Source organism: Salvia splendens, chromosome 9 (assembly GCF_004379255.2).
Source record: "Salvia splendens isolate huo1 chromosome 9, SspV2, whole genome shotgun sequence".
Taxonomy (NCBI): Eukaryota; Viridiplantae; Streptophyta; class Magnoliopsida; order Lamiales; family Lamiaceae; genus Salvia; species Salvia splendens.
In genome coordinates this window covers 19,968,760-20,040,848 of record NC_056040.1, presented here as the reverse complement: position 1 = coordinate 20,040,848, position 72,089 = coordinate 19,968,760, and the positions used below count along the sequence as shown (strand labels likewise).

The following is a 72,089-nucleotide window of genomic DNA, read 5'->3' as shown; positions in this document are numbered from 1 at the left end:
AAATACATGTTTTCAGTCTTTTTAGATAATACTCCCTCCGTCCCGCACTACTCGCACGTATTTCCTTTTTGGGCGTCCCAACTTACTTGCACTATTTCCATTTTTAGTAAAAATTTTCACCTACAGCCGTCATTTTTGACTTTCCTATACACTCATTCCTTAATCTCCGTGCCGAAAAGGAAATGAGCGAGTAGCTCGGGACGGAGGGAGTATATATTTTTTATTGCAACTTCCAATTATCAAACGAGGAAACACATTCTCCAAAAAGTGTTCCAAGTAGTGAAGATTTTGTGCAACCTTGTAGCATCCCGGAAAATTGTGACTTTTTTTTTATTATTTTTATTTGATAGCTTATTTTATTTTACTTAATGTGGATGTTGAATGATAATTTCTTTTGTGGAAATTGAGTCTCTATGTGTTTAAGTTAATTATGTGAAATTAGTTGTTGTGAGTTATGTGAGTTAATGTGATTAAGCTTCCAATGTGTGAATTAACTTAAATGGGATAATGCATAATCATTCTAGCCATTTTATTTGAAATTTTCGGCCCTCCTATTTATTGGAAATAATACTTTCTTTTTTGGATTTAATTAATTGCTTTGGGATATTTATCCAAATTAAATCCAAACCAAATTATCCCTATGCTATTCTACATGATTTTTGACCCCTTGGCCATCCCTTGAGATTTTCGACTTCTCCTAGTAATTAGGAGAATGAATTATTTTGTGGATTTAATTGGTATCTTGTTTGTCTCCTTCCTTGAATTAAAATCCAATTAAATCTTACCATATCTTGTCAAATCTCTCCATATCCTATTTTAATTGTGATTTGACTCTTTCCTTCTTTGAGACCTCATAATTTTCGCCTATATGACCTTCAATTACTTGTGTGATTAATTTATTTGTTACCTATTTTGTGGGAGTCTTTTCCTACAAGAAATTACCAAATTTAAATCCTATTCCTATTTGATTTGAGGATTTAAGTATTTTCCTTGATTTTTCTCATTATACACGCCCCTTTTTATTTCCCCACTTGGAGATGCTTGAATTATTTTGTTACCTTATTTATGAGATACTCAATATCTTTTTACCTATTTTGTGAGTATCTTTCTCTCCAAGTAAATACCAAATAAATATCTATGCTAATTAAATAGCAATTTTCAAAAATTACTCCCCCACATACTACACTCCTATTTTCCTTTTAATGGTGGGATTTATTCATTGACCTCTATTTTATTCTTCCACAATTTTAATTGTTTTATTGTGTGATTTATCCTAGACTATAAATTAAAAGAACCCTAACCCTAGCCCTCATATTTTTGCCTCCCTCTTCTCTCCATACCACACATCTCTCTCTTACTTCCCTTCTCCACCAATCCTTCACCAATTCCTTGTTCTTGCATCATTGTGGAGTTGGAAATTCAAGATTCATCGAAGAATTGCATCATTCGTCATTCCTACCGATTGTTTTTCAAGAGAAATGTATACTTTGATTCATCTTTCTCCTTCTTACCATTGAATCCATGTTTCTTGATCCCCTCATGCATATAGTGAGTGTAGAAATCGTAGATCTAAAAATTGATCGGTTGGGAAGGATGTTTGCATGAGAAATTATGTGTATGTGCATGTATCTATGTGCGTGTGTGAGTTTGTGGATGATTCATTGGTGAATGCTGTGTGTAAATAGGAGAACATGGTTGTGATGTCGTTTTTGAAGCGAGAATATGTGTTGAAAGCATGAATATGTATGTGTGGATGAATGATAGACAAACCCTAGTTTGTAAATGTTGAGCATGAAAACTGTGGTGTTCGGACAGTAGGTTCCGACGAGTGTTTGGCCGACCAAACGATCTTATTTTGGTACGAATTTTTAACTGAGTGAAATTTAAGTGTCTTCTGTGTTGTGTCAAAATTTCAGCCTCTTTTGGCGAAAGACGAACTTTTAACGAATTTTCCAATTGAACTGCGCAGTTCTGCCAGAATCTGTATTCTCGTCCAGTGAGTTTCGTTTTTGATTTGACCGACCTAAAGATGTGATTTTGGTATGAAATTTTTAACTGGATGAACCTTGATGTGTCTACTGTGTGGTTACCAAATTTCAGCTTCAAATGATATCGTAAGGATTTTTAATGATTTTTGCAAAACGACTGCGTTGTTCTGCCAGATTTCTGTCTTGTTGAAATAATCTTGGTTGTCAAGTTTTGAGTGAATACATGATACATGTGTGAATAAGAAACGCATCCTATGATGTGGCTATGTGTTACACGTTGATGTATGCCAAAGGGTTCATATCGTTTATAATGGTGAACGTTGGGATGGGCAATATGAGAAAACGATGAAAGGAACGATAGGGCATGCATGAGTAATGTGTTGATAGAAAACTGATTGTGTTGTATTATGTGGTTATGATGTTGATAAGGGATGTTGTGCGTACGTGGGTACGAAGATCAAGGATTTCAATAAAGTTGCGAACCGTGTTTGTAAGCAATCGAGGTTGGCTTTCTTTACTAAAACTCTTTTACGTTTCAAAATTATGATATTGGAGATATAAGGGTGGTTTAAAGTGTTATGTCATGCCATGATTGTTTTGATGTTGCGATTGTTGTCTGATGCCTAGTTCGTTTGAGCTTGCTCCGTTAGACTATAGGGCTATGTGTGAAACGAATTCGGGTCTGAGTAGGGCCGCAAACCCTATCAGGCTGTGTACACAGGTGGGATCGGGAGCCGTCCTTGCTAGTCGGCCGGTCTCGTGGGCGAATAGTGTGGCCACACTTCGTCGCACTATGGTAAGAGGATGTGATTGATTGATTGTGGAGAAAGTGGGGAGATTCTTTTGACTGGCCAGTCTACGAAAATGTTTTGTGATACTCGATGATATTCTTTTCTAAAATGTTAAAACTCGGGTTCACTATGGTATGGATGACATAACTTTTATCAAATATTTTGGCGTGTGTCCACTGAGTATGTCAAGTACTCAGCCCTGCATATGTTTTCTTTATGTGCAGGTTGAGCGGTGATGTTGCGGCGGATGTTGAGTCGAGCCTTAAGAAATTCCGGATGCGTCGTGTCTTCATACATAGGCGTCTCCCTATGACTCTCTAGACACCTTTATTCCGCTGCCTTGTTTCGAATCGTTCTTGATAAAATCTTTCGTTTTGCTCTACCATACTTTATGACATTAATTACCTTGAGATATTAAACCCGCTGCTTAATTGTTTAATCGATTACAACTTTTCTTTTGAAGTTTTGTTTAAGATGTTGTCTTTCATTATTTTCCCCTTCTTCTTCCCCGCTCCTGAGTCCCTTCCCTAGTCACGATTTTCCCGTCTTTACTATCCTTAGTAAGGGCAGTCATGACAAACCTAAAGGATTTGGACTATGAGATTGCATTACTTTACAAAAAAAAGGAGATTCTTAAAGCAACCAAATCAGGTTATTACATCATAGTGAAAAAGTTATTAGAAATATTCTCCTTCTCGGTATATTTCATGAATGAAAAGGGCCAAAATGTTATTCTACTAGGGTTATACATCGCAATGAGCAAATTTTTAATTTGTTGTATAAATCCGGCAACTTCAGATACGGCACAAATGTGTGTGAAGATTCATTAGGAACCATTTCCACATGGTTGCATGCCTAGGGCCACTACACAAAATGAGCATACTTTTTGGCGCAGCGTTGCAAATGGAACACAAGTTTCAATGGTATGAGGTATGTAATGATGCATATTTTTATACATTAACATGTACAGTATAAACAAAACAAACTGAATATTTATATTATTTTGTTTTTTTATGTGGTTTAGGAAGCATGGCATTTTGTTATTGATCCTAATCTTAGGGCACGAAAAAATAAGAAAAGAGAAACACCGAGTACGATTTTTACAAGAAGTATCAATATATGAAGTTAGAGGTCGAAAAGTTTATGAATGACACTTCAAACTTCTGCTTTATATTAGTGGCATTGAGATAGTTTCTATAGTTTTTATGGCAACAATTACTTATTCAGTCGGCGACCAAGAATCGGGATACCCGATGTTAGCCAAATCAGCAACTTTCGGCGTATTTGTCCTTTCAGACGTTATGTCATTTTTCACATTGATGGCGTCCCTGCTAGTATTTCTCTCTATCATGACCTTATGGTATTCCGAACGTGACTTCATGTATGCACTACCTAAACGGTTGTGATTGGACCTTTTATCACTTTTTCTATCAATTTTATCTTTAGTGATACTCCCTCCGTCCCTGAAAATTTGTCCCAACTTTCCTTTTTCGTCCGTCCCCCAAAATTTGTCCCATTTCACTTTTACCATTTTTGGTAGTGGACCCCATATTCTACTAACTCATTCCTACTCACATTTTATTATAAAACTAATATATAAAAGTCAAGCCCACATTTCACTAACTTTTTCAACCCACTTTCCATTACATTTCTTAAAACCCGTGCCCGGTCAAACTGGGACGAATTTTGGTGGACGGAGGTAGTAATATTTAGCATTGTAGTCCACTTAGAAATTGAGGATAGTTAGTCATTTGGCCAAATCAACAACTTTCGGTGTATATGTCATTTCAGACGTTATGTCATTTTTCACTTCGTTGCGTGCCTGCTAGTATTTCTCTCTATCATGACCTCATCGTATCCCGAACGTGACTTCATGTATGCACTACCTAAACGGTTGTGATTGGACCTTTTATCACTTTTTCTATCAATTTTATCTTCAGTGATAATATTTAGCATTGTAGTCCACTTAGAAATTGGGGATAGTTAGTCATTTGGCCAAATCAACAACTTTCGGTGTATTTGTCATATCAGACGTTATGTCGTTTTTCACGTCGTTGCGTGCCTGCTAGTATTTCTCTCTATCATGACCTCATGGTATCCCGAACGTGACTTCATGTATGCACTGCCTAAACGGTTGTGATTGGACCTTTTATCACTTTTTCTATCAATTTTATCTTCAGTGATAATATTTAGCATCGTAGTCTACTTAGAAATTGGGGATAGTAGGTCATTTGTTCTCTTTACTATATGTATACTTTCTATCATATCGATGTCTTCATTTTTTCTCCTCCATTTCTGGCTTCTCTGTGACATCTTGTGACGCTCCGAATTTCCGTTCCCTTTTATCAAAATAAGTCAAGTTAAATTAGTATAATTAGTTCTTTTTAGAATCCGTGTATCTTGAGTTTGTGGACTATCGTGAAATCTCGACTTGTGAATGAGATGAGTATGTTGTTTTGGAGGACAAATTTCAAAATATTAATGGTAGTATTAAAATGTACTTTGTGAAGGAAATAAAGAAATCCTTGTTGGAGAAATAAAGTGTAAAGATAATTGTTTCAAGGATAAAAGTAAGGGGATACTTTTATTAGAGAAATGTGGAAATACTTTGAGGAAATAGAAATGCAAGAAATATGGTGAATACATATTTTGGAACTACAAACAATTAGAATACACACCTAGACTTACATGTGTGAAAATGACAATACATTCCCATGCTAATCTACATACCACACTTACAAAAATATATGCATACAACCATCTCCTCACAAGATACAAGAACCAAGGAATTGGAGAATGCTATGTTGGGAAGTAGACATGGAGGATGATGTGAGCAAGTTCTATCCTATTCTCACTCTCTCTCTCTCTCTCTCAATTTCTTCATCCCACAAAACTCCAAGGTGAGCAACCCCATGTACCTGCAAGAAAGGTTTCAAGACACAAAAAGGGTATTAGAAGTAAATTACACAAGGAACTAGAGCTTTGGAACTTCACTAAAATAGTAAGATTGCAAAGTCCTTATAATCACACAAGCTGCCAAGGTCCAAGGCTAGGACAAAGAGCAAATACTGTCAAATCTCTCCCCACTTTGGAATGGAAACAATGAGAATATCTAGGTGTCGTCGCCTAAGCTCAAAGGGAGCAAGGTAGATCCTCTCAATCCAAGGCTGAGAATGCAGCCAATAACACACCCAAAATATTTCACAAGAATAAGTGTAAGAGCCTCCACACAAGGGCAAGAAAGTGAGAGAACCATAAGACCAAAATAGGAAAGCACAAGTTCCAAGAGCTGCCACAACATGCCAAGGAACTATGACTATAAATTCAGCCATCACCCCCTTCTCTCCTCACACTCATTCGGCCACCCAAAGATCACAAGCGGAGTGCGACGGAGGGAGGAGCAAGGCGGCACAAGGCAGTGGCAACAAGAGAACAACCCAAGGGTTCATCCGAACTAATGTAAATCCCCACAACACCACCACTTCATCATGTAGAACAACCACCACCAGTAGCACAAGAACTTAGACTTTCAATAAAATTCACACATCAATCACAAAGAGCAAGTATCTGTTAGATAATCACCAAATAGCACAGGACCTCATAACCTCAGATAGAAAATCCGAAGAGAAGAATTTAAAAAGGGATTTCTAAGAATCCATGCTTATTTAAATAATTATCCATGTAATTATTTTTGAGAAAAAAGAATTTCTCCGGATTTAGTAAAGTGAATAATTAAATCCCGCGGAGTAGTGAAACTCGAGGTAGGATTAGAAATCCTATAAATCGAGACTAAGATATAGGTGTTATCCAATAGGATGCATGCATTCTTTCCTCTAGAGAAATATTTCAAGTACTAATTAGTGTGCTACGCTATTATTTCTAAAAGGGAATATTTGCTCGGAGCGAGGAAAAACCAGTGCAAGTACTCTAAGTGAGAATTGAGCTAGCCAGCTGGGCTTTCTTTTAATATCCAACACATTAGTGTGAATATAAATCAAATACTTGTGAAATTATGAAATATCATCTTTTCTCAAAATGGAGCTGTGATTATTTTCAAGTTGTTTTTTTTATAAATAAATTCCTATACGAAGGAGGAAATTACAAATAAACTCCTATAGAAATGAAGAAATTACAACTTATGTCAAGAGGGCTTGAACTCGGCACCTCATACAATAATGTCTAAGCTCCTTGCGGCTAGGACAAAGGCTCTGGACGATTATTTTGCCATAAAATGTTTGTTTTTGAGGCCTATCCGTTGGGCTATATGCCTGTGGGTTTTGGCGATGCCAAAACTATGTAACGAATTCGGTTCCCAATTGGACCTCAAATCCTATTCGGAATAATGTGCGCGAGGGCTGTGAGCCATCTAAGAGGGTTGGCCGGCTATGGTGTCCGTGGGAGGTGGCCACCTTCTCAGTACACGACTCTCAGATATGGTATGAACTTGAAGAACTTAGACTGATCAGTCGGGCTTTTAAGATCACAAAAGAATTTAGTAAGCTCGGGTCTTTTAAGAAAATCCCCGTGTGTCACTGTTGAAGGATGACAACTATATAGTGTATGTTTTGCTTTTCGGCACGTGTCCACTGAGTACTCATGTACTCAGCCCTGCATGAATTTCTAAATGTGCAAGTTGAACGTCAAGAAGAGGGGTTGATGATCAGAGTCGATGTTTAATAAATAATAAAATGGATCTTCCAACGATTCGTGTCTTCATACAAGAAGTCGTTTAGTGAGGGCTTATTCCGGTGTACTTTTTGTTAAGTGAGAATTGTAGAATCTCACCATCGAACTCTGATTTATTTGATGAATTGTTACATTCTAGTTTCATGTAATCAAGTACTAGGCTTCTGTTCTATGATTTTTATTCGATTTGGCCTTTGGGAAAGTTTCTCCAGTTCTACCCCTTTCTTCCCCCGTTTCTTTAATCCTTCTTATTAGTAGTGGTTTACCGCTTTTGCTATCCTTAGCAAAGTGCGGTTGTGACACATCTTCTGTTCCGCCTTTGGCCGAGACAATTTAAAACATTATAGTAGTCGCTTATTTTTTTGATATCGTCATTCTTAGACATAAACATATGTATATAGATACATACTGATGTTGAATGTTTGAAGATAAGAATGGATTTTGACGTTACATTCAGATTTGTCTAAAAGCAGTAATTGTTGCAAGAACGGATTTTCAAGAGAATTGACATGTAAATGCTTTTCAACTTATATTCAAGGGTTATAAATGAAAATATAGCGAAAATTGGAACTATATGCAAAATTCCAACATAATGCAAATTTTTTAAGTTACATATCTGTAATATTTGTCTAAATGGTCGTTCTCAAATAGATCATACCCTAAACCATACCTTTGTAAAGCATGTATTGACCTCAACATTCGCTAGAAGAAAAAATTATACATACATTGATGAATATTACTAGAAACAAACAAATAAGTTTTTTTCATAAAATTAAACTGTAAGATTATCGAGGCTAATTGTTACCAACTATATGATCATGAGAGATGCTTCATTGTAAGAATCCATGGATCAATTGCGGCATTACTGATTGGTACAAGTTAATATGTGTATTAGTTGCATACTATGGTGATGTTTAATAAAAATAAGATTTAAAATTGATAATACGAAACTAAAATAGTTGTAACTATTTTATTACAAGGGAAAAGAATACCTAGGTTGAGAAACGAGAGATTTGAGGAGGAGTGGAAGAGAACAACATTTTAAAATTATGACGAAAAAGAATACCTATGTTTAGGGAAAAAAAATCCTTGAATTTAGGTAACTTTCCATATTTTTTAGGAATCGGATTACTTTTTTGTTTATAATTAAACAAAATGCAAAAATTTAATAATTGAGAACCAGATTACTTTCTCATGGCATAATTCATGTCAAACAAACAAGGCCATCAAATATTGATGATGAAAAATATTGCAACAAAACAAACAAATAAATTTAAAATGGTGTCTGCTAGGTATAACAAAATTACTTAATTATCCAGTGAAAGCAAAAGAGAAAAATTGTCCTTGATTTGGATAGTGAATGCACACCAATATAAGTATTTGAGCAAATTTATAATATTAACGTGATATAACTTTACTAGCATACCTACGCATTCTAATTTGATAAAATACAAATGATGTAGAGAACATTTCTTTTAAAAGACAAATGGTTCTAAATCTTAAATTCACAACAGATGTACTCCTTCCGTCCTAACTAAGTTGAGTCGTACTATTTCTTTTGTGAATGTCCCAACTAAGTTGGGTCATTTCATTTTTTAAGAAAAATAAAAAATACAATCACTCTTACTTTATTCAATCACCTACTTTACTCTCTTTTTATCTTCTTACTTTATTCTTCTCTCGTACTTTTCAACACAATATCTTAATCTTCGTGCTCAAAAAGTTGATACTCAACTTAGTTGGGACGGAAGGAGTACAAATTTCTACCAATAATTGAATTTGCAATTCATATTCCATTCACGTATCACACAATGGACATAAATACAATAAAAGTAGTGCACTATATTCTAAAAAATATTGATTAAGAACTTGAGATCAAAATCACCTTATAAACTTAAACCATGGTGACAAAAAATTTCACAATATTCTACTAGAATGAAATAACACTTCCTTAGACTTTCAAACTTGACTAAGAAAGATATAGAATAAAGGTAAATTGCTTCAAAAGTCATGAACTTTCCCAAAAGTGTGGTTTTTCCCATCAATTTTAAAAGTTACATGAAAAGTCATGAACTTTACCGGGTGTTGCAAATTTCCCATCCAACCCGACCCGGTAAATTTCCGGAGTAAACTAATCCTACATGGCTTACCGGAGGCGTGACATGGCATATTTTCCGTTGGCGGCGTCACAGATCGGGAATTGCAAACGGGAGTGGGAATCGCGAGCCCTAAATCGTGTGGTCGTTTAATTCAATCGAGCCCTAAATCTCGAAATTTGGTTTAATTTAATTAAATCTGTATAAAATGACGTCGTTTTTAACAGTGCAAAACAACATTGTTTTATGTACCGCCGGAAAAATATGCCATGTCACACCTCCGGCAAGCCATGTAGGATTAGTTTGTGCCGGAAATTTAACGGGTCGGGTCGGACGGGAAATTTGCAACACCCGATAAAGTTCATGACTTTTCATGCAACTTTTAAAGTTGATGGGAAAACCACACTTTTGGCAAAGTTCATAACTTTTGAAGCAATTTACCAATTCGACATTGCCTCTGCAGAAATAAGATAAATCAATTTATGCTTTACTCACAGAATTTGTTTCAAAAAACACTTGTAACATATTGAAAAATAGGACAAATAATTAATCATTCTTTGAAGACATACAATACAATCTAATGGAGATACAACACACAAACAAAAGAAATTATTAGATGATAAGTTCAGATAGAAGAGCACATGAGAGACCACCACACACACATACACAATTAATACAACTAGAATTATTCACGGAGAGAAGACTAAACAACCACAACACAATCACACAAAGTGAAAATAGAGAATTCTCCATGGACAGGAGAACAAGAAGAAAATTGGAGTATTCAAGAGAGAAAATAAGTGGGACAAAAGAGTAAAATGGCGGAGCGGATCCCCTACTCCACAATTCCTACTCCACACTCACAGCAAAATAAAATAATCCACCATCACTTATTAAAATTGTCCTTAATTATAATATTATTTTATTTTGTTGTGAGTAGGTGGAGTAAGAATTGTGGAGTAGGGGATCCACTCTGGTAAAATGGTGAGTGTATGCTGGCAAAGTTGCCAATTAAACTTAAAAGAGGTTTATAAATATTTAAATAGAGAGACAATAATTAGCGATTTAAGGGAGTGAAGAGAGAAAAATGGTGTCTGTTTGTGGAGTAGTTGATTGAATGGGGCAAAGTTGCGACGAGTTTTAAAGATGTAACAACGATGAGTCAATGACTGCTAGATTAAAACCGAGATTTCCTTAGTACTAACTCAATATATAAAAGAGTGAACTGCACAAAATACCCCTAACATTTCGCTGTGTAACAGCAGACACCCCTTACATCTAAAAATCACTATACAGGTATCTAACAAAATATATAATCACAAACAGTGCATATTTTGCCATTTTTCGGACGAAAATGCCCAAATGGGCTGAAGGGCATTATAGTCCATTTGGCTGCATAGCTTCTGACTCTATCTGCACATCTAGACTGATGTGTAAGAGACGTCTCTTCAAACATCAATTATCTAATTTTCCATCCTGCGTTTGTATTTCACATTCCCTCTTAATATGATTGTTTTCATCTTTATCGTTCCACTTCATTTTACATTTCATCTTTCTCGTTGTCGTTCCACTTCATTTTACCTTTCATCTTTCTCGCGTTCCACCTTGTTACATTTCTTCTTTCCCTCGATCCACTTCCTTACATTTCGGTTTGCTATCTGTAAGTTGTAACGTGTGTATTTTGCAATCACATTTCATCTTTCCATCGTTCCACTTCGGTTTGATCGGCAAGGGTTTGTGGCTATAGGGTTACAGTGGGATCCACATTTTAGGGGATTTCATATGTGCGGTAACTAGAATTTTGGGTATTTCATCTGGAATGGAATCCCCTAAATTTACTGTATACAAGGGTTTAGGCGATTGAATCTCGATTTGGGCTAGGGTTTCCGTCTGTAGGGCTACAGTCGGGCAGTTGAAAATTTTGCAATTCTTGGATGAAGTTTACAGTTGGGCAAATGGAATTATGATTTTAATTTTTGTGCCATGGGCCATGTTTCGACGATATTGCATTTCTGATTTGAAATTTTGTATTGTTGAATTGAATTCAGGGCGTGTTGAAATGTCTTCTTCTTCTACTGAATCCTTCGGTTCCAGCTTCAATTGGGATTGGCCTCGTCCTGAAATAGTGAGTTGTAATCACGATCTTCAGGCAGAGCTTGTGACTTCAAGGACGGCTGCTAACCCCTGTAGACGTTACTATCGCTGCCCAATATGGAAGGTTAAACTCATGTTTTTTTGGCCGTTTTCCCATTAATTTTGTTGGCAAAATTTATGAGAAAGTATTATGCAGGAAGATGATTGCAAGTTTTTTCGATGGTTTGATGCGAGTCTATCCCCAAGTCAAGACAGTTACTTTCAGAGAGTCAAACTTGAGCGTGACCGATTGGAATCTGAACTTCGAGCGAAATAGGTACTTGAAGGTGTTCTTCAAGAGAAATTGCGCATGAAAACTGTGGAGTTGAAGGCTTGAAGTTACAACTGGGCAGGAAAACTGAAGAGTGTGAAGCACTGACGCTAACAATTGCTAAAACGGCAACAACTTTCCGAAAGTTAAAAATCACAATCTTGTTTTTAATCATTGTAATTTTGCTACTTTTGTTATAACAAAGCTATGTTATGTCGTGTTCACTCCTCTGTTATATTCGGATGTTGATAGATTACATTACGTTTTGTTTTCATTCATTCATCATTTGTTAAGGCAGGAATGAAGACGTTTTCAAATATGCCATAAATCACGAATGAAGTTACTAAACTATGACTGAAATCACAACCGTTGTATTGTTCACAAACTATGAGTGAAATCACGAATGGAGTTACTAAACTATGACTGAAATCACAACCGTTGTATTGTACACAAACTATGAGTGAAATCACGAATAAAGTTACTCATCAGCAACTGGATCAGATGCCACTCATGAGATATAGCCACCACAAATACTAGTCATTTTTTACAAACCAGTTTGTAATAACACTTCGTTAACATACAAATCATATCATGTTTTCCACAAAATATAAACAAAATATTAACCAAACACGGATATTGTAACATACAAAGGGTTCACCCATCAGAAACCAGCACCAATTTTTTAAGAGTACGTAAGGCCAATCAATCTTGATCACCGCGGCGGCCACATCTCTGAGGTTGAGTCCTGGTTCGTTTGCTAGGTCCCTGATCCGAAACATTAGGCTGCAACAATTAATGATATAATAAGTATATACGAGAGAGAAAGCACTGCGTACGAGTAGAAAATATAGTGATAGATGCTTATTGAATACTACCGCAGGCAAAGTACTCTCTTCACGCTGACGTGACTCGTTCTGTTGCGAAGTCTCCTGAACCTGAGAACGAGCATCTGTCCGAGGATCATTGCTGCATGTCCTCCTATTATGACCTTCTTGACCGCACCGGCGACATTTCATCACGAATGTTCAGCGCAATGACTCACTTCCATCAGCATGAAGACGAATCTGTGGCTCCTCACGCCTCAATTTCTTTGGCCTACCACGCTGTCGCTTTGACCTCGGGGGCGCCAGTTCCAACACACCATCAGAAGTATGCTTGGGCCAATTGTCCACCCCATTGATTGGGTAAAGGACATTCTCGTACAGCATCATCATTGTTGTCTTCAAATAATATCGGGAGACGTGTCGCGTCACATCATCACCCATCTTGTTGATTGTGGCGATAGCATGTGTGCACGGGATTCCGGTTAGCTGCCACAATCTGCATGAGCATGTAAAATCGCACATGTTGACAACGTATTGGCCAGCCGGCCCTGATACTTGGTACTAAGACTGTCCGTTCCATGTAGCCCTCCACGATGAAGCCCGCGCGTACCACTTATCCACAAGCTCCTTGATAACCGGAGGGACTGCGTGATCGTAGCTTTTGATCCACTGGCCACTGATCTGTATCCTTTCCATTTGACTTGTTCGAATGTCCTCCAACATGCTGATAATTGACTTTTCTTGCGCCAATGCAATCTTCGAATTGAATGTCTCACAAATGTTGTTGAGGAACACATCACAACAAGTATGTGGAGAGAAAAATGCCTTTACCCACTTTTCTTTGGGAGCAACTCCAGAAAGCCACTGATGTGCTTGGGGGTACTCGGTCTGCAGAGCATCCATCTTATCCATAAAATGTTCGATGGTGGTAGTCGCGGCAATCTCCCATAACCGTTCTTTGAAATTTTTGCCAAAAAATCTCTTCTTGAAATTGTTATATATGTGCTGAACACAGAAGCGATGCTCGCTCTGTGGGAATTCCTCAACTATCAACTTTGCAAGGCCCTGTTGTAACATAACAAAACAAAAAGTTTCACAAAACCACAATTCCAGTACGTAATGTATGGATCAAAACACAAATGAAAAGTAATTACATAATAAGTACATTAAGTAATATTGAAATCACGCCGGCCATATACCTTTTGTTGGTCAGACATAAACACGTATCTTGGGCCATTTGCATGCAAGTTAAGGTCATCAGACAAGTACTCCAAGAACCACTTCCACTTGGCATAACTCTCGGCCTCAGTCACTGCCCACGCAATCGGCCACCAGCCATTGTTGGGATCAATTCCGATTGCTGACATGCTGTCCTTTATACATTCCTTGCAAGAAACAAGCGTCCAAGAAGATAATGAGCCGACAGAACTGCATCCATCCCTTCTTCAATGGGCCTAGACAGCAGTAGAACCGGAGGAATCTCGGACCCACTGCACCAGAATCCCTCGTATTCTCGTAATGTATATGTATAGAGGAATCAGGGTGCGACCTCTCCAATTCGGCTTTGTAGCTGAACAAGATCATGTATTGGGTTGCTGCAGAGCCGAATATGCCGTCCAGTGCGTGCTCTATGGCCCGATATGCCTTCATCCGGCCTATCTTCAGCCTAAAATCTTCATCGACACACTATCGGATAGCGGCCAGTGGTATGTGAGTGTTGGCTTTGATCTTCTCTATGTAACGCTCACCTAACCACTTTGTCGTCAGCCACTTCGAATCCAACACCTGAGAACATGTGTGCCCGTGATCGCGCTGCATATTCATCACCACATAATCATGTCCATTGTGTACTTCGAACTTCCTTAAGTACACATACCACTCACAACCTTGCTCTTTACAAATCACACGAAGTTTGTCCCGATCATTTCTCCTCACGTGCACCTGCCTCCTGGTCATTATAGCATACTGCCTCAACACGTCATAGAAGAAATCTCTATGCTTAAAAACATCACCAGGCTTCCACAACGGTAGCACATTAGGGATGAGCTTAAACGGGGTAAACTTTAACCCACTCATCATCAAACCCTCCAAATCTTCAAGGTCATCATTATCGTGTAGCTCGTCCTCAAAATCTTTCTCAAATAGTGGGTTATCTGTCATGTCCGGCTTTTCCACATAAGGCGAATACCTCATCCATCGTTTATCCCCTGACCCCCCTGACCCTGGCTCGGCTTCGCCCTCTCCCGGCTGGTCTACATTCTCTGGGTCCTGATTCGCAGGTTGTTGCTGGAAAATGGATTCGTAATATGAAGTAAACAGCTGTTCATCTCAGCACATGTGCGCCAACGAGATAAAATGGTCCATCGCCACATCTTCATCATCAGTCGCCGGTCCCTAATTATGGAGCTGGCAGCCGTCCGGAACGTACTCAACCGATGGAATGTATACCTCCTCTTGAGGCTCCACCTCCGGCCCATCACCAACTTCGGGTCCACCTTGTACTTCGGGTCCACCCTGTACTTCCGGTACAGCCTGCACTCCAGGGCCAGCTTGTACTTCAAGTCCAGTCTCCTCGATAATGGGAACATCCGACTGCAGTTGACATTGATTGACTTCTGAAAAATCCATGGCCGGGTTATACACATTGCCTTCAACATGTTGACAGTCTTGGCTATGAATTGATTGCCCCTTCTGATTTCAACATAAAATCACAACTGAACGCCATACATACAAACATAAATCACAAATGTTGTACAAGGGTGTGCACTAACCTCTGCCACGCTAGCAGGTTCTACAAGTGCCTCTTCTTCATGCTGTAAATCTTGGTCAGAGTGATTTAATTGTCCAATCTGACAAAAAGGATTAATCACATATGCATACCAAACATAAAACTGAAATCCCAAACAAAATCCAAAATGATGTACTAACCTCTGCATGGTCGACTAAGGATTCGCATGCATGGACCTCTCCTTGTCCAACAACTCCAAGTGCATCATTCTGTTCAACCTCAACCTCAACCTCTTCATCAACCACAGCAGGTGCGGATTGTGCTCCATCTGTACTACAAGATGCAAATGCGTCCAACAGATTCTTACGTGCTGCCTCCTCTTCCCTCTTCCATTCCCGACGTTTGTCTTCTAAACTTTTGGTCAAATACTCTTCAAACTCTACATCCCTAGGGTACCACTCAAGCATCAATAATGGTGGTGCTGATGGGTTCCGCTGTTTCTTCGTTTTCGGTTTACGCTTCGGCACAACTGTTTCTCCTTCGTCTATTTCTTCAATGACCACCTTGCTTTTTTTACAAGAACTGACAAACTCTAGTAACTCCTGTGCTTCTTCCTATCGCTTCTTCAGTAGGGCAGCCACTGCCGTTAACTCCACCACATAAATGTGAACTAGCTTTGTGCTAGTAGCCGCGACTTCCAGAAAAGGCTCCAGGTGCTCATCGTCAGTAATGGGCAGCAATGGCCCTCCTATGTCCACGCCGGTACAGTCATGACTGTACTTTGGATGAACGTAATAGAACTCACAAACGGTTTTCCTATGATACCTCAACCGCACCACCATACTGGACAGATCTAAGAGCTCAAATTGGAGAATATTGCAAAAGTCGAAGAATGTCACTTGCCCCCAACATACTTCTTCTGCCCATTGATTTCGAAGAGTGACCCTCCGTGATGAAAAGCAACAGAAAACATCCCGAATTTGTCCTCTGTTAGGGTTTATTTAGAGTTAGAAATATTCCAAATTTAAACCAACAAACCAATTTCACACAAATCAATTTCACACAATCACACTCGCCATCACACTCAAAAGACACAAGCATTTTAAAATTTCAACTTACTATATTCATCCTCCGGGACAAAGAAATCCAACAGAGGATCGCGGATGTCCCATGTTTCTAGGTCTACATCGACTATCTCCGGTCCGCGACCGTGTCTAGGTGATGCCGGAGGTGATGGTGATGATGCCTCAGCCGGTGGCGCTGGCGTCTTCTTTTTGTTCCGTGAAGACCTACGGGAGGTGGACGCACCGGAGGAGGAAGCTCCAGCGGTGCCTCGCTTCCGTTTTGGCGGCATTGATGAAAAATGGAGGGTGAGATAAGAGATGGGAGGGAAAATGACGAAGTGAATGAAATTGAAATGGAGGGAAATGGAAGAGAGCGAAAAAGCTGTAGGAGTTTAATTAACAAAAATTAAAATATCATTGCAGACCCATTCCTCTAAGGCACAAAAACTAAAATTTCAAACGAAAACAAAAATTTCAAATTAAGGCGTCCCTTGGGAAGAGAAGATAGAGGACATGTGAAATGATGTTCAAGGTCACATCACACAGAGGCGGCGTCATCCACAGTGCATGCAGCATGTGTAATACGCAAAAGGTCGCATTTGCCCTTTTAGCCCTTGAGGGTACTATGGTCCGAAAAAACCTCATTCGTGATTATATATTTTGTTAGATATCTGTGTTGTGATTTTTAGATGTTAGGGGTGTTTGCTGTTACACAGCGAAAAGTTAGGGGTATTTTGTGCAGTTCACTCTATATAAAAATAAATACTCACGTCGTCCTATAAAAATATATGCACTTTCCATTTTCGATTGTCCTATAAAAATATGGTCATTTCCATTTATGGAAAGTTATCCCAATATATATCAAGTTATTTACTAGTACAATTTATACTATCATCAAAATACTAATAATAATATGGGTTCCAATATCCCCTAACATTATTTTAATTAGTTTTCTCTTAATTTTCGTGATATATCATGTATCCATATTTTTATGGACGGAGGGAGTATTTAATTTGTAGATATATTTATATTGTTGTTGGATAAATACGATTAAAATAAAATATACTCTGTCCGTTCTAACTAAAAATTTTGTATTTTTATTTTGATGTATCCACATAGTTAATATTTTTCGTATTTAATAAATTTCTATATCTAAAAAGAAATTCATTCTCTACTTGAATAATATTCAAACCTTTTTACATTTTTGTATTTTAATAGTACTAATTATATATTGAAAATTATGTTATCCAGCATTAAAGGTATTGACAATAGGGCTGGCAATTTTCGACACGACACGATAATCTGACACGAATCCGCACGAAATTATTGGGTTGGGTCAAGTCTTATTGGATCCGTGTCCTTATCGGGTTGACCCATTAAGAACCCGATAATTTCGGGTTGGGTTCGGGTCGGATACGGGTAACCCATTAAGAAATAATATTATTATTTTTATTATTATTTAAAAATATATATATTACTTTAATTTTTTAATTTCTTATAAATTAGGTTTAAATAGTATAAAATGAATTTTAATTGTGTAAATTATGTTAAAAATTAAGGTTTAATCGTGTAATATTAGGTTTTAATAGTGTAATATCAGGTTCGGGTTGTTATCGTGTCGTGTCAACCCATATTATATCGTGTCGATAACGGGTTCGTGTCGGGTGCGGGTCGTGTTCGGATTTGAAGGTAGCAGGTCGGGTTCGTGTTCGGATTTACAGTTTTCTTAACAGGTCGGGTTCAGGTTAGGCCTTATTGGGTTGGGTCATTATCAGGTTGACCCGATAACGACCCAATCCGCACGATTTGCCAGCCCTAATTGACAATATCAGGAAATAGAGTATACCTTCAAATTATTTGGAGTAAGATTATTTGATAGCGTAAATGCGAATCAAATAAAGTATAGTTTGTTTGTAAAAACGAAGTAGTGCTCTCTCTGTGTCTGTTTGTCTGTCATCTCCTTTCCCCTTTGTTCCAGCTTGTTGCATCTCTCCCACCTAATGCACCATTCCTCAACTTCCAAGTCTTCCTATTTCCCCCAATTTTCCTAACCTTCACGCCACTTTCACGCCTATACCTCCGCCGCCCTCACCAATGCTGCTGCGAGCTTCTGATTCTCCCCACTTGCTTCTCATTCTATTCTTCCTTCTCCAACCCTAACTTCCTTTTTCACTTGGATTTGGCTTTGCTCAGCTTCTTCATGTGGCTCTGGCTCGGGAGTGGAGCCGTCTAGCTCTTTCCCGATCAGCGCTACTCCACTCTTCCACTCAGCCTCTGCAAATTAGTCCGGATCCGGAGTTCGCACATTTCTATTGGTGAGTTTGTAACTTGAGAATTACTTGCTATAAATGTTCCATGAGATTTCGATTGATTTTAAATGCGCGTGCGTTAATCTGTGAGTGGTCATGCTGTACTACGATTTTGGCTTCCAGATTGGATACAAGGATGAATGTACATGAGGAATTCGTATATTTTTTATGGACGAGCTGTGTACTGTTTATTTTTTTCAGTAGCTTTTCATTGAGCAGTTTTTGAAGTTTCAAAGTTAAAATTTAAGTTCAAATTTCCAACTGAAACGTTATATAACTGCTTATGTATTACCAGTGGCTAATGTTCAGCTAACTTGATACATTTTTCTGCATATAGGCCTTTCGATTATACAGCTGCTTATATATGTCAGAACTAAGTACTGCTTGCATAAGACTTGAAAAGGGTGACAATTAAGTTGTTATATATATGGAGTATAATAAAGTAAATTCATTTTTTTTGTATCTGGCATCTTCTTTTCAAACGAATCTTATGTAATGATTATTGAAACACATTTTCCTTGGACATATACACTGGAAATTCATTCATATATTTTTGGGACCTATTCTCTTATGTCCTAAATTCACCTGAAACTTGACATTCATCTAAGAGGATATCTTACAGTCGGCCACAGAAACTGCACATGTGTTGTAGAATCATAAGACATAAGGTAAAATGTTATCACAATTTACCAAGTCTTAAATCAATTAAAGAACTACATACATACCTAATTTTTTTATATATAATCAATTTTATCTGATAATTAAAACCACAGATAAGTTGGAGATGGAGAGAGATTGTTGTAGATATGTCACTCAATCTTCCAACTGAATATGCTTGTGTTCTTACTAAAAATCTGGTATGTTGCTAACACTAGGTATAATATATTGGAAAACAACAATTATTGTTCGTTGATCTGTAAAACATGTGTCATAATCCCATTATATGTGGAACATGCCATGACAATGCTGATATTTTGCAGTTTTTTTATATTCATATACCTGAAATTGCAAGTAAGTCCAAATTAAAGTCTTTGTATGCTAAAGATTCACATTAACTGTTATACACATTCAGAAACAATGGCATCTAGTGTAGATAATTGGATAAAAAAGTATAATCTGACACTCAAAAAGTTTTAAATTGGCGCCAAAAAGAACGGCTGTCAATCTGTGTTTATAAACATATGATAAATTGGTAGTGATAATCTGCAAACTGCATCTATTCTTTCCTACAAACTCAAAACTATGATCTGGACCATTAGATTTCAAGATTTGATGTCAACAAATGACAAATAACGTCAACAAAAAATGTGTTGGCGTTATTTGTCATCTGTTGACATCAAATCTTCCCTATGAGAAACCACCATATATCTGCATTTTCTCGGTAGGTTTGGTTTGGTTGGTTTCTTTAAATCAACTGTCTGAATTGCATCTGATAGCTTGTTTCATTGTTCTACTTTCACATTCACTTCCAACTTTATTGATTTGAGCCTCAAACTGATTGTGCTCTTCCTTCATGTTTTGTACATTGATCATGTCCTTAACTATTTCTCCAATTGATGCTGGTTTTTAGGTTTTAGGTTTTTGACATTTGCTTCTCTCATGGAGGCTGCTTCTGCTAGCGGGCATCGTTTTCGAAGGATACCACGGCAGTCCTTTTCAAATTGCTTTAAGATGGAACCGTTGGTGAGTTTTCTGATGCTCCCTATACAGGCACAACATGTCATTTACATTCCCACCAAGAGGATAAATTTATGACACTGAGACATCCCATTCCGGTACTATTAGGGTAGTTAATAATTGATTACCAGCCTATACCACGATATATTGCTTCTGGATGCAAGTGGTTACACTGGACTTTTAAAACCATTCTGCTGTTTGTTCATTCTAGCTGGATGAAAACTTGGAGCAATGGCCCCATCTAAACGAGCTTGTTCAGAGCTATGGCGCTGATTGGGTTAAAGATGAGTACAAGTATGGGCACTATGAGAACGTTGGGTCCATCACATTTCAGAATCAAGTATTCGAGGGGCCAAATACAGACATTGAAACTGGTCTGTAACAAAGAGTAGTTATTCTCTATTCATTTATGTATGAACGTTAAGTGCAACTGGAAGTCAATAATTAGTCTCATCCTCTGATTGAGAATTGTTACACTCGGTGATTTTCAAATTTCTCTAGCATGCACTTCACTGAAATGTTCATTCCATTACTAGTTGGGGTTTTAATTTATTGAGTTCATAAAATCATTAAATCCCTTTTCTGGAAACAGTTATTGCAACTGTTCGACTAAATATTTTAACGTCTGGGATGATCTGCAGAAATGGAGCTCTCTAATGCTAGACGAACTAGGACACAAGTATCAACTGAAGAAGAAGTTTCAAGTACATCAGGAAGTAATTGCTTGCAGCATCTTGGAGAATCTCCGCTGCCGGCATATGAACCTGTTTTTGACTGGGATAATGAGAGATCCACAATATTTGGTCAAAGAATCCCTGCTGCTAACATTGTTCAGTACACCAGGTTTCTTCTCTTGACCAACTGCACATGCTGACACGCATGTGTACTCTTTACCTGCAATAGAGTATATACTCTTCTAATTGTATCATGTCCTCTTTTCTCTGTTTTCTTCCCCTCCCTTGTAATGTGTTTCCCCCCATTGTAGTGGGCTAAGGATTGCAGTGAAAGTCTTATCCTTGTCATTTCAAGCTGGGTTTGCTGGTGAGTGTAGTAACTTTTTTCTTCTAATTATATGTTAATTTGAGCTCTTTGAGCTTCAAACTAATTCCAAAGCTGAACCAATAAGTTCTCTTGTAGAGCCATTTTATGGCACTATTTGTTTATATAATAGGGAGAGAAGGGAAAAACTATCAGAGGATTTCATATTCAATATGTTACCAGCAGAAATACAAAATGTGAGTTGTAGAACTTTATCCACTTTTTGTATTTGAATATTTAAATCTTAATATAAATTGGATATGCTATCTTACTGTCTGACATACTTTGTGCTAGATATGATGTAATCAACATTTTATTCTTCAACCTAATGTGTTCAATACAAATAATGCAATATAGAATTTCTGAGAGATTTCATGGTTTTGCATTTTATATTACCCAGATGAATAGTTCTGTTGAGGCCCGCGGCATCTTTCATGTTGATGTACCATCAGCATCAGTCTGTTTGCTTATCCAATTAGAGAAGCCTGCTACCGAAGAAGGCGGAGTGACCTCATCAGTATATTCACGCAAGGAGCCAGTAAGCATTGCCACATTAGTGATCTTACACTGAAGCTCATTACTCAAATGATATAAAGATAATATTGTAGTTATACTTTATTTTCAGAATATGTCCAATATAGAATGGATATTCACCCCTTTTAACTTTTCTTAACAAGATGTTTCATTTTCATATTATGCTAAAAACAAATGCCGATGATGTGGAAGGCGAGGGTCAACTTAGACCTTGTCTTGATTCTTGAAGTATTATTTCATATTTGATTAGCGTGAGAGCTAGATGAATGGGTACATTTTATTGCATACAAAAATAGTACTAGTTGAACACTTGAACTTCCCATGTTTACACTTAGTTGAAATACATTGTTATTTACAATTGAGAAAACTTTATCTCATCTATTATAACTTTATCATACGTTTTTAGAGATGAATTTGGGTCATATACAATGTTACTAGATTCATTATGTTTGCTTTTTTGTTTCTTGTTTGAATAATTAGGTTCATCTTACTGAGAGGGAGAAACAAAAATTGCAAGTGTGGTCCCGACTCATGCCTCACCGAGAGTCCTTTGCTTGGGCAATTGTACCACTCTTTGACGGTGGTGTTACTTCTGCTTCTGGTGGGTCTGCTTCCCCCAGCAGTCCTCTAGTTACTAGCCTTTCCGGCTCAACTTCTCAAGAAGGAGCTGCTGAACCAGTAGCGAAGATCACATTAGATGGAAAGCTTGGGTATTCTGGTGGAAATTCTGTTGTGGTTGAAGTATCAAATCTGAGCAAAGTCAAAGAAGGCTATACTGAGGAATCACTCCTGGTTAGGTCCCTTTATATATTCTTAAATTGCATATGCTAATGCCGATACAACCTAAAATAGTTTTCAACTGAAAGGCCATCTTTTCTCTGATTCTAAGCGTGGTTTAGTAGCCAAAATATAAGGCCCAAATATACAAAAAAAATCTCGCTCTGTTTTTGTATGTCTTCTTAAATCCGCTTCACTTTATCAGTTTGAATGAACTGTATATATGCTTACTTCTTTTCAATGGTCTCATCTAATAAGAAAAGGAGCAAGCTGGTGATAATAATACCGTACTGCTAGTTGTCCAACAACCTTTAGCATATTGGGACTTTAGTAAACTTTTACTCTTATCTTCCAAAACAGTTTTTTTCTTAGTTCTTCCTAATATTTAAACATTTCTTAGTAGGAGATTATATTCATTTAAATCATTTTGATGTCTTATTTATGAAATCAGTTGTATTGGTTAATGATTCTCTGTCGCAAAAACAAAGAAAAACTTTTTGATTGCTATAATCTTCAATAATCAATTGTCTATCCCCATATTCTGCACCAATTAAATCTCCTAATGTAAACAAAGTTTCACTTTTCACACAACAAATCACAACTCAGTTGAAAAGGAAGTGCTTTCAATTTAAAAAAAATGCCACTCTTGAATGTAATGCTTCCCTTTTGTTGTTGTTGTTGTTATTATATAACTGATAACTGATATATTTATAATTGAACATGTGTCATATTATTTTTTCTTTCTCACGTCTCATTTTCTCTTACTCTTAGGATCCTAAGCGTAAGATTCACAAACCAGTGAAGGGTATCTTAAGATTGGAGATTGAGAAACTCCAATGTGGCCAAGTTGATGAGAAGTCTTTTGAAAATAGAAGCACGAATGGTGATTTTGGGGGTCATCCTAATATATCTGATGGACGGAAGAATGCCGACTTTGATGTGCATTCTTCTTATGGGGCAGTGCTGGATAGAAATGGATCAGTATCTCATGGTTTGGGAGATAGTGATACTAATGACGTAAGTATCAGTGTGTTGGTGGGTTTTCATGCCATATAATACGCTTGAGTTATATGGTCGAATTCCTCTCAAGCCATTCACGTGTTCTCATTATTATTTTGTTATTTTGCAGTTTCAGGCTTTTGACTTTCGGATAACTTCAAGGAATGAGCCCTTCTTACAACTTTTTCACTGTCTTTATGTGTACCCTTTAAGTGTCAGCATGACTAGAAAAAGAAATTTGTTTATTCGTGTTGAACTAAGAAAGGATGACGCTGATATACGCAAACCTCCATTAGAGGTATAGTTATGCTTCCTTCTCAGTTTAATTAGTTGGACCAGACCTGAGTATGAAATTTCAATTCATCAGGCAATGCATCCAAGGGAACCAGGTTCTACACTTCAAAAGTGTGTCGAGACTCAAGTTGCTGTTGGAGCTAGGGTTGCTTGCTATCATGATGAAATAAAAGTCTCGTTGCCTGCTATATGGACCCCAACACACCACCTTTTATTCACTTTGTTTCATGTTGACCTTCAAACAAAAATTGAATCTCCCAAGCCTGTAAGTGCACCGTCATACAATTGAGGAACCACGTCTAGTATTCCCTATTCACATTTATCATTACTTTTTGAGTACCACCAGCTCTTTGGTATCTTGATCTGTCTGCTTTAGTGTATTGAATGAATTTGTATTTTCTACTGTAAGTACTTCCACTATCATGCTTTCTCATTCAAAACCAATTTTATCCATCACTGCAGGTGGTGGTAGGATATGCTTCGCTCCCTTTATCTGCTTATGCACAGTATGCTCTCAGCCATTCTCTGTTTCTAATTTTTGTATACGTTATAAAAAGTTAAAAACAAACTTTATCCTTGGGTTTCATAAAAAAACCTACTTAATTTTCTATTTATAGCTTAATTTTCTATTTGTACTAACTAACTAAGCAACCTGAAACAAACATTATTCAGTCTGCAAAGCCATATGGATATGCAGTGAGATGTACTGGATTAGATCGTATGACAGATATGACTGATATAAAGTTACATGTTTATTTTAATATGCAGAATACTTGCATATATTTATAGTTACGCACTGTTAAGCTCATAGATAGTGATATCGTTGATTTATATTTGGTAACATCAACAGAATTAGATTACTGTGACTAGCATGTCATTTTTGGGCATAGGTATCACACACCTTCTGTTTTGACTTTTGTTCTAATAAATCACCTTGAGAGGCTTTCTAGTAATGTTCATATTCAATTTGTTACTATTATATGATCTAAAGTACCTGGATAAAACTTGAAAGGGGTAATGGTCACTATTAATAATTGAGACATGCGACTAAAAATTGTCATTTTTATTTCTTAAAAATGGTGAAAATTTATGTACTTTGCTTTTTTGATGAAAAGTTATGTACCAACTTTGAAAATCCTAATCAGTAATCACTCAATTCACATCCACATCAATAAGCAGTGGATGGAGTATAGAGCTGTACATACTAGCAATAAGCACATTGAAGCCTGAATGGCCCCAAAAGAAATAGCAATTGAAAAAATGCATGAATCGTTTTTCCTATAGAAACTCTGGTGCTTTGTGACTCATGTACTGGAGCTTTTAGATCTATTAAAATGTAAGCTTCAATAGTAACTGTCTATACATCTGCTACAAATTCCTAATATCTAGACATTGTGACCTATGCATGTTAACATTAGAACATAGCTATTCATATAAATATTTGTGGCTTATCTTATACTATTCTGGAGTTGCACCAAGGCGCGAACATAGCCGGACTTTAGCTTTTAACATATATGATTATGAAGTAACAACCAAAGTTTTTCTTTGCATGGTAATCCTGAATTATTATAAATGTTTCATACAGGGATTCATTTCAACTGGAGAACAACAAACAGTATAAATCCTTAAGTTGAATGTCTAGCATTTTATTTAGTAACTTGCCCTGTTGCCTTTAGGCTATGCTGTCCATCCTCTTTTCTCTGGTAGATAATAGAAATGTAAAACCACCTGGAATTTTCAAGCACACTTTCTATCTCTGGTTTCAGACATGCTTTTTTGTCTGTAATAATTTGGAACTGTGTTTTATCCAATCCCTTGTATTATGGAATCTAAGTCAGCCATCTGAGTTATGTAGATAGGAGTATGCTGCTTGTTGATTCCCATCAACTTTTTTCAACATTTGTCAATAAAGTTATGTATGAATGGCGAATCACATTATAGACCATGTCTACTGCAGGTCAAAATCTGAGATTTCATTGCCTCTTATGAGGGAGTTGGTTCCACATTATCTACAAGACACCAACAGGGTATGATGAGATTAAACTTGAATTTAGTTCTCCATGTTAAATATTCTCATTATCGTTATCTTTGGCAATGTTGAAGAAACTTATCATTTTTGCTAGAAGTAACAGTACTAATGACTGCTAAGGCTAATGGTGCAAGTCAGAGAAATGGCGACCCTTTTGATTTGTTGTACATACTAATCCTAGTGCTTTTTGGTTGAAATTACATGCTAGTAAACTAACAAAAAATCAGAATGATATAATGATGAAAGGTATGGATCATTAAGGGGTGGGTTTGTTGATCCTATTTAGCTGGTGATTGGTGAGTAACTGAAGTGAATGGTTGATGATTTTTTGTCATGCCAAGGTCTAAAAATAATGTCAGTTGCTAATTTAGTATATTTGTTTTTAAGTTGTGACTTTTATCAATTCATTGTTGATCTTGTCTTAACGACTAGACACACTATCAATTGTACTTCAACCTTGAATTCAATTTATGGTATTTAATATGAAAGCCAAGGCAAGTCAAGTGCTTGTCGCTTTTCTACGACCATCTACTTGCTAATGAAATATTTTCAACTGTTGCATACTTATGAGGGTAAAATAGATAGTACTGAAAAATCTAGAAACTCAGAAATCCTTTCTACTTAATTTCACCAATCCAACACTAGCTCTTCCTTTCTAATAGAATAATTGATTGCAACATCGTCATCCTCAACCATTATTTCAAATGATTGACTCTCTGAGAACTGGTTATGAACTAAGGTTAAAAAGGATGAAAATTTTCTTCTAGATTGAAGGCACTCACAATCGGAAAAAAATTAATGGAAACTGAATAAACACCTCACAAGAGGAGGCTCACATGAAGTATTCCTGTCCCTACAATATGGTGTTCTTCGAAAATCATCAACCAGAATCATGATAAAACCCCAATGACTGAAATAACTTGATAACAAGGAATCTTATGGCCTATGCAAAATGTCTTATTCCATAATAATAATAATAATAAATTAAAAAATATAACAACTCAAGATAAAAAAATTAATAAACTAAGATTTGACTGGCTCTGCATCTTCTTTTGTTGAGTATACACCTGCCAGGGCACACCTCTATCAGATTGGGTAGATGTGGAATGAAATGCTCCAAATACCATCACAGCCAATCTTTGTTACACTGAGATTGGGGAAAGCTAAAAGTAGATAACTTTGAGTGATAGCTTTAAATATGAAATAATGATTTTGTATTGATGCTTACAAAGATGACATTGGTGCTCAACTAAAAAGTGGATATGTTGCAAACTTGGCCTTTTGTTTTACTTCTATAAATTGAACTGTACACTCGTTTAATACTTTATCTCAATTTTTGTAGGAAAAGCCGGATTATTTGGAGGATGGTAAAAACGTGTTTAGACTCCGTCTGCGTTTATGTTCATCGTTGTACCCAATAAGTGAACGGATTAGAGATTTCTTTCTTGAGTATGATCGGCACATTCTTCGAACAAGTCCACCTTGGGGATCTGAGCTTCTTGAGGTTTATTATTTATATTCTTTTTCTACTAACTATTCATCTTGAGAAATGGGAAAGAACATACATTCAGCTACAAACAACATTGAGATTCTTTTATTCTAACATACCTTTTCCTGTTTAATGGTTGATTTTAGTTACATAGCAAGTTTCTAACTAAGTAAATCATTTCAGCTTAAGTTCTCTTTATTTGAAATAAGAGTATCTTTGCATCTCCAGCTGAAGCACCCTTGAATCGTTAAAATTATATCACTGTGACAAAAATCATAGAATAATTGCCATTTAATGAACACTTTGTTAAAAAAAAATTTATTTTGTAGGGATTACGGATTACTGATTTAATGCCTAAAATTATGGAAATTAACTTATCTTCCCTTTCCTTTTCATTTTGCATGATGTCAATTTGTATAAATACATGTGCATGATGTCAATCTATATAAATTCTTCCAATGTTTTTTTGTAGGCAATCAACAGTTTGAAGAATGTTGATTCCACGGCTTTACTTCAGTTTCTTCAGCCCATCTTAAACATGCTTCTCCACCTCATTGGCAATGGAGGAGAGACTTTGCAGGTAAGTTACTTAGAACATGGAGTCATGGACTATATCCTTTTTAACCTGCTTCCTTGTGCCTAGTAATTAAATACTGCTATAATTATTTTATTCATGTGTCTCATATTACATTCAGAATTGATGTTTGGAAGCATAATATGGGATGCTGATTTTTATTTCCAAATTCAGGTTGCTGCTTTCAGAGCGATGGTTAATATATTGACAAGGTATAGTTTTACTTACATATTCGAAACAATGTTTTGCATTAAAACTTTGGCGTCTCTGTGACTAGCCTGCATAGAGCAAATTGGCAAGCACATATAGTCTTGCATATCTCATTGTCTTCTAATTTAAACTTTCAGTTATTGTGGGTAATACTTGAAATAAGAAGTGCTAGATGGATGTAGCAGTAATTTAATTTATACGTCTGTTTCTTGAACTCTGTTTCAGTCTTTGATACAATAGCACCCATAGAAACTTATTACATGCACTGACGACACACGTAGCAACATGGAGATGCTTCTGTTAGGATTGCAAATTAGTGCCATCAATTTCAGTTGGCTTCTTTATTTAGTTATGTATGTTTTGCCTTTTGTTAAGCTTGTTAGTTGTCTGGGTTTTTGCATGGCTGGACTGCAAGATTTGAATTAGGGTTTAGGTCAGGATTTCTAATGTTAATGATTATCATTAGTTGTCTACTTTCTACTTACTTTAATGCTGTCGTAGTGCGAGCCATCGCATAATTTTCAATTGTGTGCCCCACAGTACTTGCTTTTTTATTTGATAATGTGGTCCCTGTTCTATGCTTTAAGGATATGTGCATTGTGCGACTGCCCTGAGATTTGCATCCACCAGTTTCTTCGGACCATTCACTCGACAAACTTGGGCAACCCTATAAACGGTGCAACACTATCTATTATCGCCACTTTAAGAAACCTAGGTCGTTGCGTGGTCAGATGAGGCCGTTCGTAAATTTTGAAAATTGCGATGGGCGCTCACCAGTGCTCAACAATCACTTTTATGTGAAATGTGATTCTTTTACTGCGGATTGAGGGCTGTCTTGATGTAAGGGGATGGTCTATTCCTCACTTTAACAAGGAAGTTTTTTATATTTCATGAAGTTTGCCTATGAAGAGGAACTCATGGCACTAGTCTTAGCCGTTAACAATCTCAACAATGACAACCATACATGATGGGGTTTAGTGTAACTATTCACATTGATCAATAGCCTTACTACCCTAACTTTTCCGGGTTGATTGCTAAACTATTAGGTAGGGATGTCAATCGGGCCAGCCCACCGGGTTTCGGGCCAACCCTATTCGGGTTTCGGGTCTAGTCGGGCTGTGATTTTTCCGGGTTATAAAAGTTCAACCCTAACCCTAAAAGCTCGGGTTTCGGGCTAGCCCATCGGGTTAATCAGGTTGCTACCGATAAAATTAACATGCGATCAATCTAATAAATAATGATTAAAATTAGTTATATTTATAAAATGTAAAATATTTAATTATGATAAATTTGAGATATATGTTTAAACTCAAATATAAACATGATCAAATACTAATATTTGAGATTTATGCAAAATAAAACATAAACATTAAGAAATTTTAAAGCATGTTTAGAAATTTAAATATATTTTTTTAGTGAATTTGAAGTTTCTAATCCATTTATCTATTATTATATTAATAAAACTTAATATATATAATTTATATATTTAATATATAAAATGGAAAGTTATTTTTTCAGTAATCTATATTATAAAATAATTAATGAAGTGTCGAATTAGAGTCAAACAAATAAAACAATAGAAATTTTATCGGGTTTCCGGGCCAGCCCATCGGGTTTTCGGGTCTGGCCCTAACGGGTTGAGGGTTAATCGGGTGCGGGCTAATCGGGCTGTAATTTTATCGGGCTGGAAATTTTCAACCCTAACCCTATAAATTTGGCGGGCTATTCGGGCCAGCCCACGGGTTGCGGGCTAAATTGACATCCCTACTATTAGGTTATGATTTTAACGTAAAGTACAATATGGTGAGGTCTAACCGAATAGTGGATGTCCTCTTGCATTGGTAAACGCGAGTTTAGGGCTTCCGGCTTGAGTTGCAAAATTTCAGTGTATATGGTGGAAGCCACCTCCTACTTTGTGAATATGACTATTTGTAAACTAAATGAAGCCATATTTCATTATTGCTAATACCCCATTGCTGCTTTTGTCACTTGATTCTCTACTTTTAAGCAGGAAAAATCTTTTGTAGGAAATTCTTAATGTAGCGCTGTTTTCCTGTGTTCCACAGGGTGCAGCAAGAATCAGTTGATGATGGTGAAAGAAATCTTTTTCTTGTTAACTATGTTGACTTTGCTTTTGATGATTTTGGGGGTCGTCAACCACCTGTTTATCCAGGTTTATCTACAGTTTGGGGAAGTTTAGCCCGTAGCAAGGTAATATTGATTCTGAGACTCTTTTGGTATATTCTTTCTGAATGATGTCTCAGAAGTAAACCAGCTTATCTTAATTGTGGATAGACCAATTTAAAGAAATTTGTCAAATGAGATTTATTTCAAATACAAATGATGATCTCTTTGTCTCCAGAAACCATCATATAAGCTAATTAATTTATGCCATCTTTTTCCAGAAAGATAAAGAAGACTATTGAGGTGCTTATAAAAGGCTTATTAGTTCACTCCAATCTTCATCTTTTGAGATAAGACTGATTCTTGTTACTTCATTACTTTCAAATTCAGGCTAAAGGTTACCGTGTTGGGCCAGTTTATGATGATGTATTGGCTATGGCTTGGTTTTTTCTTGAACTCATTGTCAAATCTATGGCATTGGAGCAAACTCGATTGTGCTATCACAATCTTCCTTCAGGTAAAAATTCTTATCAAAAGCCTGATTTTTTCACTGGTGCTGTATCTTAATGAGCACTAACCTATGGTACAATCTGTTAGTCTTTAGATCAATAACCTTGTGGATTACTATAATTTAATCATGTATCTATTGTTTTATTTTATTATTATTATTTTTGGTAGGAGAAGATGTTCCTCCAATGCAGTTGAAAGAAGGTGTCTTTAGATGTATCATGCAATTGTACGACTGCCTATTAACAGAAGTTCATGAGCGGTGCAAAAAGGGTCTTGGTTTGGCTAAATATCTAAACAGTGGCTTGGCTTTCTTTTGTTACGATCTTCTATCTACCATAGAGCCTCGCCAAGTTTTTGAACTGGTAAGCTAACTACTTTCCTGGAGGTATATACTTTGTACTCCATCCATAACTGGGTTGTATATATTTTTAACATATACTATTCATGTCGCGAAAGTACATCGATCATGTTACACTTGAGAAAGACATGTTAATAACTTAGAATTCTAAAACTATGTTATCACAATTTTTATCAATGTTCATTTCCTTATGAATCAGATATGGCTTCCCTAATTTGTTAAAACAATGCAACTAAAAGCATGCTTTAGAAAAAAAAGCTTCTGTATCTCTTTGTTAAAACTTACACCTCCACATATTCGCCTGCCTTGATCTTAATCATATTACTTTTGATCAGCATCATTGGAAATTATTGGTTGTTGCATTGCTGCTAAAGTTTAATTGTAAGATCTGCTGAGGCATCACGAAAAATACTTTATCCAAGATCTATATACTTAGTATTACCATCTCTAGAAAAATTGTGAATAACAAAAGCATAATTCGATGTCTTTTCATTTCAGATATAGGTAGAGATTGGAGTTGTACTTTTTTCTAGGACGTTATCACTTTTTGGGGATGAGTCGTCCCTTTGTAACAACACCCTTGACTAATAATATTTCCTGCTTTTGAACAAGAAATAGGGAACTTATTTTTGTCTGTCTTTCAGTCTTTTGAGAAGTTCAAGAAGGAAAATATGACAGCTACAACTATGCGTGAAAACTGTATTTGGTTTAAACATTGGCATCCATTGCCCAGAAATTCACATGCTTGTCATTTATTGTTAAGTTGCTTACCCCAAATACCCTGAAGAGATGGGGCAATGGTATTGATGTTTTAATCATAGTTTACCTTAGTGATATGTACTGTTTTTTTGCACAAAACTAAATCTTCAGGACTCTGCATTTACTGTAGGTTATGTCCATGAAAACTTTTATAAAGGACTAGTAATAACTACTTGCTTCATACTCTTAATTTGACTTTTTTGTTTGTACATTTTTGTTGTTTTCACTTATTTAAAAACATGATCTGTCTTTCACCTTCAGTTGTTTTATAGGCTTGACTATCAATTCATCTGTAACTGTTGTTTTTGTAGGTGTCTTTGTATCTTGATAAGTTCTCTGGAGTGTGTCAACCAGTGCTGCATGATTGCAAGCTCACATTTCTGCAGATTTTATGTGATCATGATCTTTTTGTGGAAATGCCAGGGAGAGATCCTTCTGACAGGTAACCTTATGGTGCTTTTCTTTGTAGCTCTTTGAGTGCCTGATTGTCATTATTCTGTCACACAGTGATTGCTAAAACTGCTCCAATATTCTTGCGGAAATTAGTTCACAGGCTGACCCATTTGAATTAAACAACCTCATACACATGTGTTTAAGTAAATATCCAGTTTTAACTTGGTCAGAAAATTGGATAAATTCAAAATAAATAAGTATGCATAAATAATAAATTTATAAAGTTGCTGTACATTTGCTGATTGTGCACAAATTTCTGATGTTGAGTGAATCAAAGATCAACTGCTAGTGCTACTTTCAGTTGATATATTGATAATGCCATTCTGTTCAGTTATTAAAATGTTGGCTTACTTGGCTATGTGTTTCTCACCGAGCTCCTCTCCTCTCTCTCTGGCACTTATTAGTTGGCAAAATGACAAATAGCACTTATAAGCTAAATTTGACCAACTTAAATAGGTTGACTGAATTGCGCCTAAGTTGGCAAGATTATTGCTATTTTAAATTTGAATCAACAATCTTAGAAGAATTGATAAGGCGTGATGTGTAAAGAAACAACTAGCAAATAATGTAAAAAGTAATCATTGGGGATTGGGAATTTTTTTTTTAGTGCAAAATCATCCATATTTTTTTGAGTTCATGTGGAGTGCCCAGTGTTTATTTTCCATGATCTATTAGATATAAATCTTTTGTTTGAATTTTCTTTCTTAATGTGTAACTTGAGACCGTTCTTTTTTCCATCTTTGGATGATGATGTTTTTTTCCTTTTCAAATTGGTCTTTTGAATTTTCATGATTTTATATGTTGTTGGCTTTAATAGGGGAAAATGATATATTCTTGAGTGACATTATTGAAGACTGGGGCTTTGATGTTATAAAATGCAGTTCATTTTTGTGATTGGATGAATGCACTGTCCCTATCTGTACTGTAATGGTGGTCTTATCTTATTAATAAAATATTAATTCTTACTGGCGAGTGTGTGTGTATTTGACAAATACTCTACTTTGGGTCTACATATATTTTTATTTCTGATGTTTAGACATGTCTGACATGGTGGTCTTTTAATCGCAGAAATTACATTTCATCTATTCTTATACAAGAGATCTTTATTGCTTGGGACCATGAAGATTTATCTATGCGGGCTAAGGTGAGTGCAGTATGATGCAGTGGCTAGATGTACTCAATGAGTCCATGTGTATTTTTTTTACCTTGATAATCATTGATTGATATCTTCTGACACCTCTTTGTGCAATTTCATATTCCTTATGACATCTTTATTAATAGGCTGCAAGAATATTGGTGGTTCTACTGTGCAAGCACGAATTTGATTTGCGCTACCAAAAGCTGGAAGATAAACTTTATATAGCTCAGTTGTACTTCCCCCTTGTAGGCCAGGTGTTTAACACATCCCTTTCATCTATGTTCAGTATGGAAGTTGTCATTGAGTTTGTATTGTTAGTCTCTTGTAAAAATATTTAGTTTTTAGAGTTTGGCATTTGAGTAATGGTTTGTCATTGTGAGTTTTTTTATGTAGTGCAGTTGCATTGCTATGTATTTGTTCTGTAAGTTGCTCAGTTTTTTGTTTCATTCTTATAGATACTAGATGAAATGCCTGTGTTCTACAATTTGGGTTCAAGTGAAAAGCGTGAGGTCTTGATCGCTATATTGCAAATCATACGCAATTTGGATGATGCCTCTCTTATTAAAGCTTGGCAACAAAGCATTGCCCGTACCAGATTATTCTTCAAACTTCTGGAAGAATGTCTAATTCATTTTGAGGTAATGCAACACAATGTATTCACTTTTCTTTGTAAATTTCTGGATCTCGATATGCAGGGAAACTGATAGGTTACAGGGCCAATAAAAGCTACTACTATTTGATTGTCTAATCTAGTTCCTAATCCGGTCTCATATTCAAGCCAATCATCATTTTTCATTTTCAAATTCACCTAGTAAGTTGACCTCTATTGGGTGCATGCACATAGGAAAGGATACTACCCGAGGAAAAGCCTTAATAGTGACCACACCTTAAATGATCCAATAATAAATTTGTTAGTATTTTACATGTCTGTAATTTTCCTCCTGAATATAGATCTTAACTAGCATGTTCTTTATCGTGTATGGGCAGCAAAGGAAGCCTGACGATACCTTGCTTATGGGCAGTAGTTCTCGCAGTCCACTTGGAGACAAGCCCTTCCCATCAAAGTATTCTGAGAGACTTTCTCCTGCTATTAATCAGTATCTTTTGGAGGCTGCTCGCCAAGAAGTTGGAGTATGCATATCATCTGATTTAGTCATGTTTTTCTAAATGTATTTTTTCAGAGTTCAATATATTGTTTCACTTCTTTTAGGTGTGCTAAATGTCAAAGTTTAACTGATGCAGCCCCAGGGAACACCTGAAAATGGATATTTGTGGCAAAGAGTCAACTCTCAGCTAAGCTCTCCTAGTCAGCCATATTCCTTAAGGGAAGCTCTCGCTCAAGCCCAATCTTCTAGAATTGGAGCTTCAACTCAAGCATTAAGGGAATCTTTGCACCCAATATTGAGGCAAAAATTGGTACGGTGTTTGATGCAGATAGCAATATTCTTGTTATTGCTTATCGATTATGATAAGTCTATCATTCCATTCACATTGATCTTGTTGGATATTATTATAACATCCAGTGTATCTGTGTTGTTCAGGAACTTTGGGAAGAAAACCTTAGCGCTGCTGTCAGTCTTCAAGTTCTGGAAATAATTGAGAAATTCTCTGGAGCTGTAGCATCCCGTACCATTGCTACTGATTATGGAAAACTTGATTGTATTACATCTCTATCTATGATAGTCTTTTCTCATAATCAGTCTCTGGCTTTCTGGAAAGCTATCTTGCCAGTTTTCAATAATGTCTTTGAGCTTCACGGAGCAACACTGATGTCAAGGGAAAATGATCGTTTTCTAAAGCAAATTGCCTTCCATCTTCTACGGCTTGGAGTTTTTCGGAACGAGAATATTAGGAAAAGAGCTGTTATTGGGCTTCAGATACTTGTTCGGGTAGGTCTATATCATTACTTGCCTAGTCTATTTATCTTTATTCTTACTTCTGGCTCAAACATCAACTGTAATTGTTTTGCAGAGCTCTTTCTCCTACTTCGCGAAGACAGAAAGATTACAGGTTGTGCTCACCATTACATTGTCTGAACTGATGTCTGAAGTCCAAGTTACACATATGAAATCTGATGGGACTCTAGAAGAAAGTGGTGAAGCACGCCGTCTTCGAAAATCTTTGGAGGAGATGGCAGATGAATCTAAGACCCCTTCTATACTAAGAGAGTGTGGTCTTCCAGAAACAGCTCTTGTTGCCAGTAGTGAACAATTGTCAGATAACCGTTGGTCCTGGTCGGAAGTTAAAGTTCTCTCTGATAGTCTACTTCTGGCTCTTGATGCCAGCCTGGAACACGCACTACTGGTAAACCTCACCCTGTATACTGATCTCAATTTGTGCAACTTCTTTTGTTTATTAAAACTTTTGGTACTGATTTAATTTTCTCTCAGGCTTCTGTTATGACAGTCGACAGATATGCTGCTGCAGAGAGTTTCTATAAACTTGCAATGGCATTTGCACCAGTTCCAGATCTTCATATAATGTGGTTATTACATCTGTGTGATGCCCACCAGGAGATGCAGTCTTGGGCTGAAGCAGCGCAGTGTGCTGTTGCTGTTGCTGGAGTAGTAATGCAGGTAAGATTCTGCGACTTTTCTTGGTTGCTGCCATTAAGGCTTATCTTCCTATTCCCGATTACACTGGCCAAGCACAAGACACCAAGATCTTACATTCGAATTTAAAAATTGGTTGGTATTGATTGATTCGATAAAATCCATAATAGTATTGGTTAGTCATATGGATTACTTCTTAACTTGATATACGGAAGTTACTAGGGAAATTTTAGTATGTAGAGATATGAAGATGGATTGGGAAATAGCTTTTTTTTCTTTTTCTAGTGAAACATTAGTAATTTTGGGATGGCATCACCAGAACACTGTTTTAGCATTAGGAATTTTGTTGTTAACGTTGACATTTTTTTTACTTCTGCTGTTGTATATTCACAACATAGTTGGTCAACTAATGAGAGAAGATATCATAGGAAGCGCTTACTAAATACCAAGAAACATCCATTACTTTTCGAAAAACATGCATTTGACTGATTTGAATGATCGCTTCATATATCATAACCACTTGTAAGAGATATATGAATCCGGTTCTTGTGTGACATGAACTATTTTATCTTTAGGCACTCGTAAGTAGAAATGATGGAGTATGGAGCTCGGATCATGTCTCTGCATTGCGCAAGATATGCCCCATGGTAAGTGGTGAGATAACTAGTGAGGCTTCAGCAGCCGAGGTAGAAGGATATGGCGCTTCAAAACTTACGGTTGAGTCAGCTGTTAAGTACCTGCAACTTGCAAATAAGCTCTTCTCTCAAGCTGAACTCCACCACTTCTGTGCCAGCATCCTAGAACTAGTTATTCCTGTGTACAAAAGCAGGAGGGCATACGGACAGTTAGCCAAATGCCACACAATGCTGACAAACATATACGAGTCAATTCTTGAGCAGGAATCGAGCCTCATTCCCTTTGCAGATGCAACGTATTATAGGGTAGGTTTCTACGGTGAAAAATTTGGGAAGCTTGACAGGAAAGAGTATGTATATAGGGAAGCTCGTGACGTGAGGTTGGGTGATATAATGGAGAAACTCAGCCACATATACGAGTCGAGAATGGATGGTACAACGTTGCACGTAATCCCAGACTCTAGACAGGTCAAGGCCGATGAACTACAGGCAGAAGTTTGCTACTTGCAGATAACAGCTGTAGATCCAGTTATGGAGGATGAGGACTTGGGAAGCAGAAGAGAGAGATCATTCCCACTTTCTGTGCGAGCACGCGTCTTTGATCGGTTTTTATTTGATACTCCTTTCACCAAAAATGGAAAGACTCAAGGTGGGCTGGAAGACCAGTGGAAACGGCGTACAGTGGTGCAGACAGACGGTTCATTCCCGGCCCTAGTAAACCGTCTGCAGGTGATAAAATCAGAATCGCTCGAGTTCTCTCCCGTGGAGAATGCAATTGGGATGATTGAAACGAGAACAGCAGCTCTACGAAACGAACTGGAGGAACCCCGCAGCTCAGAAGGTGATCAACTCCAGAGTCTACAGAGAATACTGCAGGGATCGGTCGCCGTCCAAGTGAACAGCGGAGTTCTGAGTGTTTGCACGGCATTCCTTTCGGGCGAGCCTGCAACCAGACTGCGCTCACAGGAGCTGCAGCAACTCATTGCCGCACTCCTTGAATTCATGGCCGTTTGCAAACGCGCTATCCGTGTCCACTTTCGCTTGATCGGGGACGAAGACGAAGAGTTTCACACGCAGCTTGTTAACGGATTTCAGACACTAACTGCAGAATTGTCCCATTACATTCCAGCCATTCTTTCAGAACTGTAACATGACTAGTGTGTTTAGGAGCTGTATCTTCATCTTCATCTTCTTCTTCAGTATCTTCATCTTCTTCTTCTTGAGTGTAAAATTCAATCCCTTTTTTGGTGCTTGATCGAATATTCCGTTAGTGTTTATCTATGTTTCTTACATGATTTCTTGAGTGTATTGATATGCTGCTGGCGACCTTTCTGTTGATCTTCTTCAGTTTAAAAAATAATTATATCCACTAAAATAAAATAATACTCCGATAAATTTTTAATGGGATAATTGTTATTTGAAAAACAATTTTGTGCTATTCTCGTGTCAATTACATAACTTTTGAAATGAAAAATTAAAATCATAATTTAATGTTTCATAATTGTCCCGATTTTGCAAATCGGTGAACATAGGTAAATAAATTTATATAAAACCACCAAAAATAAAGCGGGAAAAACAAAACAACCATTTATATTTGTGCGATATACCTAAACCGGATAATCATTAAAACTCCCACTATTCAATTAAAATCTAAATAAATTAGATTTAGTTAGTTTTCTAAGTTGAAAATTTTGAATTTCTAATCAATTAGAAATCTAGAGAAATAACTGGGTTTCATTAAATTATGCTTATTATCTAACCTGTAAGAAATAGTACTACTAGTTTATTATTGTATCAAAGATTAAAAAAAAGTTGATTATTTTATTTAGCCATCAATTCATCCATTGGCTTCTTTAACTTCTGGATATAATATCCGTAAAGAATATGATAAAATATAATGAATAGATCAGTCAGCGACGAATCAAAGTATGGATCTATAGATATTTTTCACTTTTCTCTTTTCCCAATATCTTTTGACAAAATAAACTTTTGAGAAAAAAAAAAGTTTTTTCTCTAAGCTTGTGTTAATTGTTAAATTTTCTTAATGTGAGTGGAGAAAAAGTTGGTAGCAATATTCGGCTTATATTTCTTGTGTTAATTATTGATAGAGAGATTGGGGTAATTCTTGTCTATTGTATTCATCGGTAATTCTCCTTGATATATGAGTGATACAAACTATTTTAGGTAGACAATATTCTATTCTAGTGTGTATCAATTACCAATTAATTACAAATATTTCCAAATATATTATTTTTCCTTGTCTAGTGTATTCTTGGTCTCCAAGCTTTGACACTCCCCCTCAAGCTGGGCAGTGGCATCTCCAATACTCAGCTTGCCCAATGCTTCTTTGAATGTCTTTGGACTGACTGCTTTTGTAAGAATACCAGCAAGTTGATCTTCTGATCGATCATATGGAAGTTCTATCACACCTCCCTCCAGCTTCTCTTTGATGAAATGACGGTCGACTTCCACGTGCTTCGTCCTATCATGTTGGACTGGATTTTCTGAAATACTGATGGCTGCTTTGTTGTCACAGAACAACTGACCCTTCTAGCTTGGCGGAAACCCGATTTCTGTAAGCAACCTTTGCAACCACAAAATCTCAGTAATGCCACTTCTGATTCCTCTAAACTTGGCTTCAGCGCTAGATAAGGCAACCACCTTTTGCTTCTTACTTCTCCATGTGACCAAATTCCCACCAACAAAGGTGAAGTATCCTCCAGTTGACCTTCGATCTATAGGATTGCTTGCCCAATCTGCATCAGTGTATCCATCGACTTCAAGATCACTATTTTTCCTCAATAGTACTCCATGGCCAGTGGTGCCCTTTAGGTAGCGAACTATCCTTAGCGCCGCATTCATGTGATCCTCTTGAGGTCGGTGCATGAACTGACTTATCACGCCAACTGCATATGCGATATCTGGCCTAGTGTGTGATAAGTAGATCAACTTCCCTACTAGTCGTTGGTACTCTTCTCTGTTGGCTAGTTTAGCTCCATCTTCAAACTTCAACCCATGATTCACCATCATTGGGATGTCTGCAGGCTTGCAATCTAACAGTCCTGTTTCAGCTAGGAGATCTAGAACGTACTTTCTCTGTCTCAAAAAAATGCCTTCCTTAGACCTTAGTACTTCTATTCCCAGAAAGTATTTGAGTGGACCTAGATCTTTTATCTCAAATTCTTGGAATAAATTCTCCTTCAGTTTCTGTATCTCCTCTTCATCATCTCCTGTGATTATCATGTCATCCACATATATAATCAAACAAGCTACTCGGTCGTCCCTTCTCTTTAGGAATAGAGTGTGGTCAGAGTTGCTTTGGGTGTAGCCACTCTTCTTCATGGCCTGCGCGAATCTTCCGAACCAAACCCTGGGCGACTGTTTTAGTCCATAGAGTGTTTTCCGTAATCTGCACACTTGTCCTCCAAATTCTTCTGCATATCCTGGTGGTACATCCATATACACTTCTTCTTTCTCCTTCATTTCTCCGTGCAGAAAAGCGTTGGTCACATCAAATTGATGTAACTCCCAATTTTTGCAGGCAGCGACTGATAGCAATGTTCAGACCGTGTTCATCTTCGCCACAGGGGAGAATGTTTCTTCATAGTCAATCCCATAGAGTTGAGTATATCCCTTGGCTACTAACCGCGCCTTGTACCTTTCAATGGATCCGTCTGCCCTTCTTTTGATAGTAAATATCCAGCGACATCCTACTGGTTTCTTGCCTTCTGGTAAGGGACAATTCTCCCAAGTTTTGCTTCTGATCAAAGAATCCATCTCCTTCCTCATAGCCTCTCGCCAGTGTTTGTGTTTCATTGCTTCCTCAGCTGATTGAGGTATTTCCTCTTCTTCATACATTGTCGTTTCAAATGCTCGAGCCATTTCACTGAGATGCCCTTGCATGAGATTGGTAACTGAATACCGAGCTTTGCGTCCCTTCCAGTCTGGTGAGTACCTCTTTGGGGGTATGCCTCTTGTACTCCTCGGCGGAAGCTCGAAGTTCCTCCCACTCATTGTAGGATTCTCACTTTCCTGTCTCACATGGTCAGTATCATTTTATTCCTTACTACTAACCTCGGGATCTCTGGACGGTGTCGATGGTGAAGCGATGTCAACTAAGTCCGAAGGTGGATCATGCAGATTTGGCGACCCGGTAGTACTGCTGTTCGCCTCGTCTGTTGGATCAACTTCTGTCACAGGATTAGGAGTTTCTGAAACAGGCTGAAGTGGGGTAGATATTTGGGTTTCTGGGGTTGGTGACCAACTTAGCGGGTCACTAGTTGGTGTTTTAGGCACTCGTTTCTCCCCCTGACCGCAAAGTTGGTTATAGAAACATTCATCCTCAACAAAGTCGCAGTTCATAGTAATGTAGAGACGTTTATTGTGAGGATCAAAACACCTATACCCTTTCTGATCCTTCCCATATCCTAAAAAACACACTTAATAAAACATGGAGAAAATTTAGAACGGTCAGTTTTGGGTATGTGAACAAATACTGAACACCCAAAATTTTTTGGTTCGAGAGTGAGTGGTGGAGGAATTTGGTTTTGTGTAGAAAAAACGTCAAGAGGTGTTTTAAACTTCAAGATATGAGTAGGTAGGCGATTTAGTAGGTATACTGAAGTAGCTATGGCTTCTGGCCAAAAGGATTTTGGAACATGAGAGTCTAGAAGAAGTGCCCGGGTCATTTCTAAGATTTTCCTATTTTTACGTTCTGCTACCCCGTTTTGTTCCGGAGTATGGGGACATTTGGTTTGATGCACTAACCCTTTTTCGGTAAAAAACTGATGCATGCGAGAATTTACAAACTCCCCCCCATTATCGGATCTAAGTATTTGAATTTTCCTATTATACTGTGTGTGTACAAGAGCATAGAATTGAGTAAATTTATCGAAAACCTCAGATTTTGATTTCAGAAAATAAACCCAAGTCATACACGTACAATCATCAATGAATAACAAAAAAATACTTAAATCCATAACTACCCAAAACAGGGGCAGGACCCCAGACATCAGAGTGTATCAAAGAAAAGGTTGTGTTCATACGAGAGTTATTAAGCTTATATGAGTGTCTGTGGCTCTTTGCCAGAAAACAAGTGTCGCAGTGAAAGGAAAATTGAGTACTAGAAAAATTAGGAAAAAGCAAACGCAAATATCCTATGGATGGGTGTCCTAACCGGCGATGCCAAAGCCAACCCTGTAATGTAGTCGATCCGTGAGTCAGCATCGCAGTACCGTGTTGGGTCACCTTGTCCACATAATACAGTCCTTCTTGTTCAGTGCCATGCCCAACTGTCGAGCCCGTCTTAAGATCCTGTAAAACACAGAAATTTGGCTGCATCAGTAGTTTGCACTGTAACTCCTTAGTAACATGACTGACAGACAGTAATTTATGTGCCAATGATAGGACATATAGACAGTTTGAAATCTTTAGTGTGGGAGAAATCCTGATAGTTCCTGCTCCTTGAACTAGAATTCGATGTCCGTTTGTTGTCTCCACAAACTTCTTTCGAGGAGCAGATATGTTAGTAAAATCGGATATATTAAACGACATAGTATCAGTAGCACCACAATCAAATATCCAATCACTGTCTTTTTCTTGTGTTTCAGATGCACCAATAAGAGCTAGGGCCTGAAATTGATTTTTACACATAACATTGGGGTCAAAATCTAATTTCTGAGTTTCTGGGGTTTTTTTTCATTTATGGCGGAATTGTGGGGCTGTTTTCGATAGAGAGTTTTCGAATGGGGTCTTTTCTGCAATTTTCCAGATTCCGTGGGTATTTTTTTAGAGAAAGGCAAGTATTGGGGCGGAATTGTAATGGGTTTATGTTTCGGGGGCTGTTTTGCAATAAGCCTAAAGATGGGGCACTTAATACCAAAATTGATACCTTCATCCTCCCAAGACTTCGACGACGGCGCATTCTCCCGAATACGAGCAGCTGACGCCCGCGCCGTCTCCTCTGATTTCCGATCGGCGCCGTCGGCGTGCTCTCCGACCTGCTCCGCGCCGGGGTTGCCCGCTGGTTTCCCAGTGTCGGTAGCGCGGTCAGCCACCGCGATTGCTGTCCGCCCATGGTTCCTGTTCGACGCTCTTGCTGCCCTCGATTTCTTCATGTCATCCCACCAATCGGGATACCCAATAAGGAGAAAGCACCCTTCCTTCGTGTGCTTCCGGCCGCCGTAGTGTGAGCACGTCAATTTATTTCTGTCCTCATCTTGGCATTTGGTCCAGGGGCGATTGGTGCCTGGTGGTGGCTGGCCGGAACGGCCGCGGTCAACAGCAGAGAGACTGGTGCCAATTCTGGGATGCTGCGAGTGACTGCCTCCTCCGGTGCCCAGAATTTGGTCATTGTTCGACTCCCATCGAACTATCCCGTAAGCCATTCGTACGGTTGGTAATGGATCTCGTCTCATAATTTCCTTTTTAACAGCTTCGTATTTATCATCTAGCGCCGTGATAAATTGGTAGAGCCTCTGTTTCTGAACTATCCTGCTATACTTTTCGATTGCCGATGCGGCCTCTCCCTCCATGGGATTGGTTTCCCGTCGATCAATCGAGATCCACAATCCTTGTAGTTTTTGCCATAATGCTTCTAATGACATTCCTTCTTGCTTGATGGCACCAGTTTGTCTGTGCAGGTCATAGACCTGGAAAGGGTCCGCTCCACTGCCATACGTGATGGCAAGGCCCTCCCATAGGTCATTCGCCGTTGCGTATTGCGACACTTCATTGACCAGATCGGCTTCAATATTATTGATAATCCAGTTGAAGACGGTGTAGTCTCGCTGTTGCCACTTGTGGTAGGATGGGTCCGATCGAGGGGGAGGTTCGGTTACTCCGTCAATATGGGACGTGAGTCCCTTCCCTCCGATCGTCCTCTCCATAAGGTTGGCCCAAAGGGGATAATTCTCCCCATCCAATTTCGACTTGACGATGATTTCGCCTAAAGACTCGGGCTGATGAGTCTTTTCTGTTGGATTTGATTTGCTTGACACATATTCAAGGCTTTGTCTTAAGAACTCCGCAAATTGAGCGGCGAGTTCAGGGGTGAAAACAGGCGTTCTTTGGCCTGATGTCTCAAGTTTTGGTGTTTCGGTGTCAGAATGGTTGGTTTCTGACATGGTTTTGGGGTTGTTTGCACGTACGAAAGGTCGGGAAAGGTTTTATGGACGATGATGAGATTGCTCTGAGTCATCACCCGCTCTTGATACCATATTGATAGAGAGATTGGGGTAATTCTTGTCTATTGTATTCATCGGTAATTCTCCTTGATATAGGAGTGATACAAACTATTTTAGGTAGACAATATTCTATTCTAGTGTGTATCAATTACCAATTAATTACAAATGTTTTCAAATATATTATTTTTCTTTGTGTGGTATATTCTTGATCTCCAAGCTGTGACATTAACTCTATATGGGATAATTCTTAATAAAACACTCAATTGTCTAACTACTCCAAATGATTAACGCCTTACTTAAAAATATAATATAAATGATTAAGGAGCTAAGAGGTCAGGCTTGTTGAAGTCTTTCTTCTTCTTTTATTTTATTGAGTCTTTATTTTTATTATTTTTTTAATAACAATGTGCCATTGTGAGAAAATTCAAATGTAAATAATTAAAAACTTATAGTACTGTATTTCTTTTAACATTTTTTTCCAAAATTAAAACTATTTCATAATTTTAACCATCAATATTAGCATAAAGTTTAAAATGGCACACATACGAGGAGTGAGGTGGAGTATTAATTAAGGTTCAGTTAGAAGTTTCAGGGCGTCACAAAAGCATCCACTTTTACTGAAATGGCATGAATCTTTTTAGAAAGTAAAATAAAGAAAAGAACAATACAAAATAAATAAATTAAAGTACTTCAATATTCAAAGATAAAAAAAAAGCGAGCAACAAACTGATTGGAGAAGAGCATCCACAACGCGTTTCTCCACCAGCTCGCGTTCCGTTCCGGAGGAACGAAACTGCGGAGAAACGCGTTGCAGCCACCGTTCCGTTGCCAGCCCGTTCCCAACCCGTCCCGCGACCCGCCGTTACGCGACGCGGCACGAGACGTCTCGCCACGCGCCTAGGCGACGTGGAGAGCTCCCAGGCCATGCGTGACGCCCACTCGCCGGCCCGCGAGTGGGTGTCGTCACGATAACGCAACAAATATTTTTTAAAAAAAAGATTCGAATTTAGAAAATAAAAAAAAAATTGTAAACGGTAATATTACCGTTTATAGCCGTTTTGCAATTTTTTTTATTTCTTTACTCTATAAATACTCCTAATTCATACTCATTTCACTCACAAACACACATCTATTCCTCTCAAATCCTCTATATTTCCACCCCAATTTTCATCTCAAATCAACTATGTTTTTCTTCTCTCCAATTTAATCAAACTAATGGATCCTTTTGAACAAATGCGTCAAATAATGGAACAATCACTTGAAGAAGATCGACGACGGGAGGCGGAGGAAGCCGCGCCCCAATGACCCTCCCGTACGTACATCCATCGTAACCGGGAGGAAGCCGCCGCAAGGTTAGTACGCGACTACTTCTGCGATAACCCGGTTTGGGGAGATACGTACTTCCGTCGCCGTTTCCGCATGGGGAAACCGCTATTTCTCCACATTGCGAATACTTTGGCAGCCCGGGAAGAGTTCTTCCAGGAAGGGTTCAACGCGGTCGGCCGTCCCAGCCACACGACGCTGCAAAATGTACTGCAGCAATCCGTCAGCTAGCGACTGGATAAACGACCGACATGTTCGACGAATACCTCCACATCGGAGACAACACTGGCGAATGTGCTTGCTCAAATTCTGCAAAGGCGTCCGGGCAGCCTTCACCGATGAATTTCTCCGGAGGCCAAGCATAACCGATTATCAGTTCCTGCTCGACCTTCACGAAACAATGCACGGATTCCCCGGGATGCTCGGCAGCGTCGATTGCATGCACTGGCAATGGAAGAATTGCCCGGTGGCGTGGAAGGGGTCCTACACGAGCGGCCACAAAGACACCCACCCAACCGTTATACTCGAGGTCGTTGCTGACTACCGGCTTTGGATATGGCACGCGTACTTCGGGGTCCCCGGGTCGAACAACGACGTAAACGTGCTCCACCAATCCGACCTCTTTACCGAAGTTTTGGATGGTAAAGCGTCGGCCATCAACTTCGTCGCCAACAACCGGCTTTATAAAATGGGGTACTATCTCGCCGACGGCATCTACCCGAAGTGGCCTACCTTCGTGAAGACGTGCGGCAGGCCTGCGAACCCAAAGCAGCCGCTTTTTGCGCAGAAGCAGGAGGCTGCTCGGAAGGATGTGGAGAGGGCGTTCGGGGTTCTCCAAGCGCGCTTCAACATTATCAAAGCCTCGGCTCGTACGTGGTTCATGGAGAACATGGCCGACATCATGTATACGTGCATAATCTTGCACAACATGATTGTCCAAGACGAAGGACCCGATGCGGGAAATTGGTTCGACCCCGAATCCCCCGGAAGCTCAACCGCAAGTAGTCCGCCTCGAAGTGGAGCGCATCCGTCTATACAAGAACGACTATCTATTCGTGCAAGGACACGCGACTCTAGCGCCCACACCCAACTCCAAAAGGATCTAATTGAGCACATTTGGACAAACTTTGGCGGATGAAATTATTAAATTGTGTACTTTTATTTTTTAGGAAATTATTACATTAAGTTTTTTTTACAAATTTTATGTTGTAAGTTTATTTTATTTAATGAAGTGTGTTTTTTCTAATTGAATTTGGTTGGAAATAAAATTAAAAAATAAAATTGAATGAATAGTAATTTAAGGAACGGTTAAGAAACGGAGGGTTGTAGGTTCCGTTCCTTAGTTAAGAAATGGAGTTAAAAAGTACAATAGGGCCCGTAAATAGTAGTTTAAGGAACGGTATAGCAACAGCGTTGTGGATAATGAGACTTATTGCGCCATTTGTTGACACGATTATGATGTATTGTTACCAACACTTTTCATTCTTTTATTTTTCTCTTTTTTCATTTAAAGCTAGATTTAAAAAATTACATCATTAATAATTTAAAATTTTAATAGAACAAACAGCTATAAAGTCACTCCTTTTACGTTGGATAACTGTGTATGATGACGACGATGCTGTATTAAAGATCTATTCACGAGTCATGAGGCTTCTGTTTTGAGTTTGACTAGGCTTCTTTTTTCAATATATTTAGACCTCTTATATTAATCAATTAATAATGTGGAAATTTCATTTTTAAATATAAGTAGGCTGAGTGTCGCTTTGTATAGGTAACGAGATATCAATAAAATAATGAATATATATTGTTAACCCTTAAAAAAGTTTTTTTTCTCTTCGGTACACTACCGACTAAATATACTAGTAGCAATTATTTTAGTTGTTACACTATACTTTTTTAAGAACGCATCTTGTCTATTTGTTTTATTTTATTGTGTTCGTTCATTATTTTTATATATATAATTTGAATAATGTATTTTATTTTTTTATCGTTTCTATTTTAAATTATTTCTATACTTCATCGTGTGATAACATTTGAAAAGGTTAATAATCCTCCCAATAGTACTTAATGCACGAAATATGCATGGTTGCCTATTATGCAAGTCAATCAGAAAGTGATGGGATGTCAATTATGAGTTAGCAAATCTTTTTTTTTTCAAACTATGAGTTGATTAATAATCATACTATATCTAATTAATTAGGTATGATTAGATATGCAACTACTCTATATAATCTGTTTTCTAGCACATCCAATTTGGCCATTATTGGATACAAATAATACAATGCAGTTGGTCCCCAAAGTATACATCAGATTTGTGACAAGAAACTCAGCATCAAATGGAATTAAATAAAAGTTATTTGTTGAAAATTTTTAGAGCCCATTGAATTGGTGAAAAGCAACACAAACCTACATAAGTAATTTGAATCACAAAGATCTCGATAAATTAATATTAGTATACATGCTTGATATATAATTGACAAAAAGTAAAGAGAAAGGATCTTTATGTGTAGGACTACTGCCCCAACAAATGAAACTTACAATTTAAGCTTGCATAAAATCAAACTCTACATAAATACTATAGTAATTAATGAAATGATGATAACTTCTTTGTCAATCCTATAATTGGTAAGATTCGAGACCCACCAGCCGGGCCCAAATACGGCCCATACATCAAGTCGCTCTGCCCTATCATCCGAGAAATTTTATCTAAATTATTACTTCATCCATCGCTCTCTCAAAAGTATAAACATTTTTTTGACACAGATTTTAATAAATAATTATTAATAATTTAGTAATAATTAGAAATAGAAAAAATGAAGAACGAAAAAATGAAAAAAGTAATAATTTAGGCCGTATTTGGGCCCAAATACTGCCCAAATAATTAGTAATAATTAGAAATATAAAGAAAAAGTAATTTAAGTATTGTTAACGGAGAATGAGTCTCATCTTATTAAAGTATTCTCGATTTAAGTTAATAATAAGCTCAATTCTGAATTTTCGTTGTAGATTTTGGTATATTTAATTTTATTTATTTCCTTCATATTCGTTCACTTTTATATACACCATTATTAAGGAATGGAATCCCAACTTTTTGTAGAATTCATGGACGTCTTGTCATTATATTACTCGTAAGAGTGGCTCTAATTCAGAATTAAAATACTCATACATATACTTCGAAAAAAAATTAAAAAGAAATAACGATAGAAAATCATCGAGCAGAATCAAGCCCAAAAAAGAAAGTGGAGCAGCAAAATCCAATCAATCACCGCCCAACGTAGTTGTAGAGTATCCACAATGGCGTCCGTCCCAGCGGACGTCCGGCCAAGAAAGTGGAGCAGCAAAATCCAATCAATCGCCGCCCAACGTAGTTGTAGAGCATCCTCACAGAGGACGTCCGGCCGGCGTGCCGGAGTTCTGCGCGGGACGTCCGCCATTGTGCAGCAGTGACGTGGATACGGACGTCCGCTGCGGACACCGGAGTTCCGCGACATTCCCGGGACGTCAGTCGCGACGTCCTTGCGGACGTCCGCCATTGCATTGACTCCACAGACGTCCACGAGGACGTCCCGATTATTTTATTTTTTTTCAAAAATTCTATAAATACGGCTCATTGAACTTCATTTCATTCGCACCACTTGTATTAACGCGTATCTCTCTCTAAATACTTTTCTTTCGAAGATAAATGGAGCACCACGATAGTGATTCCCCCGCCACGAGTGAGTCACAGGGACCGATCTTTCCCTTTGGCGGAAGTACCCCAATGTCCGCCACGATGTCCGGAATGGCGGGGATGATGCCCCAACCCCAATCGACGGCGGGGATGATGTCCGGGTACTACAACATGTACCCGCCTTAGTATGAGATGATGCCCCAAATGCCAGGGGTGAGTGCCGAAATGACCCTAATGTCGGGGATGATGCCTGGAATGCCGAGGATGATGCCGCCCCATATGACCGGGATGATAATGCCGAGGATGATGCATGGCTCTCCTGTCGCAGCGGGGGGGGAGTAGGCAGGGGGTCCCCCACCGGTGGACAATGTCTATCGCCCCTATATGGATTTACTGTCGACGGACAACCCTCGAGTACTCCTCTCGAGACTCAGTTCACTGGCATCGAGATGTTCTCATTTGGGGAGTTGTGGCTATCTCGGATCCGGGATTCTCCCACAGACGCACCAACGGCGACATGGAGGAGGGGGAGGACAAGGAGAAGGAGGGGCAGGGACGGAGCACTACCTCGCCTGCGGCGGGGTACAATGGTGAGGCGGTGGCCGCTGAGGTGGGGGAGGGATCCAGCGGGAAAAGGAGGATCGTCTGGAGCACACAGGAGTGCATCGCGCTTGCGAAGGCGTGGATCAGTAGAGTGGAGGATCCATATATCGGAGCTAACCAGCATATCGACAGGATGTGGTGGCGCATTAGCCAAAGCTACCTCCAATTCAAAACGCCAGGGAGGAAGCCTCACAATGGAGAGCAATGCCGGAAACAGTGGGAGCGGCTGAAGAGGCAGCTCAGCCGATTCGCCGGCATTTACACAAACAACCTCCGCTCGGCAACTAGCGGCATGTCTGCTGAGGATGTGAAGCTTCTGTCTCACCATTAGTTCAAAGACGCTGCGACGGGCTTCGGGGAATTCAAATATTGGGAAGTGTATCTTGTGGTGCAAACTTCGGCCAAGTTTACTGCGGGTGTTGAATCTGGCTATCTGAAGCGGACGAAGATCAATGCCTCCGAGTAGTACAGTAGCAGTGCTGGTTCCCACGAACTCCCCCCGCCGAGGCAGAGTTCCCGACACCTTCATTGTCGGCCCGCCGCCGTCGCCCGGTGGGGCAAAAGTCTGCGGCGCGGATGGCGAGTGGAAGCGCCAGCGGGTCCGCCGAGGCCCAATCGGCAGCTCCTACCCAAAACGATCCCGAGCTCCCCTCACTCGCCCGCGTCGCTCAACATGAAACCCTGTTACGTACGTACCCATCGTTGGGATTGCAGTAGGGAATGAAGTTCTTGGAGGTGATGGTGAGTTTTCTCAAGCTTTATTGGGTGGTGTGAAGAATATATACAATGCCACGAAGACGGTCGGAATAGATAGAGTAGTTCAGATTTCCACAGCTCATTTCGCAGGCTGTCTTTCAGGATTCGTTCCCTCCTTCTTTTTGTACTTTCACAGAGGCTGTCGCTCCGTTGATGAAGCCTCTCTTGGAGTTCTTTTCGCACATTGGATCCCCGTTTTGTCTTAAATGCGTATCCCTTTCTGGCTTATACTTACAACAAGGGGAAGATAGATATAAAGTATGCTCTTTTTCAGGCAAACAAAGGAATACTAGTTGATAATAAAACCGATTTACATGGAAGTATGATCTTATGCTGCTCTAGAGGATGCTGGATTCAAGAAAATGGAAGTTATGGGGATGAAAGTGAAGCTGGTGCTACGCCAAGCAATGCGAGGACGTAAAAGGAAGGCTAGCCAAGAGGAAAGGGACTCCACTTAGGCCGAACATATTTGCCTTATTCAATGAGAGACTCAAAACCAAATGCCCTCTCTGAGAAATATTACGGACTCTTTAAAGCCGATGGGAGTATATCTCCGGCTCCCTGGACTGAAATCTTCGTCTGCTTCATCTTCCTTCTTCTCCTTTAAGGTATTGAATTCCTTTTTTCAATAATTATTGTTGGAGGAATATGTTTGATTAATATAATCTAATCATGTTCACACTTTTTGTCAATCCAAAAGATTATATAGATATCATATCACACACGGCTAGCCTGTATAAGAATTGGATTATAGTATCATCTAATCTACGAACTATATTTCTTTTATCTATGCATAGAATCGATTAAAATAAAGAATCGAGTATCAAACAGAAAGATTCAAGATATTTCATATATACAATATATTAATATCAAAAACCTTCTAGAGATTGTTAATTGTGCATACCTATTTTTAATTCAACAAAAAAAAACTTAAATCTGATTTTATTTCACATAGTACATTTCAAAATTTTGATTTTGAGGGATTGTTTTATTAATTCACGTCTAACAATTTGGGGTAGGGTCTAGTTGTCCTACTTAGTTCATAATTATATTGAAATTATGTGAATTTTCGTCAACTTCAACGTCAATAATGTTGGCTGATCAAAATACAGTAGCAACTAGCAATTGTGTGATTCATCATGAAAACGAATTAGTCTCATTTTTAAATTAAAATTAATTTATGGGATCTATATTAAACTAGAGCATTAGGGGGGAAAAGTCATAGTTCAATTTAATTGTTGTCTGCTTCAAAACCAATTATAGTAAATAATACACACGTGGCTTATCCGATTTTAGTAGAAAATAAAATAAATTATCTAGCGTCTAAAATTCTAAAACCAACGGCAATAATTGATTAGTAAGTATTTTATTTAATTCCTATTTTTCCTCCACAAGTGTATTTATTCGCCACTTCATTTTATCTACGACTCGTTTCGTAATCATATTCTCTCCCTTTTTTCTGAAATATCTTTAAATCCTTCCAAAACCTACAATGGATCCAAACATCCCTTACGATAGTAGGTAGTATAATAAATTATACAATAGTACTTATAACTAAAAAAGTTATGTTATATATGAGCTGAACCTACTACCTTCACCTTTGATTCAGAAAGTAATTTTTATTCATATATACCACCACAACCTAATATAATTTCTATTTCTATTTCTATTTCTATTTCTATTTCTATTTCTATTTCTATTTTCGTGTATGTGGATAGGCTAATAATATCGCATCCACATACATACTAGTAGTAATTAATAGTATAATAAATCAAAGAGTAGTACGTATAAACAATGAAATTTGTAAGAAATATAGATTATATGCAAAAGGACCGACATAGGTTGTTGAATCCTAGACCAATCCCACTATCACATGATTTGAATGGTCTTCAAAGTTTAGGTTGAAACTTCAACCATTACCACACTTCTCTCTCTCACACAATCAATCAATCAAATTCATTCATACTTGAGTTGTGCTAATGCTATCAACTAAACACACATGTAATTACATGTGGAGTAATTTAGTTAGTCGGCAACTCCACCATTTCCATTAATCCCTCTTCTCCTAATTAGACTTTTCAAAAGAGCTATGCTATCCTTCCTAGTCTCTCTATAAATAGATCCTCCTCTATTTTCAAATTAAGATAAGCACCCATTAATTAATCATAATCACTATAACCAATTTACCATTTACAGGGGAGGGGCAACCAGAGAACATATATGCACCACCGTGCCTTTCTTTTGGCCGTGCTTGTGGCGGCGGCGGCATCTGACCTCGTCGGAAAAGCCTCTGCGGCCACCTATGTTGTCGGAGACAATCAAGGATGGAGAGTTCCTACCAACCCCAATGATTACTCCACCTGGGCTAGTCGCTATGTTTTTAGAGCTGGAGATGTTCTTGGTAATCTCTCTCTCTCTCTCTCTCTCTTGAAATGGCTACTTTTCATTTTCAAACTAAATTAGCAAATTACTACTTGAGTGAGTAAGTGTATGATTTGCATGTGTCAAATAGAAAACACTTTTTTAAAATTAAATGATGAAATTATCGTACGGCCGAATTTGGTTAAGAATAACTTGATAAATGTAGAGCAATAATTGATGCTTGCCTTTTCTTTTCCCTTGCAAATTATAGTTTAATAATCTCAACTTATCTTGAAGAATTTGATTTGATAATAAGAAAATATTTGCAGTGTTCAATTTCACAACGGGGCAACACGATGTAGCTGAAGTGAGAAAGGAAGCATTCGATGGTTGTAGCAGCACCAACCCCATTGTGTTGACCACGGTTGGGCCTTGGAACGTAACTCTCAATTCCACAAGAGAGCACTACTACATCTGTACATTTGGCTCCCACTGCTCCTTGGGCCAAAAGTTGGCTATCAACGTCTCCGCTGCCTCGTCTGCCCCAACTCCGTCACCGGCTCCTTCTCCCCCTATCATCCCCAACCCGACCCCAGCCCCTGGAGTCACCCCTACACCATCTCCAAATTCATCACCAGCCCCAGCGCCAGGATCACCAGCGCCAACGCCAACACCAGGATCACCATCCCCGTCTATGACACCCGGAAGCTCATTACCAGGGACTCCAGGAGGGGCTCCAGGTACACCGGGGGGGCTCAGCCCGCCTTCGCCTCCAGCTCCAGACTCCTCCGCACCACTTCCAACTATCAGTGCTTCGCTGATGGTGTTCGCATCGGTTGCCTTTGGGCTCATCGCTTAGAATGGTGTCGCTTATGTATACCTGTTAGGTTTTGGTGTTGTTTATGATTTATGATACTAGTTCACGTGGACAGGACCCATTGTTTTTATTTTATATCTCTAGGCTCTAGCATTGAGAGTCGTACGTTTGTGTATGTTACCTTCGTGTAGTTAATAAATTTCATTGGTTTTTCTGTGTATATTTCAGATTTTAAGCACCAGTTGTTGTCTGTGTAATCACTACACACACCGCTGCTAAATTTGAAGAATGGTACTAGTCCTTTAGAACAAAGATTACTTCACAAATGCCAGTAGTTAGTACTACTATTAAAGTTGGGGAAAAAGAAGACTAAATTTCATATAAAAAATATGTATATACAATATAACGATATGACTAATCTAATAGTAACATTGAGCACATAAAGGATGAGCAATATTATTTTCCCTCTCAGGCAGACATGAATAAGATACATACTAGTAGTATTTATAAACAGGGCAAACCACCAGAAACCGGTTAACAAAATAGCGTGCGTATTTGGAGCTCAGAAATGCCCAAGTTTAACGAAAGCAACCAGTCCAGCAGCACTAGCTTGCACAAGATTTAACATCATCCGACTCCACTTTCAGCAGTAAAGCCCAGTAATAAAAGGAATATCATTTATGAGAGCAACCATCACTCAGACTTCAAGATAAAACAAGAGCCAAGAGGATAAACTTACCAGATTCAGATGGTTTGACAAAGCCCCATGCAATAACTTTTTCAGCTTTTCACACTGCTCGCTTCTGTGGCCCATTTGTATGGAATCCTCCAGCATGCCCCATAGGAGTTCCACATAAGTGTATGGAAACCAAATAGCAAAAGGTTTTTTACGTCGGATAATATCAGCTGGTCGCTGTAGATGATTGAAAAATCTATTCAGTTCTTGGCAACAAGTAAGGCTATTAAATCAATGTAGGGCAATCTTAGCCTCAGACAGAGACCATTGTAAAAAGACTACCATAAAACTATGCATATATGTCATGCCTTTCCAAACATTAGTAGACACCATGATGAATCGGCAAGCATGGATAAACTTACAATAGACGCCAAGTTTTCCATGTACTCAATCAGCAAATTGGGAGCCTCTGTATGCCTTCCGTGATCAACATACAGGCGAAATAGGGATGCTGGATTTGATTCATTTCCAGCCATGCCAAAACTACTTCACTGCGATCACCCTGCCCAATCAATGACAAATTAGGAAATAAATATGCATAATGCATGTAATTCTAATGAGCAAAGACAATAAAATATTGAGATAGATTCACTATATGAAAATAAATCAGATACAAGACATTTATTCCACCAAAACCCACATATGCCACCAGAAAGATTGGACTAAGAGTCGAGATATTTCCAATTATTCCAACATTTCAAAGTCAACTCTGAGAAAGTTGAGTTTGAACTTTGAAGACCATAATTTCTAATATGCTTGTTATTTGAGTGTAGGTCTCAACAATTTATTCAAAATGCCGGAAGTTCATACAATATTTACCTTAAAATGTCGGACTAACCATAGTGGCAAGTCAATTTGGGAATCAGCTGAAAGTAGAGTTCCAGCAACAATTAATGGCAATCTGGGATTAGTTGCCTTGTACTTATCCTGCAATAAATGACCCAAGTAAGCTGTGCAATATCTAGTACTTTAAACCATCAGAGATAATATTGATAGAAGCAAGCTACTTTATAATTCAAGATTGAACTCCCACCTCATTCTTACCACCTACTTTAAGATAGAGCAACAAATTTGAAGGGCAATTAAGTGAAATAAGGATTGCAAGCAAGGAACAAGCAAAAAGTTTTAGTTAAACATTTCCATTACTAAAGTGAAAAAAGTTTTAACCACTTCCACTATTGCATCAGGAAACAACTTTCAGACCAAAGTATTTCATATACTAACATATAAAGGCTCCAAAACTATCCAGAGTTTTTTTTATAAATGAACAAAGTTAAGTATAACACAGTCTTGGATGAAGGGGTGAGAGCAACAGTCTTTTTAGAATATGTTCATAATAAAGATCAAAGCATAGTCCCATAAACAAAGCATATAAAATGCTCGAGTTTTGCTGAAATCACTGAAAGCCCACAAATATACTGAAAATATGATAACACCCCAACCCCAACAAGTCGAAGCACCACACAGTACAAAAACATGGCAGATCGTGTAGCAATGTTGAGAAGTATAACGAGCAAAAAATGCATCAGTTAGGAGTAAAACCATCTAATATGATATGACAATATACTAATATATAGCACAGGACAAAAATGGAATAAGAAATACGGACAGGATAGTGTTCGAGTATTCCCCAGTGGCTATTTCCGGCAGATTTTTGTGATGCGGCAGCTGTATCAAGCGAGTCATATACAAAATCATCTTCTGATGAGGTCAACAGTAGACCATATGGTTTACAATCTTTCCTGAGAAACACAAGAGTTTTCTAGTTGAATAGACTCATTTGTGAAATATATAGTTTGCGAAACATCAAAAGGTTATCCACATTCACAAAGGAATATAGCTGATTATTCAAGAATCATCTAAACTACTGATCAAATTAGAGAATAAGATTTCGATCATATATATAGCAACAATACATTCACTTACCCGTGGAATGAGGCACATAATCAACACATTGCAAACCATCCAAGGGGCTAACAGTTTCTGGGGCAGTTATTAGAAGGCAGTGTACAACCTTTTAAGACCAGAACCCTTCCAGAATTTGAGGATCACTGTAAACACCATGTCATATGAGCTTGATTCAACCAAAAGATCAATAAGGTCGGTTGATGGTTTATCAGTTCCTGAATGAATATTATCACAATAGAGAACACAGAAATAAGAATAATCCTGAGCAGATGTAGGCTGAAAGTAGTCTAAATATAGCATATGCGGCCACTAGGCTGCTAAGTGTTTAGCTGTAAAATTGCTTTAAAATAACCGAATTCAAGTCAATGGTAAAAGTAAAAGTGAAGTAGCCTTTGCATTGTAATACCAGTAAAGCTCCACTTGATGTTTGCCAAAGAAAGCAAATATTCTGCTGATGCTAAGACAAATTCCTTTTCGAGTTTCTCAATATCTAAATAAGACGAAAGCTTTTGAGGCAGAGAATCACCAGCAGGAGCTGAAACAGAAAGAGAAAAGGGATCAGAATAACAAGTCACAACAATTAAAGATTTTTAGGATGTGTGGGGTCTGGATGGATTCAGATCCACCACAATGGCTCAAAAGGGGGGGGGGGGTAAAAGGTCCAATGGAAATGATGATTTTGACGCCGATTTCGCCGACGCCGGTTCCAATGGTTCGGCGTCAGAACCGGCATCGCGATTTTGACGCCGGCATTGGAGATGCTCTAAATGAAAACTATTAATGAAATAGTATGAAAAATAAAGATCACAAGAGACTGAGAGGAGAGAAAGACAAGATAGAAAAAAACATTATTCTGTCTTTCAGACATTAAGTTCAACAAAAAATAATATTGTTGGAGTATTTAGAAACCCATAATTGATCAAGTAATAAGAGTACCACAAGCCAATCATAATAAAATATTCTACTCAGAGAAAAAAACTCTACCAAAGATATTAAACAAAACTAGACTTGCAAGTGCCCTTCTTTGTCCCACCCTACAATGTACCATATTCACAATTAATCAAAAAAAATGGGCCAAGTATTTTCCTCGTAGATTGAATTCTAACATCACTAGGTTGTCTAAGTTTAAAATTAAAAGATGTTCATCCGGATCTCCAAACATGTGAAGCCATCTATCTCTTTTTTACAGGTTGGAGCAGCATCAGCAATAAGCAGTAGGTCAACCAGATCATAATTATGCCAACATCGCAGCACACCATGCAGTTACTGTCTAAAAGCAACTCAGATTAGATGGTAACATCAGCACATGACACTGATAGGTTAACTACAGCCTTACTTCTAATCAATAATAGATGAGTTTTCCGTAAGTGGAACCTTTCTATCTGACTGATCTACCCCCAGCAAGCTTTATCGTTTGGATTACACTACCTTCAGTTTTGTGCTCCATAATTAAGGAGATCTAGGAGCAACTGGTAGAGGAGCACAAAAGGGAAAGTAGTAGTGGCTTTAGACAATCTGCAGGATTTAAACTCTCCATATCAATTTTAACATTGACATTTTGGAATTCATGATATTGAATTTCCCAAATAAAATTCCATTACTTCTTAACCGAGCTCTGAAAAATGCTTTTCACATAAAAGCTATTGGTTGGTTTATGAAACACTTCTACTAGTATGGAACTTCATTTTTTTAGATGTAATACCGATTAGCATCATGAGAAACCAAAAGCTTATGCATTAAGGTCTGTAAAACAGAAGGCTTATTTGAGAAATTAACAGCTTTGCAAGTAGCTTGTTAAGATAGTAGCCACATTATGAGGGTTCACCCAGTTCTATATATACCTAGCTTTAGTTAGTTCAAAATTTCTAAATGAACATGCAATTCTCCTGATAATTGGAAAGTACCTAAAACTAGAATCAATACAAAACTGATGAAGACAGTTCTGGTGAGAAGAAATAAAAGGCAGGATGCATTAAAATTTAAAATAGTAACAGACTAAATATTTGAGACTCAAACTTCATTTGTTAGAAGTAAAACCATACCTTGACAATATGCCCCACAACCGACCAAAGCCAGGGTCATCTCGCAATTCGGACACAAAAACTGCAGATTATATCATAAGAATCATCAAGAAAATAATACTACTAATTAAGAGTGTGATTCATCAATAAAAAACACCAAATGGACAGGTCTACCATGACTAAGAAATGAAAACTTTGAGAACTTTAGAAATGGAAAGCACCTATCTGAAATGCAATTAAGTTTCCTTTATGGAACATCAAAGAATTTTGTATAGATCTACCATGCGATAATTATAATTTAAAACTTTTACTTCAAATATGTATACCAGAAAGAAATAAGAAAATAAACGGTTACAAGAGAATCAAATGATCCATACTTTCGTTATAGCAGCAAGACAGTGAGATACATATGTCTTCAACAAAAAAAAAGTACTCAGTATCTAGCTTATGGACCTGGAGTGCTGGGATCAAGTATGTCAAGCTGGAAGCAACTGATAGATCCATCACTACTTCCTATCAGCAAGCATCCTTCTGACGCTGCAACAGCTGTTGTTGCACCACTATGAGGTTGAAGTTGCGTGTTGTACTCGAGGAGCTCGCTAGCCGGGACCAAAGACGAAGTTCCATAATAAAGATTGCTCCTCAATCTGATGAGGTAAGCAACCCCTGAGATCGTCAAAGTATAAACTATAAAGCACCAAACAATCTCCAGAAGCATACTTGGTCTACATGGAAAGGACAGTATTAGAAACATCATTGACGCTGCCAAATACTTAAACAATGACAAATTAAGTAGCCAGTTCAAAGACAAGCAGAGCTCGTCTAATTTGCAGATGTAAGCAAATGGAAAAAGAGCTTCAGGAAATACAAGGCGTAGGCCATTAGTTGATGTATCCTTATGACTGCAAACTCAAGCACATTTCCCCGACTCCTACTGGTTTTCCTGCAATACGAAGTCAACAGACCAAAGAATAAGAAACACTGCGAAGATGCGATCACTAAATAGCAGCAATCAAACTACATACCGAAAAACTGAACTTACGACTCATTAAAAAAACCGCAGCGCGACGAGAGAGAGAGAGAGAGAATTAAGAAAAGTACCATATGAAATAGGAAGGAGGATTTCCAAAGGTGATGGACGAGGCGAAGTCTTTAACAATAGAGTTGTCGTTGTTGGCCGTATATGTAGATGTGGAAGGAACGGAGACTTGGAGCCACTCGATTGAGTCCAAGCTAAGCAGTGGGGCCTCCATCCCCGCCATTCGCCAGCAGCTACTGCTCGCCATTGCCATTGCCGCCGCCGCCTGTTGTTGAAGAAAATTGGAAGCTACGGCACCGGAGAGTAGACGGAGAGATGTGTCCGTTGGCGTAAGGGTTTTAGGGTGAATCGCGAGGGAGACGATTTTGCGGATTCTCTTTAAATTTATCAAATCGCGTTTATGCAGTAACACGATTTAGTCCATGCCCGAAGTCCTATGACTTCGCTCTTCAAAGTTCAGTAACCCCATTTGGCGCTTACCTTAATGGAGTGAAGGTCAACCACATTTTTAAATCCACGGATGTCAATTGGGTCCATCCAACAGATTTGGGTCAACCTTCTCGGATTGGAAACTAAATCAACCCTAATTCTAACTATTCGAGCTTCGGGCTATTGGGCAATCAAGCTACTATCGATAATATTAGAATGTAGTCCATCCAATACATAACGATAAAAATTAGTCATATTTATAAAAATATAAAATATTTAGTTATGATAATTTTTCAAATAGGAGAGTTATCAATTGCTAACTAATTATCAATCACAAATTAAGACAAATCTTAGCCATTAGATTAGGAGAGCATGGATTATATTTTAAATTAAAAAAATTATTAAATAAACTTAAAGGGTATTAGAGCATCTGCAACGGTGGACGGACGGCGTCCGTCCGTGCCAGCGGCACGGAAGACGTCGTCCGCCGTTGCGCTCGCACCGCTGGCACGGCGCTGCTCGATGCATCGAGCACGTCCGTGCTAGCTAGCAGGTGACGTGGCCGGACGTGATTGGGCAACGGCATAGCCGTTGCATTTGAATTTTTTTATAAAAAAATCAGTTTTTAATTAAAAAAATCGATTAAAAATAAAAAATTTATTTTCCCACTTCCCAAAAAATATATCTGTTTTCTACCCTTTTCTACCCACTTTTAATTTTTTTAAATTTTTTCCCCCAAAAAATACACATTTTCATCTATAAATACCCTCACTTTCACACAAAAAAATTCACACCACACTACACAATTATCATCTGCATTCTCTCATTTCCATTCTCATCTACATTCTCTCATCTCCATTCTCAATCTTTCTTCCACTCATACAACATAACAACGTCTGGCCAAGGTGATCACCCTCCGGGCTCCCACGGTCGGAACCCCGATTGGTTCGGTTCACAACTGTTTCCTAGTCCGGAAACGGAATATTCGGCTCCTCTTCAAACCCAAAGTTTGGGCGTTCCAGTTGGCTACCGGCCTTACCCGATCAACAACCAAGATGCCCCCGAAGGGCTATACGGGTGGACACCCGAACCTAGAGCGAGGTCGACCGCCCCTCCCAAACTCCGACTCCTCCTACTGGCGGTGTCCGCACACCGTACACTCTGGCGGAGATGGAACAATTATTCAAGGCGTTCTTGTCAATCTCCGAAGATCCGGAGGTTGGCACAAACCAATCCGGCGATCACTTTTGGTGGCGCATTTGTCGCCGGTACAATGAAAACCGGCTGGAGGGAACAATCGAGTGCAACGTGAGTATGGTGCGGAATGCCATCTACAGAGCCAACGAAGAAATCCAAAAGTTCCAGGGGTATTACCTCCAGGAAGAGCGGTCGGCGGGGAGCAGCCGGAGCGAGGTCGACATTATCAGTTCCGCCATGTCGACCTACCAATCCATGAACTACAAGGCGTTCAAGTACCTCAACATTTGGTAGGAGACGCAGTCGCATCCGAAGCATAAAGGAGGCGTAACATCCTCCTCTAGCGGCTCCTCCAAATGGTCAAGGTCGGTATCCCTATCCGACACCGGCTCCGAAGACGTGGTTAGCCAACTCGCCGGAGCTAACTTGGGTAGCCCCGACGCCGGCCCGAGCGGTTCCCAATGCCGACCGCAAGGAAGGAAGAAGGCGGCGGCCAACCGCCGTCGCGCCGCGACTCCATCCGGCGATGCTCCCGAACCCACTCACGTTCCCGTTCCCGTTCCCGTGCCCTATGCGCCACCTCCATCAACTCGTTGTGGGCGATTTTGGCCCAACTCAATATGGTCGATAGGTCAACTATGACCCCCCTCGCAACTTCGATCGCACGAGGCCATGATATTGGGCCTCCAAAAATAATTGGGGGTAGTGCCGCCGAATGAATAGTCTTCCACGGGGATATTTTTAGCTAAATGTAATTTTTAATTTTTAGTATTTTAATTATGTAATTTTTAATTTTTAGGATTTTAATTATGTCTTTTTTATTTAATTTGTAATATTATTTTAGTTTTTTAATGAATTTTAATATTATGGAAATGTTTTTATTTAAATTGAATAATAGAATGGTGGGACCTTGTGCTCGTCCTAGAGGACGAGCACAGCTGTGGGTGTTGTGCTCTTGCCTAAGAGCAGGCAGAAATAGTGGCGTCGGGCCCACAACCGTGCTCGTTGGCATGAGCACGGTTATGGGTGCTCTTAATGTCAATTCTCTCTCATCAAAATCATCTTAAAACTTTAAATTTACGTAACTCTCTTGATTTAAATTATTTGTTCGTAAAAAATGTATCAAATTAAAGATAATTTTATAAGGATTCCAACGAGATCTCAATTGCATATGTTCCGACGATGTTCGGGTGATGAAATTTGATAAATTATATTTCAATTTTCGTACTTGTTGATGTAAAATATCAATAAAACTGTGTTGATATGTTATTGTACTTATGTTGATATTCTCGTGTCATATTGTTGAAATTTGTAATACACTATGTTGATATAAAAAAACACTCACGAAAATTATCATATGATAACATAATGACGATATTACCTTCTTGTTGATATTTTGTCTACTATTTATTGAAATTTGTGAGCTTTAATCTTATTCACTCATTTCAAAATCTAAGAGTGTAGATTTAGTCTTAGGTCACCGGCAACGCATCACGCGGGTGGCCCGTATCCCGTCACTCAGGGAAGGGACGGCGGCGTGACGCGTTGCCGCACCCCGTCTCGTCCCCAGCCCGTTCCATCGTGACAAAACACGAGACGGCTCGCCACGCACCGAGGCGACGTGGCGCGCTCCCAGGCCATGAGTGACGCCCACTCGCCGTCCCGCGAGTGGACATCGTCACGCTGACGCAATAATTCATTTTTTTAAAAAAAATTCGAATTAAATAAATAAAATAAAATAAAAAATGTGAAACGGTAATATTACCGTTAATAGCCGTTTTTCCTTTTTTAATTTTTTAAATTTTTTCAATCTATAAATACTCCTAATTCATCCTCATTTCACACACAACTACACATCTATTCTTCCCAAATCATCTCCATTTCCTCTCCAATTTTCATCTAACATCTCATCACAAAATGTCCGGCGACAGAAACTCCGGCGGTGGCGGCTCCGGCGGGTGGGTTCTCAACGCGTTCGGTGACTGGGGGAGCATGTACAACACATTGGGCGGTTCCGGTTCGTCGACGCCGAGGGGGTACCAACCACCAAATTTTGATGTTGATGCATAAGCTTGTCCCTCCGCTCCGCGGTATTAGCAGGGATTATCCCAGATTTAGGAGGATTATCCGGTTCAACCCACTCCGGAAGAAGGCCAGGGCGGGGGAGGAGGCCGGGGTGGGGGAAGCTCCAGAGCGGAGGCCGAGGCGGACGAGGAGGAGGAGGATCTAGGCCGACATCCGTACGGCCCCAAAGAAACGCTGGCGGTATACAACGCCTGGATCAGCGTCTCGTACGATCCCATCGCCGGGAATCAACAACCTCGGAAGTGCTTCTGGGAAAAGGTCACCGAGGCCTACCACGAGATTAAGCCGAAAAAGACCCGTCGCTGCACATATAAGATGCTCCGCACTCACTTTGACTAAGTCGACAGAGAGGTCAAACGATTCTGCGCCATCCACAAGAATGAAGCGACTCATTACCAAAGCGGAGCCACAGGAGCTGACATTCTGAGGTCGGCTTTGCGGGTCTACTTCGACGACACCGGCAAACAATTCAAATATGTCGATGTTTGGGAGGTCGTCAGGGACGAGAAAAGGTGGGCCGACGGTGTGCGGTCCAGCTCGGGCTCGACCTCGAAGCGCACGAAGCACACTGCGAGTGGCCAATACTCGTCTGGTGAGGGCGGTTCGGGCAACGGGCCGCAAGAGTTTGCCTCGCAGGAGGTTGAGACCCCGACAGACGATGTCGGGTCCTCCCGTGGGCGCCGTTGGCCGCAAGGGAGAAATGCGGCGAAGGTGGATAGAGGGAGGAGGGGCAAAGCCGAATCAAGCCAGGCGGGCTCGGGCTCGCGGGGACCCCCCAACTCTCTTATGGCCATGTACATGACCACCACAATGGCGGACACTTCCCGCTTTATGCCTGCCCAATACCAAGCCTGGCTTAACGGAGTTGCGTTTATGGTGGCACAACTTGGCATTCCGCCTCCTCACGACTTCAGTGCACCTCCACCGGCCTCCGGGGGATGATTCGCCGGCAGAGTAGTTTTTTTTATTTTCTGTAAAATTGTATTTTAAATTATGTCATTTTTATTTTTTAGGATTTTAATTATGTCTTTATTTATTTTTTTTGAATTTTAAGTTGTATTTTTTATGTTGTAATTTTATTTTATTTTTAATGAAGTGTGTTTTTTTAATTGAATTTTGTTGGAAATAAAAATAAAAATGAAATTGAATGAATAGTAATTTAAGGGACGGTTAAGGGACGGAGGGTTGCAGGTTCCGTCCCTTAGTTAAGGGATGGAGTAAAAAAGTACATTGGGGCCCGCGAATAGTAATTTAAGGGACGGTTTAGTGACAGCGTTGTGGATGGCCTTAGTTTTGGATTATGATGTTATAAGCATTAGAAGATGACTTTTTCAAATATATATTTAAACTCAAATATAAATAAATAACTACTAACTTAAAATTTGTACAAATAAAATAAAAATTAAACAATCCAAGCCTCCTAGCTCAACTGGTTGAGAAGGGAGGCAAGGATATGGCGCCATCCAGGAGGTCCTGAGTTCGAATCCTGGATGGCGCAACCTGGGATTAATTTCCCTGTGGCCTCAAGGCTTGTTGCCTTGGGACTTTGCAAGCGTGCAGACCTGCACCTGTCTGAGGGTAGTCAACTTACATGCCCGGGACCCGCCTGAGGGTAGTCAACTTACGAGCCAAGAGGAGGCTAGTTCGGACGTGACCACGAGGGGCTGAGGCCTGAGGGTAGTCAACTTACGAGCCAAGAGGAGGCTAGTTCGGACGTGACCACGAGGGGCTGGGGTGGGCTAGTTCGGACGTGACCACGAGGGGCTGAGCCTGAGGGTAGTCAACTTACGAGCCAAGAAGAGGCTAGTTCGGACGTGACCACGAGGGGCTGAGGCCTGAGGGTAGTCAACTTACGAGCCAAGAGGAGGCTAGTTCGGACGTGACCACGAGGGGCTGGGGTGGGCTAGTTCGGACGTGACCACGAGGGGCTGGAATAGGCTGGTCCGCTTGCCAATGTATCTCGAACTCTGTTGTGTGTGTGTGGAAAAAAAATAATAATAATAAAAATTAAACATATTTGAGCATTTTTAAAGTATATTTTATAGATAGAATATTTCTTATATTTAATTTGATTTTTTGAATTTATCTATCTATTATAAAAATCCAACATATATATATGAAATATAAAATTGAAGATTTTTTTATAGTTATAAGATTAATGAAATATCGAATTATGCAAACAATAGTTGTACCTAGGTCCAACCCATCGGGCTAGTCCATCATCGAATTTCGGATCTGGCTCACTCGAGTTGCAGGCTAATCGGGTTGTAGTTATATCAGATTGAAAATTTCCAATCCTAACCTTCTAAATTTAATGGGCTATTCAGACCAGTCCATGAATTGCGAACTGTACTGGCATTCCTATATAAATCTACTTTTTCATTTATCACATCAGTCTACCATAAATTCGTCATAATTTATGAAACGAAATACGTCTCATTTTTAGTTATAATTCATTTTTTAGTTATAATTTACCTCACCACTTCTTTTGTAATAATCAGTATGAGTTTTGTCTTCAATATGTCTTGCCAATTTGTTTTTACTTGATCATTTGGCTAGAACTTGTTAGGTAAAACGAAAATTTTCAAAATTTCCATCAAACAAGACTTCACCATGAACACCAAACAATGGCCTACAATTTGTACACATGAATATTATATTTGATATAAACTTCTTATTTTTACATGTTCTATGATGTTCTTGCTCTCCTGGAGCAATATATAATCTTTGAGCTCCTATGATCATGTGGAACCACTTTTCATCAATATATGTATAGTGTTATGCATATTTCTGAATTTGATCATATTCAAGATTTAGTCCAAATCTAATGATTCAATATTAAATCTCAATCACAACAACTTGTTTGCGGCTGTTATGTTGAGCTTAATGGCTCATGTGTTGGTCTAATTAGGCCAATCTTAACCCACTTCCATATAGTTGTTTTTGAACAATTTAAGCCGACCGCCACATTCAAGAGGTTGCACTTTTTTGAGAAATGAAAACTCTCAAGTACATCGACATTAAGATGCAACCTTTTGGGGTAAAGCCTTACTTTTTCTTACGCTAGACAATTGAAATTATGCTCCTCTTTGTTGTTTTTTTTTTTTTGCAACATTCCACCACCTCTTGCTGGTATGCTGAGAGATTGTGAGCGTCACTTGTGCATTCTTAAGTGTCCCACGAGGAGGTACACCGCCAACGCATCTTTCGATGATGTATTGAACCACTTGGTTCTTGGATTCTGAGGAGTACTCCGAGTAACCCATTTATGAGCATTCAAAAATTTCCAGGAGCTTTGGAAATTATTTACCGTAGTTGATGATTTTAATGGTTTAAGTGGGATTAAATTTTTGTGGATGTGTATTTATAGCAGCAGTGGTTAGGTTACAAACTGACACCCTTTTTTTTAGTGAAGTAAAATGTAAAAGTGGCGCATATTTTTGGAGAAAAATTTTGTTGAGTTTAAAATGTTGAAATAGTGCCAATATTTATTTTAATATATATATATATATAGGTGTGATTAAATACAAACTCATATCTATAATACAAACTATAAACTTTAATCATACACACTCCTTGTAATTGATCAACGGTTCATGTTTGGGATGCATATGGGGATGTCAACGCTTAACACAAATTATATCACTGGGGGTGTTTATGGAATGTGATTCATGCATCGGTTACAAAAAGCCCTCATTTCACTCCAACCATTCCTTAACTTTGTCAATAACATTTCACTGATATGTTCCAGATATGTTCCCAATGTCGTGTTGCCATTTGTGTGGTGCCTTTGTGGTTCTACTGATATTCCGTTGACATTACCCAAATATTCTGTTGACATTATCCACTGCCCATGATATATATATTCTGTTGACATTGTGGTTCTACTGATATTCTGTTGACATTCCCACATAATTAGGCGTTAACATTGCAAAGTAAACACACTACCCAAATATTCTGTTGACATTATCCACTGCTGACATTGAACTTTTTTTTTATGATGGCTAATGAGATTATGTATAGAGAATTGGTGCATTTCTGGTATGTTGCTGTTGAACTTTGCACGCATAATTTACAAATATGATACTGACGTGATAATGTTTTATTCCCCTACCTAACTTTCAAAATCGAATTGAAATCACGAAGATTAAAATTGGTGCAAAGGTCACCGGAGAACTCATGTCACCTAAGCATAGGTAGCGTCAACACCGATTATTAGCACTCATGTTACCGGAGCAGAGGTCGCGTCAACACCGATTATTCGAACGATTGCTGGAGGCTTGGTTCCTTGAAGAAACGCGATTGACTGCAGTAGATTATCGAAGGGTTCGAATGGAGGAAAGGGGAGAGAAGAAACGTGATTTAAGGGGTGGGTGTTGAAAAGGAGTAACTGACTGGATTCTCAATCACAACTTAACGCCTAATTATGTGGGCTGCTTAGTTACATCACTAAATTACCCTTAGTGAACAATTATATAGGTAATGTTGACATTATGATATATATATATATATATATATGGGTGTGATAAACTACAAACCCCCTAAGATACAAACTATGCAAACTCTAATCCTACACATTTATTAGAAATAATCAACGGTTAGTATAGATTGTATACATAATGTCAACGGTTAGGGTTAGGGATGTATTCCTATCTTTTTTTTAATTATTGTTCAACCTTCTCCTTAAATCTTAGCCCCACGATTTTGTGATCTGATGGCCGAGATACATGCTACTTTTATTAATAAAATTATTATTTTAATTCAAAAATGGCAGATTTGGTATGAGAATTTAAGTCAGTTTCCTTCCATGATTTATGTTATATATTGTTCCTAAATTAAAGGCTCTCATGATTTGATTTCCTTAATTAATTATCTTAATATAAACTACATCTTTCCACAATTAAATTTTTATAGCATATATAATTAAATAGCACGTAAATTGCTGAAATTGAAAGCGTAACAAATATTATTTTTTGAGATATACTGCATACTTTCTTTTATTTAGCAATCCATCATCAAAATTCGTTTAGATATCATCTCGGCTAGGGAGTAGTTTTAACTGATAAACATAATGTACATATATTACTCTGTAATGGTGACTCAGTAATGAACGATTTATGATCTGTAATGTATATGTTTGCTGAGCCGTTTTTTGTGATTGGCAGTGTTTGATTGTTCGGCTCACGTTTCATGTATTTCCCAAGGGTTTAGCAATCCTTGGAGCTAGGGTGTAGTATGTAGTAAGTAACAAAACGTCGCCATTGTCCATGAGTTTCAGTCATTCATCTAGGGTTTAGATATCATCTCGGCTAGGGAGTAGTTTTAATTGATAAACATAATGTACATATATTACTCTGTAATGGTTTTTTTGACTCAGTAATTGACAATTTAATTATTATTCACAAGCACTTAACTTACTGTACATTATTATTCCAGTTCCATTCATTAATCAACACATTTTGTACATTATTCGATTAATTACATCTATTATGTTTTTGAGAGTCTATGATCGCATAACTCTATATACAATATTTATCCAATTTGTTGTACATTATTATTAAAATCTAGTTAACTTGTTCTACATTATTTTCTACCTATTTTACATTATTAAGGAGTGACGAGTCATTATTCGGTATTTTACATCAATTATAGATTTTGCGTTGATGAAATCATACACTAATACCAAAATATGATTTTGTTTGCAAGAAGCACACTACATATTGTTCAAAACATACCAAGCCACAAGTCGGCTAGATTAAATGTGTCTAGAACCCAGTAAGCTAGGTATCCCAGAATTTCCTTTATATTGAAATGCAGGATAGCTCAAAAATCCAGTTCTCGAACGGCTTCCTTCTGCTGTAGAGTTATGCTTTTTAAACAATTAAGGAACTCGGATGGTGTAACATCCCTTACTCGTCCGGTGAACCAGTCGAATATGTGATATCACTATTCCAATATAAATAAATACACTTGGATCAAAGTAACATTAAAACCTACATAATATCATAGCATACCATACTTGTCTATTACAACAAAAACCATAATTTGTCATGATTTATACATAACGTCAAAAGTAGGTTAAGAAGTTTTCCTAGGGACTATACATGCCACACTACTACAGTAGAACTAGGTCCCATTATGTATAAATATATACCAAAAGATGCGCTAGTGACGAGGATGAAGCGCTCCTAGGACTCTGTCAAAACCTGACTCAAAACAAATGGATAGCATAGTATGAGCTTCAACAAATCGATAACATGATCAACTCTATAACATTAAATTCTCATAAAAACAGCATACTATTAGATTGAAATTTATTAGCTTGCAACTTGCTATTTATAGGGTCCCTTACTACTATTTTCCATGTAATTCAATTACTATAAGCATTTAGACTCTTTAATCATCATCATAAGTTTATTATCCTATACTTGTAAGATAGTCATAGTATATGAACACGTTTCATCTCTTAGCATTTATACATTTCTATATCACCAAGATTAATAGCATAGTCAATTCTCATAACATCATATCACATCAAATCACTTCAAAAAATTTTTCCACAACTCACTATGTAATAATCAGTCTTACACAAACTCTCAAACATATAGTCCAAGAAGCGAACACATATAGCTGACAGTAGACACATATAGCCTATATAGTGCAATCGTACCATACCGTATAGCTTGATGGCAGGCATATATAGCCCATATAGGGCAACATATCATACTGTATAGCCTGATTGCAGGCACATATAGCCCGTATAGGGTGAAGGATTCATCGCATCACGCCATATAGCCCGTATAGGGCAAGGATCGCAACATCTTCTCAAATCATATAGCCCGATAGCGGGTGCATATAGCCCGTATAAGGCAATCATCCCGTCAACCCATATAGTCCATATAGAGATACATCATATTTTAAATTTCTAATATTAAGCCATCTCACTCAAATCATCATTTACAAAATTCTTAAGCACATTTAAGTACCTGTTCCTTTCCTTCTGGACTTTTAGGAGGTGCACTTTCACCTTATATCACAATATCATAATTAAATATTAAGAGATAAAACTTGACTAACTACTATTTTCCCTAAATATACACAAACACCCACACACATATATATATGCACGCCTAATTTCTATGAATTACCTCCATAGCAACAATTTAATATATACATATGCATATGTACTTATCAGTAGCTTCCTAAACTACATACATATATCTGTGTATGTCTCCTAAAAATGATCTACAATTATTCCTCATGTATATAAAAAAAACACACATAACTCCAAGCTATAAACTTCTCTAAATTAATATCTCATAATATAAATTTGAAAGTGAAAAACTGTGCATTTGGAAAGGAAAATAAGCATTCAACTTCATTCTATATATAAGCGCGCGCACACACACACATATATACGTGAATGTATAAGGAGGAACACCAAATCAATTTCTACTTCTTATTCTAAATGTATGACCTATTGTGCGCATGAGTGTTTGCAGAGAGTCAGAGAATTAATTCTAAATCCAAGAGAGAGGAGGGGTTACAAAGAGATAAAGGGCTGTCGGATGAAAGGAAGTCGATAGCAATCCCGAAAGGAAGCAGCGGCCAGCAATTCCCCGTCCAGAAGGGGGAGAGAGTGTTCTTTTCTATGGTAAGATGAACCTTTGGGTATGTATGTCGGTGGTTCCCCCCTCGACGATTGGTTTCCCCCTTTTTTTTAATATTTCCTAATCATTCTCTAGATAATTCTAGATATGACAAGATAAAGTTTATATCTCAAGGAATAATTAGAAAAAAATATCGGTGCTTAATATATTGGGAGGATTAATTTCTTTAGTATTTTAAATACACATATATTCTTCAACATCTAAATCCCATCCTTGAGTGAATACTAATGTAAATTCTACTAGAATATTTTTCAATACTACTATTTATCCAAGTCATTATTATTTTTCAGTATTAATATAAATTATATATATATATATATATATATCTAAAATTTTAAACCTAAATTGTATATTCTCTTATCGAAATAGTAAGTTCTTCCTGACCTCTTTTCAGGACGTTACAGATGGGGTCCGTCGACAATAGAGATGGTCGACTTTCTTCCCCATCGGTTTCCTCTGCTCTGCCTCTTCATGAGCGGTACTCGTCTCGGCCCTTTGCCCAGCCAATCTCTCCCGGAATTTGTGCGCAATCGCAATTGGAATAACATCATCGACCGCTTCGTCAATCTCCAATCTAGGCTGCTTCGCTGCTGTCCAACATACGACATCAGAACATGATTATAATCGAAGGTATCAATATTGTATCACATTTATATTAGATAATGCATAATACTTGATAAATAACGTACACAAACAATCAAATAATGCACAACGGAATATTACATTCACTCATTTACAACCTCTCTATTAAACCAGCAAGCCACTGCTTACAATAATTCAAAAATGCACGCCACTACTCCAAGAATTCTAAATGCAAATGCAATAGAGTGCTCACCTGCAGCCTGGGTTGGTTGGCTTTTTAAAGGTCGGCCTCTCTTCGTCATACTGTATCTGTGAGACGAACCAAAAATCAAAACCCGATAACATTTCCTCTACATAATCGCCCAATACACAATTGAAAACCAGTAAATAACTACAAATTCAATAATAGACAGAACCCTAAAAAAATGAACTCGATTTTATGATTAAAGAAAATATTGAACAAAACGAGTTTGAAGACCGTGAATTTTTTGGGAGAAATTATTGAATCGACGAGTATGTGATATGTATGCGGTGAAAATCGGCTATTAACAGTGGGTATTACCAAACAATTAACCATTTAAACCCTACCTTGTTGTCGCCTTCAACTGGATGGTCGCGCGCGAAGGGAGTGAGGTTTCAACTGTGAAACGGCGCTGGAGGTTGATTTA

General features: G+C 38.3%; 2 protein-coding genes and 2 long non-coding RNA genes across 6 annotated transcripts; 2 read left to right on the top strand and 2 right to left on the bottom strand.

Moving 5' to 3' along the window:
• Positions 1–18,502: 18,502 nt before the first annotated feature.
• On the top strand, positions 18,503–38,335 carry LOC121748652 (guanine nucleotide exchange factor SPIKE 1-like). The gene is made up of 29 exons (XM_042143126.1): positions 18,503–18,896; positions 20,461–20,573; positions 20,779–20,941; positions 21,209–21,410; positions 21,553–21,608; positions 21,705–21,802; positions 22,006–22,143; positions 22,620–22,931; positions 23,688–23,933; positions 24,046–24,213; positions 24,283–24,474; positions 24,672–24,715; positions 26,167–26,236; positions 27,581–27,742; positions 28,200–28,307; positions 28,476–28,513; positions 30,578–30,722; positions 31,026–31,152; positions 31,314–31,507; positions 32,574–32,704; positions 33,784–33,859; positions 33,997–34,107; positions 34,309–34,491; positions 34,841–34,984; positions 35,096–35,269; positions 35,395–35,742; positions 35,825–36,157; positions 36,244–36,429; positions 36,981–38,335. The coding sequence occupies exons 2-29, from the start codon at positions 20,490–20,492 to the stop codon at positions 38,187–38,189; spliced, it is 5,442 nt and encodes a 1,813-aa protein (XP_041999060.1). The 5' UTR covers positions 18,503–18,896; positions 20,461–20,489; the 3' UTR covers positions 38,190–38,335.
• Positions 38,336–52,475: 14,140 nt separating this feature from the next.
• On the top strand, positions 52,476–53,974 carry LOC121748693 (cucumber peeling cupredoxin-like). The gene is made up of 2 exons (XM_042143183.1): positions 52,476–52,977; positions 53,267–53,974. The coding sequence occupies exons 1-2, from the start codon at positions 52,797–52,799 to the stop codon at positions 53,794–53,796; spliced, it is 711 nt and encodes a 236-aa protein (XP_041999117.1). The 5' UTR covers positions 52,476–52,796; the 3' UTR covers positions 53,797–53,974.
• Positions 53,975–54,110: 136 nt separating this feature from the next.
• Positions 54,111–56,928, bottom strand: LOC121748706. Of its 3 annotated transcripts, none has more exons than XR_006039507.1 (6): positions 56,805–56,928; positions 56,417–56,541; positions 56,100–56,232; positions 55,310–55,417; positions 54,853–54,992; positions 54,111–54,667 (listed from the first exon to the last, which is right to left on the bottom strand). It is a non-coding gene; the product is annotated as an uncharacterized LOC121748706 (long non-coding RNA). The 3 variants fall into 3 exon arrangements; XR_006039508.1 differs by lacking the exon at positions 56,805–56,928 and having other exon boundaries at positions 54,111–54,394; positions 54,494–54,667; positions 56,417–56,612; XR_006039506.1 differs by lacking the exon at positions 56,805–56,928 and having other exon boundaries at positions 56,417–56,612.
• A 12,222-nt stretch (positions 56,929–69,150) lies between these two features.
• LOC121748708 lies at positions 69,151–70,894 on the bottom strand. The gene is made up of 2 exons (XR_006039510.1): positions 69,845–70,894; positions 69,151–69,375 (listed from the first exon to the last, which is right to left on the bottom strand). It is a non-coding gene; the product is annotated as an uncharacterized LOC121748708 (long non-coding RNA).
• Positions 70,895–72,089: the final 1,195 nt, after the last annotated feature.

Coding starts and splice junctions, on each gene's coding strand:
- LOC121748652 (XM_042143126.1), top strand. CDS start 20,490: ATGGAGGCTGCTTCTGCTAGCGGGCATCGTTTTCGAAGGATACCACGG. Junction 33,860..33,996: donor ATTTATCTATGCGGGCTAAG/GTGAGTGCAGTA, acceptor CTTTATTAATAG/GCTGCAAGAATATTGGTGGT. Junction 36,430..36,980: donor TTGCTGGAGTAGTAATGCAG/GTAAGATTCTGC, acceptor TTTTATCTTTAG/GCACTCGTAAGTAGAAATGA.
- LOC121748693 (XM_042143183.1), top strand. CDS start 52,797: ATGCACCACCGTGCCTTTCTTTTGGCCGTGCTTGTGGCGGCGGCGGCA. Junction 52,978..53,266: donor TAGAGCTGGAGATGTTCTTG/GTAATCTCTCTC, acceptor AAATATTTGCAG/TGTTCAATTTCACAACGGGG.